The sequence below is a fragment of the Candoia aspera genome, chromosome 10 (assembly GCF_035149785.1).
Source record: "Candoia aspera isolate rCanAsp1 chromosome 10, rCanAsp1.hap2, whole genome shotgun sequence".
In the NCBI taxonomy this organism is placed as follows: Eukaryota; Metazoa; Chordata; class Lepidosauria; order Squamata; family Boidae; genus Candoia; species Candoia aspera.
Window position 1 is genome coordinate 25,974,433 of NC_086162.1, and position 65,410 is coordinate 26,039,842.

Sequence of the window (65,410 nt, forward strand, 5' to 3'; positions counted from 1 at the left end):
GGCTGAGGAGGGGAGAATCGTTCTGTGTCCCGTGCCTGACAGAAGCCTTTCCGCCTGCCCAGGTGTCATGAGGTTTGGAAGAATCGGGGTCCCTGAGGGCCCCCCCTCCTGCCAGCAAAGCTCCTCACCTTGTGCGAAAGGAGAAGGGGCTGTCAAGCTTTAAAAAGGAGAGAGGCTTCTGCACAATGTCTCCCCTGCCCTTTCCGAAGTAATACATCTGTTTTATGAATGCCTCCTCAACGTTCGATGGGGAGCAAGTGGTCTCTGGGTCGGCGCTCCTGGCCTGCAAAGAGGGGAGCCGCTCTGGGTCAGAAACTTCAGGGAGGGCTTCCGGGTTCCCTCCCCAGGAGGGTGTCCAGGCTGCATGCAGGGCAGCTCCTAGATGGTCTTCGGAGTCCCGGTGGCAAAGGGCTTCCTATCCACATCACTTGCTTTTGCTGGGCCAAACTGGGTCCCCGTGAGAGCTGTGAGGTTCCCAGAGGTGGAAGCCGGATTTGGGTCCCCGACCCCCCCCCCCCATCTGCCCCCCTCTCAAAGTCATTCCGAATTCTGGGAGTTGAAGTCCACGCATCTTCAAGTTGCCAAGGTTGAAAAACACTGGTATGCTGTCCCTGGTGCTGGAGGTTCCATGCCACCATCAGAATGAATGGCCATCAATCGACCTCCTCTGCCAACTTGGCCTCGTTTGTGGCTGCAAGAGGATGGTGCCTGTCTGGGGCCTTGTTTCCCTTCAGCCTTGTCCTATGACCGGCTTGGGCTCCAATATGAGGAGGGAGGGAGGGAACCGGACATCCTGATTTCTTGCCGCTGCTCAGCCATGCATAAATTACCCCAGAACCAGAGAGGGCACCCAGGAAAGGGTCTCAGCGAAAAGGCCGTTTAGACAGCGTTGGGCTCCGGCCCCAGTGGGCCAAAGCTGCAACTGACCAGCAGGCCCTGGGCTTCCTGCTTTTCAGAGACTTTGTGGCTTCGTGATGGAGGGGTGGGGGTAGGGCATAATGAGGAAATGGAGGGCAGAATTTAGAAGGGGGGAGTCAATGGCCACTCGGCTGGCTTGGCTGGCAACGGGCCGATCCTTGGGATATAGCTCCTCCCTGGTGCCTTAAGCACAGCCGTCATTCTAGCCATGAAAAACATGCCCATTCTCCATCCTGCTCTGCTGGAACAGCCTCTCTCGGATGCTTCAAAGGACCCTTTGGAGTGAGAAGATTCTGCAGCCACTAAATGTCACATGGATTTCCATGTGCCAAGCACTGTACAAAGTCCAAGAGGAAGGCCCTTGCCCCAAATCGGGGCATTAAAAAAAACAAAGGACCGCGTACTCCAAGAATGGAAGAAGAACCTGGTGGGTCAAAGCATCATGGAGCAACATGCATTTATTTCCACACTTCTCCTGTCTCGGGTTGCAGGAAGATCAAAGGTTCGGAGACGCCCTCTGCTTCCTGCCACCATCATAAAATCAAATTATTCTTGGTAGAGCTTCTGTCCACCAAGAAAGCCCCTGGGAGAATCGATCTCACACTTGAATGAGTCCAGCTGTACTCCGGTCTAATCAGACTTGACAGTCCTCGACCCAGGAGACCCCCGGTGCCTCCCCACTTGGACTGGGCTCTTTGAGGGTCTGGCTCTGGCTCAACTTAACATGATTTAATCAGGTTGCCTGACTAGAGACCGCCCGGGCAGTCTCCCTGCCCCCGAAGAGGTCGAAAGCTGCCTCGGAAGTCACTGGAGAAGAGGAGCTGTCCAGTTGGATCAGGAGCACATTGATAGGGCTCAGACCTGAACGGAGAAGGGGCGGGGGCGGGGGCGGGGGGGGGGGGAGAACAGAGCCTGCAGACCCACTGAGGCCGCACAGGCCGAGGCAGCGGACCACGTCCCCTGGCACTGGGTCAACATTCTGGGCCATGCAAGATGTTGCCTTTTTTCCTCTTTTTAAAAAATGCCCTGTCTCCTCCTCTTAAAAAAAAAAGAGGCCGGCTTGGTAGAGTTGCCAAAGCTAATCAATCATGCAAGGAAAGTTCCATGAGGCTTCCATAGTGGGAAGGCAGGAGAACTTGCCATTAGGGATGACACTCAGTGCCAGCTTTGCCCTCCTCCTCAGCAGGCGCCTGAAAAGAGCTGGTGGGTGGGAAGAAGCAGGTGCCCCTGAATTGTGGGCACTGGGGGTAGACAGCCAGAGGTCCGGGGGGTGGGGGGGTCCCTTTTGGCTGACATGGGGTCCTCCTGGGCTCCCGGAGGCCAGAGACACTGGAGACGGGAGCCCTTGGCCCAGCCTCTTCTATTCTGAACCCCGATCCAAGGGGAAGTGAACCGAGGCCTGACGTTGGCTCAGGGTGGCCCTTGGGGCCAGGTTCGCCAAGGGCAGGGACAGGGTCCACACGTCCACCGCGTGCCGCCCGTCTGGATCGGTGGGAGCTGGGTTTCACCCCAGGCCTGGCTGGATCAAGGCCGCTTGGCTGAAGCCTGCATAAGGAGGCAGGATCTGAGGACTCGACCTCGGCTTTGGGGGCGTCTGGATTTGGGGGACCCTGAAATTTGGGGACGGTGCAGCCAGAAACTGGTGGAGCAGCTTCCTACCCTGCCGAAGATACATAAATTGGAGCCTAAGCCCTGAGCAGCGGTTGTGAACGAGGAGAGCGGTGGGAAGTAAAGGGAGGCTCTCCAAGCGCGTGTGCGCGTGTTTGCATTCGTGTCGTCAGCTTAAATTCCGATGAAGAGCAGCAACCTTCCCCGCCAGTCGGAGGAGAGATTTCTGGGAGCGCTGGGATCTCTGGGGCCTGCCACTCTCCCTCCATCCGACTCGCTTCCCCTCTTTCTTCCCTCATTAATTCCAAACACCTTCCCAGCGCAACCTCCAGGGATGCCTGATCCACTCGGTGTCTCTTAACACTCCATTTAAAAATTACTCCACTGTCAACACAATCCAAACCCCCCAAAATTCCCAGGGTTGCGGAACTGCAGCGAGGGGTGGGGAAGGCCGGGGCCAAACGAATGGGGGCCAGAAGCCGAGCCGTGTGTGCATGTCTGTGTCCATGTCCATGTGTGTGTGGTGTCTCACGGCCATGCTTTTGCCCCTCCCGGGAGGGACTCGGGCTGCTCTTGAGCATGATCGGCTCCTCCATTATTGCCCCACCTGGGAAATTAGTCTGGTGGCTAATAATGCTGACAGATGACTTGCCTGGCTGGAAATCGGCAAGGCAGGAGAAAAGCAAATATTCATTTGGAGGTAACCTTTGCAGAAACAGCCAGCGTGGAGTTGAAGCTCTTGAGGGTCAGCCCAGGGGCTGCCAGCCTTCCAAACACTCCCTGACCTGGGCAGGAAATGCCAGGCCCTGCTGGAGGCCGGTGTCCCGGGGGCTGGAAAGCCCGAGGCTGCTTGCTCCTCACCCGCCTGCCTTTGCTTCATCCACAAAACCAGCTTTAATATTTCAGAGCAAAATAGCATGCCTGTCACGGTCCCTGTGGAGACCTCAAGTTGTGGGACTTCAGGCTTTTTTCTTCCAGGCAGTAAGCTTAGTTGCCCCTTTGGGCAGCTTGCATAAGCAAGCCCAGTGACACGTGCAAAGGTCCCTGGCTGAGTCGTTCTGCCCTGCACCTGGGGGGGTGGTCAGCAGCATTGCCACCGGCTTCATCTCTCCCTCCCGGAACAACCTTTGAAGGGCCAAAAGCATCTTGGCCTGAAGCTCCTGGGACCCACGCTGGTTGGCACAGGGAGGGAGTCCTACCTGCCCCCTTTCCAGGCAACAGCAGGGGCACCCTGGCAGCCTCTGACTTGCCTGTTCTGGCTTGCAGTGATGGGAGTGAAAATCCAGGACTGCTGAAAGTTGACCAAGTTCTCCTTTAAGGGGGGGGGCAGCCAAGGGGCTTTTGGGGGACCCCTCATCCAGGCCCCATAATATTGGGATCAGGGATGCAGGAAGCATCCAAGTTATGCAGGCTGGCACAGCTTCAGGGGGCAGCCAGAGGGCCCCCCAGGCCCAGGGAATGGGGCGGTGGGTTCGTGCTGGCAACAACCCTGCCTGCTTTGCTCATAGCTGCTCTCCTCTGCAGTGCCCTCTGCACATGCTCGGTTTCTGCACCAACAGCTTTACTGCTCCTTTGTTTCAATTACCCACCTGGCTGGTCGGACGGGGAGGCGGTTAACGCGGGTGAGCAGGGCCTCAAACCTCAGGGAGACCTCGGGGCATCAGCCTTTGGGGTGGCGTGCAGAATGACCACAGCCAAAGGCCAAGCAAGAGGGACAGACCCCACGCACCGCTACCCCAGGAAGGCCGGGATGCAGAGCCCTTTGAGGAAGGGCAGGAAAGCCAGCTCCGAACCGACAGCGTCCCGTCTGGCCCCGCTCCTTCCTTTCCATGGTTGCCATTGGAAGATGCCTGGAGGCCCAGGAATAAGGGGTGCAGCAGCAGCCCTCTTACCTCCAGGGCGACTAGGAGGTACGCTGCCCCCGTACGTGAAGGCTCCACTAACCATCGTGCTCTTCGACAGAACCCTCTTCCTCCTCTTCCTCTCTCATCTAGAGGTTTGCAAATCCCAAGTGATGATTCGTATGTTTCAGATGAACGTGAGAATCGCCCAGATGGCGCCGCCTAAAGTGAGGCATCTGGGCAACCCCAAAAAGGGGGTGAGAAGGCCGCCACTCCCCCCGGCTGTTGTTCTCCGGGCAAGATATTCTGCCCCTGAACATGGAGGCTTGGCCAATACAACTAGCAGCCACTGAGCCATTCTCTGAGCTTCTTTCAAGGAACGTTTTTCAAACATGGCCACTTTAAGATGTGCGGACTTCAACTCCCAGAGTTCCTCATCAGCAGAGTTGAAGTCCACACTCCTTAAAGTGCCCGAGTTTGAAAAACACTGTTTTAGAGTCATCCAAGTTATAGAGAAAGTTCTGGTTTGTGCAGGTTCCTCTGGTGGACTTCCTTGATGCTTCCCTGTGGCACCACCCTTTGAGGGGCCTGCTGGCACCTTGGCTTGCCATGTCTTTGTGGCTGAAGCAAAGTTAGGGCAGAACCAGTGGCAAAACCAGAGAGGGTTTGAGCATATGCAGAGTGCCACCAGAGGGCTCTTCCTGAGACCCAAGGGAAAAGTCTTGGCGGGATCGGCCCTTCTTCTTGCAGGCCAAGCAGCTAGAAATGCAAGAGGAACCCCAAGGCACAATTGCCAGATCCCCAATTTTTTAAATAATTGCCAGAAAAGCCACACTCAGGGGATTCGGAGTGTAAGAGCTGATCCCAGAGGAGGCGGGTGAGAGTCAAGGCACCTTCCCCAACCCGATACCCTTCAAATGCTCTTTGCAACAGAGAACTGAAGGAGGGCCCCACGCATCTGGGGAGCCCTAAAGGAGGGGAAGTGGCAGGGTGGGCATCGCGAACATGGGGAGCCCACCCAGCCCGGCTCCCCCTGGGACTGGGGGCTTCAACCTGCCAAGGATGGGGCTTCTGCCCAGCCTTTCCATTCTGCGATGGGGCTGGGCATCCGGGGCATCTGTCCTGCGTCCCCAGTGGCGATCTCTGCCCCAATTTGCTTGGATGTACGTAGGTCTACCTCAACTGGCACTGGGGCATCCCTGGGGGGAGGGGGCAGTAAAAAAAAGCAAGGTGGAAGCCCCAGGCATGTGATCAAAGCGCTGTCCCTTTTTATGTGTTTCTCATGACTTTGATCGCATGGTCGTGGTCACCATCTTGGCACCAGATGCCCCTGCCAATGGCCATGTCCTCCCCTCACTGAGGATCATACACCAGGGATTTGGGGGTCCCCAACTCTTGGACACTCCCCCGCTGGACTCCAGAGCCTCTTGGGGAGAAGGGGGTCGACGATGAACAGCATCGCCACCTCATCCTGTGTTCAGAGCCTCAGCGGCTTCCAGGACACAAAGTAAATCATTGAAAAAGCGAAGGCCGAGTTTGAATTTTAATTAATCGGTGACTGTCACAGCCAAGCTTTCTGCAGCCGATGCCACAAATTTTGAGCGTCCCCCCCGCAACCAAGTGCCCACCTGGCCATTCATCCCCAGCCTGGGCTAATTAATTATTGATTTGTTCCAGCTAAAATAGCTGGCCGATCAATGGAGAAAAAAGCAGGGAAATAAAAGACTTTTAACTTCCTTTCCTTTCCTCCTCCTTTTTTTTTCCTAACCACAAAAGATTTCCAAAATGGCCACAAAAGCAGGACTGCCACCATCCGTCTTTGCTAAGGACCCAGGTTAGTCCCCATCTCGAGGTTCGGTGGGTCTGAGTTCCCGGGGGGCCACACATCCCAGCCGCAGCCTTTCCAGACTGGATTCGGCCCCCTGAACCCCACGACAAATAAGGGGTTTCTCTGAGCCTTTCTCTCCTGCTCCAGATGTGGATGAAGCCCACCAACGGCCCAGCTGAGGAGTGGCCCTCCTTACACGCACGGGCTAGACGGGGCTGACACGCTCAGGTGTGTGCTTTTTAGAAGGGGTTCTGACTGAATGTGGAAATCCTTTTCTGAAATGAAAAGCGACTGAAACTGAGATGGGGTGGACACCTGCACTTAATCTGCACACCTGCACTAAGTAGGGGTGGGACTGGATGGCCTCAAGGGCCCCTCCCAGCTAGTTTTGGATTCCAAGCAGGCATTCCGGTCACCGCTCATCTCACGGCTGTCTTGTCTGGAGCTGCTGTCTGCAGCCTGCTGCGATCTGGAAGGAGATTTTCTAAACTTTTCTCCAACCTGCTGCCTGCTAAGAGCAGCAGATGATACCACCACCCCACTCGCCCAAAGGAACTGAGAGGAGCCTAAAAGGTCAGGCGTTCCACCGATCAGGAGTTGGTGTGTGACGTTGTTCTGTGGAAATCTGCCAATAAAAAAATGCAAACTGGGAGAGGAATCCAGCCGGGGGGGGGGGGCGTCTCCTCTGCAGGTGGATCCTGCTCCAGAGCCAGGTCACACAAGCCTCTGGGCCACAAAAGCAGCGCCTGGACTGGAGGTGGCTGGGCCCTGGCTGCTCGCATGTCCTCTGGGGTCAGATTGCCAAGCCCAAAGAGGAAAACATTCAGAAACAGAATGCTTGAATGGTGCCAATTTTGCAAAATCGGAGATTTAAGACAACATTTGCTTTCAGCTTAAGGCACCCCAAAATCTGCCTTGGTGCCAGAATGCATAATACTGAAATCAATTCCAAAACCATGCTCCGTTTTTTTTAAAAATGTATCCCCTTTCCTGAACCAAGGCAAGGTCTCAGGGAACCTTCCTTCAGCTCTTCTCCCCACCCCACTGTAACCACTAGACTTCACTCTCTTCCCAGAACTGAGGACTTCCTGGGGAAACGCTAATTTCTCCTCAGCTTCAAGGGTGAAATCCAGTTCCTCCCGCCCTTGTGAATCTTCTAACTACCCTTCCTTGCATACTTACTCAACACACACACACACATACACACACGGTTCCTGGAAAGGCTCCAAGTCCTGCCCAGAAAAGCCAGCTCTCTCCAAGATACTCACCATCGAGAGGGCCAACGTCCAGAGAAACTGGAGCTTCTGACTTAAAACTTACCATTTAAATTTGCTTTTAAAAAATTCATTAAAGCCTGACATTAATGGAGTGAAAAACCACCTGGGACAGGATTTAAAACAGACTTTAGCACTGTTGAAGGAAAAAAGAAAATGAGAGCTGGGCAACTCCTACGTTACCCACTTCAGAAAAAGCTAATCTCTGCAGAAGGAGGCAGAGGGTCTAGACGGAGCCTGTTCCCACTTCGAGGGCGCAGAGTTACAACCGGGGCATGGAGCCCACGCCCCAGGCAGGGAACACAGACAGAGATCAGCAGCTGGGTGGGAAGAGGCATTCAGGGCCCGGCTCTGTTCTCTCGGAAAGCGCTTTATGTGACAGGGAGAGAGGTTTTTAAAATCATTAAGTATTTGCTTAACAAACTGCCCATTCAGATCAGTGGGCACCCCAGCATTTAGATGGAGGGAACGGAGGGGATGTTTTAGCATCCTCTCGCCCTGAGCCCTGCGGGACTCCCAGCCTGGCACTGGTGGCCACCCGCACCATTAAGCATCCAGTCGATGGGCGGTTGAGATGCCTTGGCCCACAGCGCCCTCTAGTGACGAGCCCTGGGAAATGGTTGGGACTGAAAAGCTGTCCCGGATTTGGGGGTGGGGAACAAAAGGAGCCCAGCTTTCAAATGTGTTTTTACATAATTTGTATCGATTTGCCCAATTGTATCTTGTGGTTATTTGTTTTATTTTTTGCTTTTAAGGCATTTTTTATGGATTTGCTTTTAAGGCATTTTCAGATATGGATCTTGGTCAATTTCAGAGGCCATTGTGCTATATTAGGGGCTTTTCAAGATAAAATCTCTAAGGCAGCCACGAGGGGCTTCAAAAGGTATCGCTCACATTCCTTGAAAGACTTTTGCTTATCCAGCGGCTTCGACATTCGGTGTCTTGCTGTAACCTTTAAAGCAGCGTTTTTCGAACTTGGCAACTTTAAGCTTGATGGCTGGGGAATTCTGGGTGTTGAAGCCCACACATCTTAAAGTTGCCAAGTTTGAAAAAACACTGTTTTAAGAAAAGTCGTAACATAGGCTTAGGCAGAACCACAAACTGAAAACTCAGCATTAGGAATGTTGTTCTTTTGCACTATTTTGTTTTTAGTGTTTCAAACATTCATTTTCATAAAACGTAAAAGCTCCCTTTTTGTCAATCCTCAGTCCCTGCGCTGCACTCTGGAAAGCCTTTGCTCTGCCCAGCTGCTCAATTTCCAAAGGCCGAGCAGCATCCCATGCCACCAATCCAACCCCGTTGGGCAGTGTTTTCATTTTTGTCCCCTTCCCAGGTGCTTTTGTAGGGAGAAAAAGGGAAATTGGAGAGGCATCCTCGGAAAACGTCCATGAACGAGGCAGGCGACAAAACTCTTGTGAGAAAAGCCTTCTCTAGATGCCCCAGGAGCCAAGAGCTAATTCTGGTTAATTTATTTGTGCTGCTTTCAAATGAGACTTTAATGGTGCTTCTGCCCTGCCTCCTACATGCCACTCAGAGAGAGGTCCAGCTGGCAGCATCCTCCCTGTCTCAGCCTCCCAGATTCCAGGGCCCGCCTCCCGCCTTTGTTTTCTTTCCCCAAAACTAATTTACAGCACAGTGAAGGAATGGCATAGTGCTTCAGCATAGCTGCATTACCTGGCCATCAGCAGCAGGTTTAGAAGCGTAGGCCAGCACGTGTCTGCTGACACAAGTCAGTTCCATCATTTCAAAAGTGGCTCGTTTCTTGCTACATGGGTGTGGATTTCGAGATGGAAAATATCCTGCTCAGTGGGGGTGGAGACCGAGGTGCCACTGTCAACTTTTGTGTGAAACCTAAAAAAGTTAAATAACAATACTAGGATTTGACCGTTAGATAAGTAATAGACAGAAGAAATAATGGAAAATATTTGGTAAATTTAGAGTAAGCGCTTGGTGTAAATGTATACCTATATCTGTAACAAAGAAGGGCAGGAGTCAATTCTTTTCCTCATGTTTCTGTTTCTAGCTTTTCTATCTTCTTTTCTTTCTTGCATCTTTGATGCTTTCACTTTTTGTTTACTTTGTTCTTCTGCTCTATTTACTTTAATCTTAGTTTGTTTTTACGTTTGTATTCTAAAAAATTTAATAAAGTTTGTTTTTTAAAAAAGATCAAGATGCAACTGGCTGACTGCAGCTCACTGGACAGAAGGAAACAATTTCACTGCCTTTTTATTTGCAAAGCCCCATCAAGCTCTATCTTAATCAGCACCATCCTGTCCTTGCCTCTTGCACAAGAGGAGATGGTCATCTGGGAAGGGATTTGCCCAGAAATAAGTCTGAAAGAATTCGGCAGAATAGGCTTGTATACATATTTAGAGTTGCCATTTGCTGTTTTTGGACGGGGGGGATGGATTTGCCATATTCCAGAGAGGCTTTCAAGTACATGGTCTATGCCTAGAAAAAACGTGTAACCTAAAAATGTGTATTTCCCACTGCCCCCCACCGCCCTTCCAATACAGAGAAGCAGAAGAAGAATCATGTAATCTGCCAGAAGGGCAGAGAAGAGACAGAGAGAAGAAAAGGAAGGAAGGAAGGAAGGAAGGAAGGAAGGAAGGAAGGAAGGAAGGAAGGAAGGAAGGAAAGTCAAACCAGGTACATTTGCCTTTACATACTTTTGTCTGCAATGTAAAGATTTCACTTTTTATGCTCAAACATGGACGCAATGGAGAAAAGTTTGTGTGGGGTGTGTGTGTGTGTTCTTAGCTGTAAGCCATTCAGAGATGTCTGGGAGTCAGGCAGCCTTTAAATTCGGGGGGAGATGGGCGGTAGTATAAATTTGAGAAATAAATAAATAAATAAATACGATCAATCAATCAATCAACAATGTCCCCGCTTCCTATCCATTATGCTGGATGGGTGGCCAGGGGAGAACGGTGGCACTCTGTGGCTTTGCCTCCGCAACTAACTCTTGAGCCCGCCCAGCTGGAAAAAGCGGGTGAGAAGAGGGCCGGCGGCGGGCATGCCAACGCCCCCCTCCCGGCCCTCCCTTGGGGATGCTCCCTGCCCAGGGCCCGGCCTGCCCAAAGGTTCTTCTGCACGCCCCGGGTGCTTGTCTGCCGTCTCGCACTGAACCGCTAGAGGGCTCCCCTGCACCAGGCTCTGTTTCCATGGAGGCCTGAGGAGAAAATCGGACTGCTTGTTTTGCAAAACCTGAGCTGGAAGTTTGTTGCTGTTCAGGACAGGAAGGGACGTATTGGAAAGGGAGATTCCAGATTGGCCCGTGGCTCTGTTGCGGATGAAGTCTATGCATGGATTTAACCGGTGCTCATCACACAGCCAAGAGGAGGAGGAGGTCTTAGGGATGCCGGCAAAGAGGCGGCCCCTCCCCATTAAGTACTGACCACCCTCCTGCAGGCCAGAAGCACAGGATGCGCATGCCAATGGGACTGGACCTCAGGGAGAGTCCAAGTCTTGCTGGCTGGGAATGATGTGTGTTGTAGGTTCATGAGTCTTCCCAGTCATAGTTTAAAATATAACCAACATTACCCAACATTTTAGGCATAGGCTGTTCCCAATCTGTCCACCACCCTCCTCCCGTGGCCCCCTTTGTCATCTTTAACAAAAGGAACGGCCCACCCCTCCTTTCCAAAGGGGAGACTGGCACCAGAGAAGGATGTGTGCCGGGAATCCCGGAATCCCATGAAGGCAATGCGCAGGTGGGCTCCATTCGCTGCCGAATCAAAATCAGAAGAGACAGGCTGGAGGCCTCCGGGACACGGAGTTTCTGACAGCCGCCAATCAATCAAGAGAGCGGCGTGAAAATCCTTGCTGTGCAGCTGCTCCATTCCTTCTCGAATCAATGACCCCCTAATTAAGATACCGTATCATCCATCTTCATCGCCCCAGCCAGCTGACACGCCAACACAGGTACCTCCATGAACAGCTTTTGGCCATCAGGACTTAATTTGCAAGAAGCGATGGCCAGGCCTGGACTCTGCTGAAGCCGTCCATCGCCTCTCCTATTCCTTTCCTTCCCGTGGCAGAGATTGGAAGGGAAATGCCCAGCTCTGGAGCCCTTCCCTTCATCCCAGATCACCCTGGCACTGCCAGGGTTTCAAGTGCTCCCAACTCCTCACTGGAAGAGGGCAAGCTGAGGCCCACCAGCCCAAGCCAGCATGCCAACAGCAAGGGAAATGCCAGGAAATTTTGTTCCAACTATCCACAGCAGTGTTTCTCAACCTTGGTAATTTTAAGATGTGTGGACCAACACCCAGAATTCCCCAGCCAGAGGAATTCTGGGAGTTGAAGTCCACACATTTTAAAAGTTGCCAAGGTTGAGAAACACTGATCCAGAGAGTCTGTTTTCCCCACTGCAGCCTTTTATAAACAACTACTTTATAACTGCTGGCCTTGACTGATCTCAAAAAGCCAGGCAGGCTCAGACATGATTGGTATCGGGATGGGAAGCCACCAGGAAATCCCAAGACTACTTAAAGTCATCCATTTTACTACTGTTGCCAAGAAAACTATGTGGGTGCGTCCATGAAGTCACCAGACTTGATGTATATGTATGTGTATGTGTATATGTATATGTTTAATCAGTGAAACTAGATATTTTAGATGTGCTTTATATCTCAAACCTGAACCCTAGCCAATTGTCAGTGCTGGAGCCTTTTTTAAAAAAAAATTCTATGCTTCAAACAGCTTCACTGGAAGATTCAATTCCTATGGATCAGACAGGGAAACCCCAGCTGGTCAGTTAATAACTACCCCCTCCCCGGCCCCTGTACGAAGAGTCCTCTTTACCAAATCCCTCTTCCAAATCCCTCAGCGTCTCCTGTCCACTTCTGCATGAGGTATGCTGTGGCTGTGCTGATTTAAAAAGCCAGGAGACACTGTCTTACCTGGGCTAAAGTTAAGTCTTGAATAATCATTGTTGTTCCACAACCCACTAGCAGCCATCCCAACACTGCTCCTGCAGGAGGAATGACCAGCCGAGCAAATGCTGCACAAAACCTTGGAGCACGTGCCCAGCCTCAAAAGGAGGGGTCATCTGCAGAGAGGGGTCTGCAGGGTGTGGTCAAAAAAGTCAAGATGCCAGCTGCAATCGAAGCTCCAGGTGTTTGTTATGGGCATCACCTTGACATTTTTCACCATATCCTGCGGTGGGCCCTGCATCTGCCCACCTCCTGATTCAAGTACAACCCTCAATCCAGGGGAGGAATCGCCTTGCAGGAAGGACCCAGGCTAGCACCTGGCTCCCAGATCAGTGGCATCCCTTTAAATGTCTGGCGACTTGGTATTTCCAGGAAGCTTGCTTGCTTGCTTGCTTGCTTCCTTCCTTCCTTCTGAACCAGACAGAGGTGTCAAAATGACCGCCTGCCCCACCAGCCAGAGCCGATTCCAGCCCTCCCTCCCCACCATCCTGGAGGAGGGCCAGCCAGTCCTCAGGGCCAGGGAAGGCCCTGTTGCATTTGCAGCCATTGGATTTCCTCCTGGCATCCATGGTGGGCTTCCACCCAATCTGCCATGCGCTCACTGTTCCCGAAAGGGTGCCATGGCAACACTCCCCTTTGCACAAAGAAGAAGAAGAAGGAAGGTTAATCCAGCCCCGGCCAGGCGCCCTGCTTAGCCTGCTGGGCTTTGCAGGGAAGGAAAGGGAGCCTGTGGGCACCTGAAGGGCGCCTGCTTCCAAATCTGGGAGCCCACTTCACACTGGAAATGTATGACCAGGTGCTGCGCCATTCAGAGGGTGCCAATAAGGCCATTACCCATAAGAGACAAGAGGTGCTCAAGCTGGGGGGGGGACTGTTTTCCTGACAAGGAGTTGGTGCCTTTTTGACAGGCAGCACCTCAACCGGTGCAGCCTTCCTAGCTGGGAAAAGCCAAGGGAGCTGTGCCAATTGCATCGCTGCCTCACTCCCTGCCCACAGGTGCCCTTTCTGAATTAATGATAGCAGCCTGGCGAGGGACACCCAAAAGGCTGGGGCTTCCCTGCTTTTCCTAAATCCATGTCATCCCAAAAGAAAACCCTTCCGGTTGCCTTGGCCCAGAGCGCTCTGGCAAAAGGAAAGAGGACAGGGATGCCCAGAGATCCTCCGTTGCTAGGCAACAGCCCTGCTCTCTCTCCATGGGTCCAGGAAGCCATGGAGAGACCACGGGGCAGCCTTAGGGGCCGATAAGGAGCCCCCCTGCCCACCCAGAAGGCCAGCCTTGGGGGTCTCCATCCCTGCTGTGGCCAGGTCTCCTTGAGGATGAGGACCCTGCGCCAACCTGGCAAACAAAGGGACTTCCAAAGTGGCCCCCACGGGCAGAGGTGGTGGAGATGCTCCCGGCCAGGGAGGGGCAGAGGGGACGTGGGGAGGGCAGGCCCTTCAAGTATGTGGCACTCCTGGGGAGGAGAAGCCCCCAGACCAAGCCGAGCTGTGGAAAAAAGGCAGAGGACGTTCCTTTACAAGCGGGCATCTAAGAACGGGCTAGCATTTGAGGCAAGGGAATGCTTTGGAGCATGTGCAGAGGGTGTTTATGCTCGCTACCCTGGGGCTGGAAGGCCAGCTTGCCTCCCTTTCATCCGGCATCCCCCTCCCAACCTTCAGCTGTGCCAAGGGCCACCATCTTCTCTGCCGGGTGGAGCAGCTCGGGGGCCTGCAAAGAGGGTGCACTGCCCAGCAAAGGGCTTGCTGCTGCCTGGCAGCTGGGGTTCCTCGCCCTCCTAGGCCCCAAGCCTGTCAGCCGCCTCCACAGATATTTTTGTCAGGGTCTCCATGGTAACCGCACCGCATCTTCCACAGCTCTGCGGCTTCTCCTCCTCCCTCCCTCCCTCCCTCTTGTGGGAAGCCGGGCGGGGGGGGGGGGAGAAGGGGGCGGCAGGAGGGGCACTTAGGCAGACCCTGGAATTCAGGGGTCCCTTTGGAGCCCATTTGAAGCCACAGGCTTTCTGGCACGCACTGGATGTCTGCCACCATTGTTGCCTTAAAAACTCAAAACTTTAAAACACCATCATGATCTAGTGCCCAAAGTTCAAATCCTGAAATTGATTGGGCTGCCCATCTTCCTCCTTTCCATGTCCGTTTTCTAAATCAGGCTAAAGTGACCCAATTCATTTGCAAGAATAAGGAGGAAGGAATGCAAAACTTCCTAAGGGCAGTTTATTCTAAAAGCAGTGTTTCTCAACCTTGGCCACTTTAAGATACATGGACTTCAACTCCCAGAGCTCCCCAGCCAGCCATGCTGGCTGAGGAATTCTGGGAGTTGAAGTCCACGTCTTAAAGTGGCCAAGGTTGAGAAACACTGTTCTGAAGGAAGCCACTGCCTTGGAATGGAGATTTGCATTTGAATCTGCTTAGTGTAGACTAGCCTACCTCACAGGGTTGTTGTGAGTGAACTGGATTGTATTCTCTTTAAAGTACGCCAGCTAGCAATTATACCTTCCTCCCCAAGGCAACTGAGCCCCTGTAGCAGCAATCTCTGGCTGCAAAAAATGCAGAGTTGCATCACCAGGATAATAGTTGGTGCTTGCAAGGGACTTAAAAGTCTGGCAGGCGAGTCCAATATAACCAAAGGAAGGATAAAATGGCTGCCTCTCTTTTCAGGGGAGGGAAAATCTTTGCACCAGTTCCAAGATCTGGAGGGGGGCATTCACAACCTGGAAGAGATTCAAACTCTCCCCCACAAATCTCTTTTGTGTCTCTCCAGTATGGAAATTGACAGTGGACATAAACTGGAGGGGGTGGGATTCTATCATTGGAGCTTGCCCCCTCCCTCTCCCCTTCTGAAGACCCTCTTTGCCCCAGATGCTCAGAAAACAGGTGAAGGGGGCCTCAGTAGCTTGACCGTTATCCTTCCTTTCTGCCATCCATTCCCCAAGAGAGTTCGTCCCGCCTAATGGTAGGACCGGCCTACAGCTGCAAATCCCCACGAGAGGTTGTGCTGCTCATGGGCCCGCAGAGGCCCCTGGTTTGGCCCAATCCAAGAACTTTTCTTCCATTCACTTGGAAGAAATGAATCTCAAAGGCGCCATCAAGAGAACTGCAGAATTGAGGCACTGAGGAACGTGTGTGTGTGTGTGTACACACATGTAACACACACACACCCCTTTCTACATGAGGATCTGCAAAGACACTTCAAGTCAGCATAGGGTGATGGGATGCAATCACTTTGGGGCAGCAAGTCCGGCATTAATGCAGCTGCTGGGAGGGTCCCTTCCCGCCCTGGCCCCTTCTATTGTTCTGAGCCCCTCTTGCCTTCTGAGCGGCTTTCAAGTCAGAGGGGAACCATAGGGCAGCCTGAATAATTACAGCAGCGGCTCACTAAGCAGCTTTTTCTCTTCTGGAAAATGCATCCCGCGGTGGAGAGAGGCCCCGAGGCCCTGAGCAGCTTTGCCAACTGCACACAGCTCCTTGCTTCGACTTTGAACTTGCTGGCTTCCCTACCAAAACACAGAGACCCCCCCTCCAGCTGTCTGCTGTCAAACACTCACCTCCTCCACCCTCAATTCCTCCAAGAGGGCTGATGTTTTATTTAAATGTGTATCAATTTTGCAAAGGATGCACTCACACGAATCCTGCGGCTCAGCTAAACAAACACACATCGATGTGCAAGGAAGCAACTTACTCTCTCGCCATGAGTTCTCCATCCTGTTTGCTTCTCCTGCAATAAACTGGTGCAAGCTCCTTTGGGGCCTGGACAGATTCCCTTGTGAATCCCAGATCTACACCAGCCCCTCAAAGCCCCTTGGGTGCTCTATGGGCTGTAGGGGGACGAAGGAGGAAGCTGGCCTGGTCTGGCTTCCTTTGGGCCTGTGTTCTGTTCCTATCCTAGAATCAGTTCCAGAGCAAGAGGGGAGCATTTGTACAGTATCCAGCAGTGCCATCTGTTTAAGGCAGTGTTCCTCAACCTTGGCCACTTTAAGATGTGTGGACTTCAACTCCCAGAATTCCCCAGCCAGCATGCTGGCTGGGGAATTCTGGGAGTTGAAGTCCACACGTCTTAGCAATTTTGAGGTTGAGAAACACTGATTCAAGGTATCTGGTTTTCCTTTTTATGTTTTCACTGCAACTGTTGTAATGATAAAACACTGCAAAAAACCAAAATGGTCCTGATTCACAATCACACTTTGCAAACTTTTTTGTTCTGCGTGTCCAAGCACTCTCAGCTGAAACCTCTGCCAAAAACAAAAAACAAACCCACTTTATACCTTATAACAATAACCTCAACTCTGTGTTTTGAAAAACAGCACAAAACGGTATACAAGTTCCAAGATCTTCCTTGTTCCTTTGTTTTCCCGAAGTGGTCTCCCTGGGCTCCATAACCCAGGGAGTTATGGGGGGTGGGTTGGGTTTTTATATTGTGGATTTTAATTTTGTAAGCCGCCCGGAGTCAGCATATGTGAGTTGGGTGGCCAAATAAGTTTATTAAATAAATAACCCCACTTCCCACCCATCCAAAATTGCCCTTCTGAGGCTTGATCAAGCAAACGGTTTGACGGACTCTGCACCGGTCTCGTCGCGCACGTGAGGCCCTCGCCCGGAAGGAAACTACTGGGCAGAAGCTGCATTTCTGAGGGCTGGAAATCTGTGGCACGGTCGCTGAGGGAGGAGCCCTACCACCAGGCACCACAGGAAGATAGAGATGCCCCCCAGCATCAGGCTTGGCTCTAGAGCCCAACAGTGGACTTGCTCTCCCACCCACCCCCCAGCCCTTGCGGGGGGGCTGAGCTTTAACGGGCAAGAGGGCAGCAGAACAAGGGTCCCTCAGGATGTTCAGGCGGGGTCAAAGTAGAGCAGGTGAGAAATACAGGCCTCGAGGACTGGAGGGCAGGAGTGCCAAGCGGTCATCCAGACAAGGTCCCCCAAGGAGATGAGCTTCAGCACATTCCAGAAGCAGGAGCAAATCTACTATTCGATTACTCAGCCAAATCTCGCTATTCACTAATAGCCAAAAATACAAAAGTACAAACCAAAAATCGTATGACAACTAGAACGGATTATCCATCTTTCCAGTGGCGAAATGGAACCTCCATTTGCTGAAGCAGTATAAAATTTCCTGGCTGAAGCCTTGGGATTATTTAGATGTTCAACAGAAGGGGAAAAAAACAACCTTGCAGTGTGGATGCCAGTGCCAAGGCCTGGCATAGGAACAGAGGAGTCAAAAAAGCTTCCGAGCATGTGCAGTTTTCTCTTGCATCACTGAGCAACCAGGCCAGTACCTAACCGAGGGGGGAGCTCACCCAGCTGGAGACCCCCACTGCCAGTGCCATCATTTTCTTTGGGTGCCACCTCCTTCCTGCTGACCTACCTGCCCCTTTGGTGTTCTTCACACCCTCTAGCCATCTACGGCCCGCCAGGGACCAAAGATCACTAAATGCTAATATTTAGCCACTGCTGGTCTTCCTGGGGAGAGACCCTGGCTGCTGCCTACTGTGCCGCTGTTACTCTTCCGCGCAAATGTGCCACAACCGTTGCAGGTCATACACTGCCACCCGCAGCCACTGCTGCCCTGTCCCGGGAGACACTGATTTATGGGTGGCATCGCTCACCGTATCACCACACAGTCCATGGAGATATGTCGCATTTTCCACATGCTGCTGCGATGGACACCCTGTGAGCACGGCTGCTCATTGTCCACAGCTCCTTATTCAGTAACGCTTGCATCACAGCTAACCGTTGCATCGAGCGGTGGTCATTCCGCCCTCCACAACCCACGGGCACGCCCAGCAGCCAAGCTCTGCTCGGATCTGGCATCTTACATTCCAGGAAAGAAGCCCCTCCCGCCTTCTCCCCCCAGATGGGACCTGAGGCTGCTGAACTCCAGATGCCATTTCCAAAAGCAGGTCAGCGGCCCTCCCAGCCAGATGCCTGCCGTCTGCGCCAGCTGCCAAACGGTGACCTGAATTTCAACGGCCGATGCTGGGCCGAGAGCAGCCAGATGAATGGCGACAAGCAACGGTTAGCAGAAGCGGTGCTGTGGCTTATGAACCCGAATCCCAGCTCAGGCAGGTCCAGCATCTCGACCAGACGGGGATGCGGACAACGGGGAAGAAGGGGCTGGGCCCTGCACAGCCACCCGGGAAGCTGGCAGAGACGGAGGGTTCTCAGGATCCAGAGAAGGGTTGCTGTTGGGATCTGGAAAATGCATCTTCCACCATCTTTGCTCCCCTTGAGGGCTGTAGGATTTGCTACCTGGGGTTGCCCTCGAAGGCCGTTTGAGCACTCTGGGCTTTGCAAAAGACAGCGGCCTCATCTTACACATAAACCTTGCTGAAAATACCAGAACCTTTCATCTCTGAAGTCACTGTTAAAGCATGACCTTTGTTTTCCTGAAAAAAATAGAAGTATCAACACAGAGGGTAATATTCATAAAGCTAGAAAACCAATCACACTCAGCAAACACAGCTCTGAGCAGAAAAAGCAATAACCGGCCAGCAGGGCAACGTTTTACAGCTTCCAAATCCGAGCAGAGCTCTGCCCTGGCAGGGCTGTTTTTGTTGGCCAGTTGTAAGCTCCCCCACACACACTTCCAACCTTTGGGGAAAACTCAGTCTGCGGCTGGGTAATTTTAGCCTATGAATTTCATGTTTCCAGAGGGGGTTGTAAGGCCAGAAGCAGCTCTAAGTGCCAGTCCTACTCGGAAGGTCGGAAGGTCCTTGCTGCTGCATGGAGTCAGGGAATTTTGGACTCTGGATTCAATTAAGAGGGGGAGATCCCTGATTTACTTCCAGCTTGGAGACGGGCGTTCTGCCCCGCGGGCACCAGCACCAAGCAATGCTGTGGGCGCTGTGGCTCCCACTGACTCCCAGGAGTCACTAAAGCTAGGCAGGGGCATCCGGGAGGGGGGTGTCAACAAGGAGAAGACAGCAGCTGGGGTGGTGTGATCAAAGCCCCGCCCCTCCTCACCGTGGCCCCGTGACCGCCCCCCCGCTCCCCCCAGCCAACGCCGCAAGAGAGCTCTGCTGCGCAAAGCAAACTCGCACCTGCCCTTCCCTGGAAAATGTGGATTATCGATGGCCTCCCTCTTCTGCCACGTTGGACTATGAAGCACGTGCTGGGTTGCTTTGGTGTTCCTGGCCACAGCCCTTGACTCAGTGAAGGAAGCAAGCCACGGGAACCTTGCATGCTTTTCAGAGGACTTCCCCGCAGCACCGCCTTTGTATCTGTGGGAAAGAAACAATGCACCCGCACGCCTTCTCTGGGAGGAAATGGGGCTGCCGCCCCCGTCCCCAATTTTCAGCTCCCTTTATTAGAAAATTCCAGATGTGGTTTAGAAAAACAAAAGGACATCGTAGAAAACAGGCCCACAAGCGAGTCCAGTAGAAAGACGCCAGAAAGGCAGAAGCGTGGCCCCCAAGGCATCTCCACCCGGGAAGGATGGAAGTGAGTCCAGGGGCGGCCTGCGTCTCCTGCCGGGGGCAGCGGCTCCAGCGTGGCGGGAAAGCAGCGGAGTGGCGCGAAGTCCAGATTCGGCCTGAAAGAGAGACCAGAGGTTCGGTTTCCTGCCGTTCCCGAATTCAAGCTCCGCGTGCCAGGAGCAGAAACACAGACTGGGCTCACATAGCACACAACACTGTGGCTCAATGGTGGTTTATGGAATAAACTGCAATTGTTAGCTGAGTTCACGCAACACGCTACTCCAAACCCAACAAACCAGCTGGAGTGGGAATCCAGCTAGGATGTTTAGGGATGGGGTGAGATTCAGGGCCAACCTCACTTTCCGGCAGATGGAGACCTTTCCCACGGAGCCCCACGGAAGCAGCAGCTGAGAAAACCCCTGCAGGAAGCCAGAGCAGTGATGGGGAAGTGGGGACCTGCCTTTGGTGGTCCCCCAAATCTTGGAACGATCCGGTATTTAAAGTTACAGGAGTTTTTCCCATCAAGGCTACAGGGCCAGAGGCGTCCGTGGAGGTGTCCACACCTATGTAAAAAGGGCACAGCTTCAATTGCACCTCACAGCCCCCATCTTCACTTTTTTCCCCTCCACGTGGCTTCACCGGCCACACGGCTGCACAAGCTCGCCATGAAATGAGGGGCCATCGCGTTGCAGAAGGAGCTGCAAAGACAGTCCCGAGGGGTGGATTCAGCCCCCAGCACCAAAAGCCACCGTTTGCTCTGCCGAGAAGGGTGCCTGCGCTCATCTCCGGCCTGTTCCCAGCCCCGGCCCCAGCCCCTGCCCCGCTGCAGTGGGGGGCTGGGAGAGCCAGGGGGCGGGAGGGGCTTGTCCAGCCCCCAGCAAGTGCCCCCGCCAGAGGAGGAAAAGAGAGAGGCCCTTTACCTTGCTTTCCTTTGAAACACGGGGCCCCGTGCTTGCCCAGGAGATGAGTCTCTGACTCCAACCGGGTAAAACCAGCCCAGGCAACGTGGGGCATTGCTTTCGATCGGTGCCAAGCAGAGGCTACCAGCTCCAGCCGCTGGAGGGCACCCACTGCTCGCCTGCTTTTGTGCCTGAACAACAATGGGGCTTGGAGGGTTAGGGGTCTGCCTGGTCTCTGCAGGTGGAGGTTGGATGGCAGAGGAGGCACAGGGCCAGCAATGCAGTTCCTGGGGACAGCCACCCGCCCCTGGCCGGCGGGCCGGGTTGCAGCCTCGTCAAGGCAAGCTTCTGCACTGAGCCCACTGACATACCCTGCACCGTTCAGCGATGGAGCCAGGAGCATGACTGCAACCCTCAGCTGCATTTGCTACGTTTGTTTTGTGTTTTCTGGCCACAGAGCCACAGAGGCACTCTTTCCCTCCTGGTATGAAGACATGAGCTGGAAAGTTTCCACTGCTCTGCAACATTCTATTTAAGCCAACTAGAAAGCCTTGGTCTTGGGGCTTAAAATTCAATAGAGGTGAACAACTGCCCCCAAACACAACCCGCAGCTCCAAACTGGTCTCAGCAGCCACGTGCTCCACGTTGCAGTGCATTCGCAAAGCTTTTCTGCACAGTGGCCAAGACTAAACACAGCCAGTTCCTACTCAGAGCCTGCCTTTTAGGCATCCGGAGGAGGAACCGTCTCTCCAAAGTGCTCAAGTGTTTGAGTGTGCTCATTTTCCCTTTAAAGCTATTGGAGGACCCATGTCAGGCGTGTACCTAAAGCAGCTTGTCATGGCAGCTTCCCCAAAGGCAAAGGAGGAGTGTTGGGGCACTGGTGAAATGTCCCCCAGGCACAGGAGAACCCAGCCGCCACACTTCCGCACATCTGGCTGGTGTGCAAGGAGCAGCAGAGAAGAGGCCCAGCTGCATTCTTCAAGGGTGCTCCCCTTCTGCTCTGGCCCAGTGTTCTCTGCAAAGGGGAGGTGGGGGACGGAGGGAGCTCCTACCTCGGGGGTCCAGTCCGGCTGTGCCTCGTTCGCTGGCAGTCATTCAGGGCTCAGATCTTGACGCCAGCCCAGTCGTTGCCGTTCCTCCTCTCCTCAGCCGGGAGCACTGACTGGGGGTCTGTGCAAAGCAAGGGAAGAGGGCAAGAGGCAGAGAGAGGGGCTCGACAGGATGCTCGGCTGCAGCAAAGAAGGGAATCCCCCTGCCTCATTGCAGCATCCGAGAAGAGGCCCTTCAAGGTTGGAACCAGGAAACGGGGCAGCCCGCACAGAGCCCTTTTGGTCAACTCCACTTTCCATTGTGAGGGCATCACCCACCGCCACTCCAGAAGCAACACCGCGTTCCTTTGGCCCTTTGGACCCCAAGGGGAGACCCCCAAAGCTGGTCCTCCTTTCCAGCTGCCCAGGAACAGGGAGGGGCACTTGGAAAGATCAAATGCAGGGACGCAAAATATCAATGGGCTTGGACTGCGGGGCCACTCCTGGTTATTTTGGCTTTTACGGGCCTCAGGGAAGATCTTCTGGAACTCAGGATATTCAGAATATCAGGCCCATATCCTTTCCCTTGCGAGTTAAACACTACTGGACCTCAGAGAAAGAAAATATCACTGGGTGGCATCGGATTGTGCATGTGTGCGCGCATGCCTTCCAGTCAGTGTCGATGCCTAATCCCTGCAGTTTTCCCGGCAGGATTTCAGAAGGGGTGTGGCAATGCCATCTTGCTAGGGCAGAGAGGGAGTGACTGGCCCAAGGTCACCCAGCCGGCTTTGTGCCTGTCTCCCAGTTTCTAGTCTGGCGCCTTAACTGCTGTGCCAAATTGGCTCTGTGATGCTAGGAGAATATTCTCCCTCCATACTAGCTCCTCTTCAGCAGCTGGAATGCTCTCCGGGCAAAAAGATGAGGCATAAACTAGAACGGCAATAGTAGTAGTAGTAATTATTTGCAAGGCTGGCTGGGGGATTCTGGGAGTTGAAGTCCACCCAGCTTAAAGTTGCTGAGGCTGAGCAGCACCACTCTGGAGAGACCCCTACCCCTTTCTCACTTGCTCATTCACCTAGCACTTGAGATATTTTTGTCTTGGGATCCCTGAACGGAAGCCAACAAGATTTGGGCAGAGGCTGCTGGTTGCTGACTTACAGGCTACAGGCATACCATCGGGTGGAACCATTCTACCGCTTAGTGATGAATGCAGCTAAGTACAAATTACTACAAGAATGTTGCTGGGCTCGTCCTACCCTTGGCAACACCACCACACGGCATATCTTTCCTGTGCTGCAGGGTGTTTCTGCCTCCCTTTACCTGGTTCTTCTTCTCTGGAGGCCTCGGGTCCAAGTCCAGAGCAACCATGGTGGTGGTCAACATTAGTCCGCGACCACCTCCTTCTCCGGTGGGATGACACCTCCTCCTCCACCCCCTTGTCGGAAGCACCGGCCCGTGAGCCTTTTTCGCAGTCCTTGCTAAGCACCACAACGCTGCAGTCCCTCCTGGTCCTGGCCGCCACTGAGCCATCCAACTCCCACCCCTCGTGTCTGGAGGCTGAGCAGGGCGGCCCGGCAAGGGGTGGTGGTTGGCCCCCGTTGGTTTGGGAGTAGACATTGCTGACCTTGGCTTTCTTCTGCTCCTCCTGGCCGCTGTACACCTTGTATCGGATCATGACGATGATGATGAAGACCAGCACCGAGGCCACGATGATGCCCCCGATGATGATGATCATGGTGCCCCCCAGGAACTGGGCATGGAGTGAGTGGCACTGCAGGCCACCCTGTGGGGTGCTGAACTGGAGGCAGCCAAGGCTCCGGGTGACCGTCAGGGCTGTCACCCCATCGTTGTAGATGGCCAAGACACAGAGGCGGTAGTCCCGCCCGGCGGCCAGGTCCTTCACCAAGAAGCCCTTGCTGGATGGAGGAATCATCCTGAGGAGAAACAAGGAGGTGGTGAGCTCTGCACACCGCAAGGCAGACCGACGGCCACCAGGCCTGGAGAACAGCAGCCTGAACACCCGTCCATGTGGCCAGTCTGGGGAAGGTCTGAGCAGACCTTGGTTTCCTAATGGGGGGAACGGGCTTGGGCATCTTCAGGGCAGGTGCCACCTTGCCATGCAGGGCAAGAGCCCACCTTGGCACTCAAGCCCCCTCCTCTCCCCTAAGGCCAGGTCAAAGCATCCACGCAGCTGCACCCTAGAGGCTGAGGCTCTGCCCTGGCCCCCTCCCAGATGCACTCCTTAGGCCATCTTTTTGAGCCTCCTGAGCCCTCTACCATCCAGCTGATCCAGGAGAAGAGCCAGCCGCTCTATTCTGCATAAACCTCCAACTGGGGGTGTCCTGTGGCTGTGACATGATTCCCCACCATTTGGACTTCAGAGACAGGAGGAAACTGTGCTAAGAGGCTTTCAGGCTGATCATATGCTGAGCAACTTAAATTTTCAACCAATTCCCGGGGGGTTCTGGCAAATGACGTGGCCCCTTATGTTCCACAAAGGAGAACTCTCCAGCCCTGCAAGGCAGGTTAGGCCCTGCAGCTAGACATTGTCTTCCCAGTCCTCATTAAACCTGGAGAGGTGTTTCTAAAGCAGTGTAAGTGAGGGGGTGAAAGACCCAACTCCCAGGAAAGATGCAGATTCACTGGCGGAATGACAAAGAACCTGAGGCCAAACCTGTAATTGGCCACATGTTTTCCACCGGCCTGAAAAACGGCCAGGGTCCCGGGCACTCCACAGGGGTCTTCTGCAGAGGGACAGAACCCTTCAGCAAAGCTTACTCCCTCTTGCAACTGAGGAGAGGGGCTGGGCCAGCCCAACAGGAGCAGGTGGGAACTTGGGGCCCTGTGAGGCAATCCAGCCTAGCAGTACGATTTCTGAGCCAGAGGAGCGCGCTGCTCCAGCCCTGCCTGGTGCTTCTGCTTCTGCTGTGGGCGATGCTGTCCTTGAGCCCAGGAGTTCTTGAGCAGGCAGAAGCTTCCACCCGGCTCTGCTCCCAACTCGGTGGGCCAAGCAGCTGCTGCTTCCTGGAGCAAGGAAGCCCAAGAGGCTTGTAAAATCCTCCTTGCATCTGTTCCTTCCCCAATTTCCAAATGGGGCGCCCAACCAAAGTCACGGAGACTTTAAAGAACTACCTGACCTGCATGAGAGGTGTTTGGCACTGGTTCTCACAACCTTACATTCAGGCAAGTGGGAAATGAATGTTAAAATCCCACTTTGTCCTTGATTCCAGCCCGTGCTCTTCGTTCAGAGCCACGCGGCGCCACTGCAGATGTGGCTTGCAGCCACCCCAGGCACCCAAGAGACCCACACCCCAGGATCCCCGCAGACCTCGGGCCAGTTCTCTTGCCAGCCCTTCAGCTATTTCGGGAGCACCCCACAGCCGCTGTGACATTTGAAGCGAGTCCCAATTGGCCGCATCCTCCCGACCGACCGGTGCAGCTCTCCATGGAAAGCAAACTCTTTTCGGTCAACAGACTGAGCTCAGTCCCTTTCTCCGCATGCTGGCTTCCCGGGCTCTCCTGCCTGCAGGGCCAGCCTCTTCCCACCCGCCCCCACCCCCAGCTGAATCACAACAGGCAGCAGAGAGTTTGCCCTCGCCAGCCCAGCTCTCTCTCTCACGCACACACACGCACACCTCTGCTGAAATCCAATTCCACATCATAAGTAGGTCACTTAACATGAGTTCCTTTCTGGCCAGGCAGGCGGTGGGTTCTGGGCCAGCTGCCAGAGGGCATGAGGGTCCCAGAAGGCCCTCCAGAGCGCTTCCCCGCATCTTTGCAAAGAAGGAGAGCAATGCAGCAGTTGGAGCAGGGGGGGGGGGGGCAAAGCCGCAGAAGAAAAGCCCATGGAGAGGGTAAAGCCACAGCCCTCTTCTCAGATCTTGGATCGCTCCCAGCCCTGCCTCCCACTGCTTCCTCCTGCAGTGCCACCCCCGAGCAGGGCCCCCACAGCCCCCTGCCCATGGAGCCCAGGGGCTCATTCCCTGCTCCGGGGGATCTCACCTGCCCCTCCTCAGAATGGGCCTAAGGGGCAGGTGGCACCGAACACGTGGAAGCAAAGAGAAGCAGAGCGGGCAGATGATGGAGACCCGGAATGGAACGGTGGAGAGGGGCCTGGCAGCAGCCAGCATCACCCCACCACCTCCTGGCCCACAGAACAGTAACAGGCACAGGGCACTGCTCATTCCCACAACCCTGACCCACGTCACCCCCAGTTCTGATGTGCAGCTTGCCCACGCCAGCTCCAACAGGCAGAGCCCCCCCTTCCCTCGCCCTGCTCTGTTGGCTCCGTCTCCCCCGCCAGAGAGGCAGAAGACGCCACCGACCCTTCCTCGGCTGGATCCGCCCCAAACTTCAGCCCTGACTAGCCGTCTTGCGCTGACTCCCCCGTGACTAATGACAGAAGACCCCACCCCAGATTGGCCTGGAGGAGATGGGAGCCGTAGTCCAGTACACTTGGGGGCACCAGGGCAGGGAAAGTGGGTTACTAGCAATGCACAGGGTTCTGGGATGGAAATACTGTGGGGAGCGCCAGAGTGCCCCGTCGTCCCTCGAGCCCAGGGTCCTAGACACGAATCTTCCAAACAGAAGCAAAGTGCAGGTATTCCCAGAAGGGGACGGTTCGGCTCAGAGAGGCTGGGAACCAATAACCATCTGTGGGAATTTGACTCTATCCCTGAAATCCATCAGGAAGGGTTTAAGTTCTCCAGAAAGGAGAAAAGGGAGGAATCACAGCAGCCATTTGTAATACAGTAGGTAGAATCTGACGGGGCTGTTTGGGGAACAGTGGGGCGTCTGCAGTCTGGGACTAGCTCTCAAAAATGCTGGATTCCTGGGAATGTTTACTCAGCACCCTAGAAAGAAAAGGAAGTAACATTCTGCACCATGTTACCCCCCCTGCCCCAAACACGGGAAGCTAGTACCACAGTCTAGATTTAAAAAATCATGCAAATCAATTCCCTGTTTCGCATTAATTATCTTGCCTTTTGCAAAAAAAACCCCACCAGTTTGCATGCTTGGATTTGCTTCTCAAGTAGAGGGCCAGAGGAAAGCAGCAGAGGCACTGTTCCACCGTCAAATCTGCATTTCTAAGCAGGCAGGTAGAAATCTGACCTTCAGGAAGGAAAGACAGTTGGAGGCCCTCGAGAAACTGAACCACGCCTCCAGAGTAAGGTTTCGCCCTTTCCTGGCCTGGGATCAAGCTGCTCTGCAGCGCCTCACGTCCTCCAGATCAGCCCCTGCAACCTGGCATCTCCAGACCCATGGGCGGGAATGATGGGAAATGTAGTCCAGCCCATCTGGGCATGAAGATGCTTCTGAGATGAAAAGGCTCCCCAACCCCAAATTCCCACCCATCAAAAATCCTCCAATCCGGCATTTTAGAAAGCAGTGTTTTTCCAGCTTGGCCACTTTAAGATGGGTGGACTTCAACTCCCAGAATTCCCCAGCCAGCATAGCTGAAGTCCACCCATCTTAAAGTGGCCAAGCTGAAAAAAACTGTTATAAACAATGCTCCTTCGGTCTGGAGAGGGGAGGGTCTCAGAAGGCAAAGCAGCTCCTTAATCTGAGCTTCCTCCAAAACTGGAAGGTGATGGGAAGTCGCCCCTCGTTCTCCAGGAGAAGCCGCAGACAAAGGGGAAGGAGGGGGCTTCTCAAGGACACGACCCCAAACACACCAGCCCCAGAGCAGGACCCGGCCTTTACCAAGCACAGAATGGGGGGGCGGGGGGGGCCTTGAGCTCCTATGCTGCAGGCAACCACAAACCTCAGCTTCAGCCTCTCCAATATTTCCAGAGAAAGAGGAAATCTGTCTCTCCTTCCCAGCTGCAGGAAGAAACCAACGTCCTTGATCCCGCCCCCAAGTGTGTGACCCTCCAGCCCCCCACCCTCCATCACTGTCCCCTCCCTAAAACCCTTCACCCTCCTAAACTTGAGTCGCCGGCTCTGCCACAGCCACTCACTATCAGAGACAAACTGCCCGATATCCAGAGTTTTCATTTACCCGTTGCGATCAGCAGCCCCTTCCTCCGTGCTGGGTGTTAAGGCCCAGCACAGAAGGGGGCAAGGTGGCTGTGTTGCCATTCCTTGAGAGCTGCAGTGCTACCCTCCTGCTGTTCTAGGTCAGGGGCAGCTCATTTGATATTCGTTGCAAAAGAGACTTTAGGCAGCCTGAGTTGGAGGGCAGGGAAACGAGAAAAACCGAGTCAGCTACCGGGGCCTTTCGCTCCAGCCCTGAGCAAACCTCTTGGAGACATTGGGCAGGGCAACGTGGGAGGGAGGGAGGGAGGGAGGGAGGGAGGGAGGGAGGGAGGGAGGAAGGAAGGAAGGAAGGAAGGAAGGAAGGAAGGAAGGAAGGAAGGAAGGAAGGAAGGAGCAAACCCCCGGTTATCTTTGGGTTGGCAAAGCCAGGACTGATTACAGATGGCACCAAGATCAAGAGCCAGTAGGAGAAACCCCACGGCCCCTTTCCGTCTCTTGTCCACAGCACTTCCAGCAGGGGGCAGCACCAAGCCAAACCTGGCCAAGCTTGGGAAAGCTCAGCAGGGTTAGACCTGATTACTACTTGGACAGGAGACCACTTGGAGATCCCCAGGGCCACAGCTTCGTTTGGGAAGATGACAGCCACCCTGGAAGAAGGCAGCGGCAAGGCCTTCCCATGTCATTGCCCGTCCAGTCACTAGGAGCTGACCTTGCTGTTCCTACCACTGATCTGAGCGTGAAGGTCACTCCCAGCCTTGAAAGGGCTTCCCAGCACTCGCTGACCCCTGGCAGCGTGGCCCTATGCCCACAGGACTCCCGACCACACTCACCTGTACACCAAGTTGTCATCAGAGGAGCTGTTGTATTGGATCTGGTACATGCGAATGCCAGGGATGTGCCACTGGGGGTGCCAGTGGATCAGGACCGAAGAGGACGAGATTTCCGAAGCTACCACGCCCCTGTCCTGGGAGGCCCCCGTGTCATTGGCCCCAAGAGGAAGGGTGGCCATGGCGGAGGTCAGGATGTCGGAGGGCCCCACGGCCCCGGGCACCTTGGGGGTGGTGCTGTTGGGGAGGAGGGGCAGCAGGTGGACCATCAGCTCGACGGAGGTGGTGGCTTCTCCAGCGGCATTGGAGGCAATGCAGGTGAAGACCCCGGCATCCTGGGCGGCGGTGATCAGGATCTCCAGGGTGCCATTGTCGTAGGAGTGGGTCCGCGAGGTGTTGGCCACCACTTTGCCTTCCGGGGAGACCCAGTGGATGGAGGGCTCCGGGTCCCCCACCCCACGGCAACGAAGGACCGCCCCCTCGCCCTCCGTGACCGCCAGGTGGCCTGTGTGGCGGGTGATGACTGGGGGCTCGCACACGAACTCCTCCTCGGCGATGGTCCAGAAGTACTTGCCCAGCAGGTCCGGCGGGGAGGCACAGGCCTCCAGGTCATCCTCCCTGGCCAGCCGCCGCAGCCAGAGCAGCTCACAGTTGCAGTGCAGTGGGTTGCCGCCCAGGCGCAGCACCAGGGAGGAGGGCGGGGAGCCCTTGGGCTTGGCGTAGACCGGGATGCGCAGGAAGAGCGGGTCCGGGGGGATCTTCTTCAGCTTGTTGGAGGTCATGTCCAGGCGGGCCAGCTTGAGGAGGTTGGCGAAGACCCCCTCAGGGATGAAGTCGATCAGGTTGTGGTCCAGGCTGAGGGAGTTGACGTTGTGCAGGCGGCGGATGGCTTCCCAGGGGACCTGCGCCAGGTTGTTGTACGAGAGGTCCAGGTCCTCCAGGGTGCCGGCAAAATCGTCGAAGGCCCCTGGGGAGACGCCCTGCAGCTGGTTGTTGCTGAGGATGAGGTGGCGCAGGTTGGGCAGGCCCCGCAGCTGCTCCGCCCCGATCAGGAGAAGGCGGTTGTTGTCCAGGTGCAGAGCCCGCAGGCTGCGCAGGTCGGTGAAGGCGTAGGGCAGGATCTGGCTGATGGTGTTCCGGGAGAGGGTGAGGTGCACCAGGCCGGTCATGTTGGAGAAGTCCTTCCGGCGGATGATGGTGATGAAGTTGTCCGTCAGGCGCAGCTCCACCGTGCGCCGGTCGATCACAGTGGGCACGAAGAGGAGACCGGTCTTGGTGCACAGGATGGCCAGCGAAGGCGAAAGGTTCTGGCATGTGCAGCGCTTGGGGCACACCTGGGCTCGAGCCAGGGGGCCAAGGACCACCAGGATGCACAGCAGGAGGCCCTCCATGGTGCTGGTCAGGGAGGGGCACTGCAAGGCAAAAGGATGGCGAGACATTAGGAGACAGCCTGGCCCACGGGCACCTCCAGCCGGGACCGGAAAGCTGGGGAAGCGACCCCTGCTGGCTGAAGCCCAGGTCTCGGCCCTGGAAGGCAGGGTGCTGCCTGGTGCTGAGCGGGTGGGCAGGTCCTCTTCCCGGGTCTCCAGGATATTGGCAGGTCCTCCGGGAGGTGCTGCGGGATTAAATCTGGGGTTAGCCAGATGAGGCAGGCAGCGTGTGGGCGGGCGGGCTCCCTCCTGGTTCCCATTTAGCACCTGAGCCTAATTGCCCCATTGTCCTCGTCCCTCTTCCCCGAACTCAGGCAAAGAAAAGCCGCATTGTCAAAACGGGATCCCACAAGGTAATTACGGAAAGAACAGGCTCCTTTCGGTCTGCCTGAACCCGGGGCCGACTCCACCGCAAAGCCGCCCCGTCCAGGGTTACGAGAGGAGGAGGGGGAGATCTTTCTTTCTGGACCAAGTGCAGAGTTAGTTATAAGACTCCACAGTCCCAATGCCTTTTTCTGTCTCTAAACAACCACTGCTGAATCACAAATCAGATTAAGATTCACATTAACCGATGGTGCTCCTCATTGGTTTTCCCCCCCTCCGCCCATCCCAAAAGCTTTGCATGTTTCAACGATGCTGTTCAACAAACAGATACAACCCTTCCTTGACAAGGCAGGAGACACCCATAAGACTGCTTGCGGCCTGCTCCTGTCCTGATCGGCCCCGCCCCTTTCAACCTGGGTGCCATTTTGTCTAAAGGTGGATTAATACTGTAATAAATTTGCAGGGCCCCTCCTTTTCAGCATCCAGGAACTTTTTTTAATTTTAAGCAGCTAGAATGTTCCACAGCAAGCCCAACGGCCAGGGCATACACTTCACCGAGATATCCTTGCCTTTGTGGACTTCCTTGGCGGGGGGAACCGAGGTGGCCACAGCCCCCCGTCCAGACTCAAACCACCTGTGCTCCAAGACAGCGTGCCTTCTGCTCACAGCCTGAACAATCACACCGAAGCAGGAATTCTTGCAGGCAGAACGCTGCCGAGGCTTCTAAAATAGCAGCCTGCTTCTCCCGCAAGTTCATTTTTAAAAATCAGGTTTATCTGATTCAGGGGGCAAACGGCTTACTTTTCCCCCCTGCAAATATACGTGTTCAGTGTTAGCCGGATCCTTCATCTTTCTCCTTCCATAGTAACAATAAAAAATGATCCAAAACTGGTTCTTCCTTCACAAAGGGGCATTAGAAATAGCCCAAGGAGTTGGAAATAATCTCTAACCCCACCCCTCCAATCAGGCATCCCCAAGACAACTGTTTAACGACCAGAAACGATGGGGGATGTAGTCCCAACGTATCTGCAGGGCTTAGCCCACCATACTTCTAAGATAACCCATGGTGGAGAGGCCTTGGTTCAAAAAACCGTTCTTATTTTTTGGGTGCAATATATATTCCCCTTATAAAATCAGATCTTGGTTTCTCTTCTCCTTGCAAATATCCAAAAGAAACAGGTTCTAAAGTTGCCTGAAAGGACCAGGCTGATGCCCCAGGGATCAAAAAGGAAAAAAATTACAGTAAAAACAAAATCCTCCCATTCCACATTGTTGCAATGCCAGCAAACATCAAGCAAGATGAATATTTCATGATCAGATACTTAGTGAGCAAACATGAGACAGGAATGTAGTAAATATCTCTTATCAACTTAATTAATCTTAAATCTCCAAATAAACCAATACTGATTTCCCACCCACCCACCCACGCACCCCCCAAAGTCAGTCAGTCAAATCCATATCCAAAAGACAGTATCAGAAGACCATTTATTCACTTCTTCCACCTGTTACCCCTTTTTTCGCCAGTCCCAGGCATTCAGTTGGAAGTTCTTTGGGGTGGGGGGATGGGAGGAGCAGCCCTCCACAGGACAGCCCCTTGGCGTCTCCTAGATCTCCGCCCGGTGTGTGTTCAGGCCTCCCTTTTATCACCTCTCAGGCCAAAGCAATGGGGGGGGGGTGTTTTCCTAGTGATAGCTAAGAATTTCCTCAGGGTTGCAAAAAATCTGGGCATGGGCAGCAGAGCTAGGAAAACGCCAACCGCAGGTTGCCTTGAAGAGCCCAACAGCTGGCACCCAATTACCTGTTTAGACTTCCACCCGCAAGCCAGGCAATTTATTTGGATGCAATTAATACTTTCTATCATAACCATAAGACAACATTCACTGACAGCAGAAAAGGAGAGGAGGTGGGTCCTTTCAACCATTTCAAAAACGCCCAGAAAAGCAGACAGGGTTTGACCTGGCATCAGAGAGTATGCAATGCTTCCAGACTTCCATGGGTTGCCAAAACCAGCATCGAGGGCTTAATGTAGCTGGGCTCTCACATCCCTGAGCCTTCTCCAGCAGCTAATGCCCTGCAAGTGATAGAATGATTGCAATAAGGATGTTAACTAATCACATCCTTTGTAGTGGCTTACTGTCTATAGATTTCAGCCTATTATTAAATATTTCACATCTGGGCACATCGTCAAACTCAATATGGATCCTAAAGTACGTTTTAACGGAGAGAATAGTATCAATTAAAAATCCTACCAGTAATTGTTAGTTGCAGTGGCCAGCTTTGAAATATGCAGTAACAGAAGAAAAATAGAACTGCCCTTCCACAAATTAAATTAGCAATTAACATCCTCCTTGCTGGAAATGGCAGATTAATCATTTTACATTTCAGCTGGTCAAACTGATGATTAACAGCTGAGCTCAGCTAGCTGTATCAATAAGCAGTTTCCTTAAATGCTCAAACTGCTTTGCATGTGATTAAATAAGTTTTAAAAAGCATCCTGCAAGGTATACATCTCCTGAAATTCCCATTACTGTTTTGTGGGGAGAAAGAGAGTTGCTGAGATGCTCTAAACCACCCAAAGATTTCAAGGAAACATTCAGAACAGGGTGTTTCTCACCACTACCCTGTACTGCCCCTAGAATAATGAAGCCAGGAAGGCCTCTGAGAACGTGCCAAATACTTTTGCCGAAAAAACAGAAATCTGACACCTTTCTGGAATAAGGGAACTCAAAGAGTTTGCAAATTCAGTGATGCTTCACCTGCATTTTCAAGTTCCAGGACTTCACTTCTTTAGGAATTAACTACTTTCAGTTCTTATTTACCCAAAGCTGAGCCCTGGAACCAAGCTCCAATGCTGAGTACGGAATATATCCATTTGTCATGCTAATAAAGAGGGTTATGAGTTTGTCCCGTGGAGCACCCAACAAGCCTTAAACGGAAGAATTGATTTTGGAATGTTTGTTGAGTATTTTATTTTTCTGGCTTATTAAACTAAACTAGGCAAAACAGTAACACTTCCTTGGAGTCAAGCTCAGAACCTTGTAACTTCATGGGCACATCCAGCGGGATGTTCTGGTTTGCTTTTGCCTCCTTCCAGAGTGTTGTTCAACCTTCCAGTCTAGCCAACAGCCCTGGACTTCCCTGGTGGTCTCCAGTCCAAGGACTACCCCAGACCAACCTGCTTTGCAGCCAGGATCAGCCAAGGTTGGACACTTGCTTGACATCAACTCAACTCAGTCTCCCCGAGGGCTTAATCCCCTTATTCCATTAATTTCTTGGCGGGAAATTGGTGGGAAACCCGTTCCCAAATTGCAACTGCATCTTGCCAAGCAGCGGTGGGGGCTGAGAGCTGGGCTGGGCTGCTGGGCTTGGATGGTCTCTGCCATTCTGCCCAGTTGGCCAAAGTGACCCGAAAAAAGTGGGGAAGCAGAGAAAGCACAGGTCCAGGAGGGCAGGCTTACCTGGGCCGAATCTCAGCTGAGCCCCCAAGGCAGGGAAGGGTGCTCCCAGGATGGGAAATTCACTTCCGCATAGCGTGCTGCAATTAAGAACAGCGGGAAAAGGGGGAAAATTCCGGGGGGGGAGAAGCAACAGCCAGCATCACTCACTGATCCACGGAGGAGGACAGCCATCAAGCCCTGTTCTGCTCTCACTGGACACGGTGCCCCAGGGGCCTCCCAAAAGTGGTTGGTCCGTTTATGCCCGTGTTTCTCACCCTCAGCAACTTTAAAACGTGTGGACTTCAACTCCCAGAATTCCCCAGGGTTGAAGTCCACACATCTTAAAAGTTGCTGAGGGTGAGAAACACTGGTTCATGCCATGGCAACCCTGGGAGTGGAGGTAGAATTACAGGTAGTCCTCACTCAACAACCACAATTGAGACCAGAATTTTGGTTGCTAAGCAAAGCGGTCATTAAGCAAATCCGACCCAATTCTACAACCTTTTTTGCAGCAATCATTAAGCGAATCACCACAGTTGTTAAGCAAACTGTATGGTCATTAAGTGAATCACATGCTTCCCCATTGATTTTGCTTGCAAGAAGCCATCCCATCGCTAAGCGAGGTGGTTGTTAAGTGAGTCACACCCAATTTTACAACCCTTTTTGCCACAGTCGTTAAGCAAATCATTGTGGCTGTTAAGTGAATCCAGCTCCCCCCACTGACTTTGCTTGTCAGAAGGCAGGTGGGAAGGTAACAAAATGGCGATCATGTGGCCCCAGGACATTGCAACCATCGTAAACACATGCCGGTTGCCAAGCGCCTGAAGTTCAATCATGCAATCACGGGGATGCTGTAACTGCCCTAAGTGAAAGGACCAGTCGCAAGCCACTTCTTTCAGCACCACTGTAACTTCGAATAGTCGTTAAATGAATGGTTGTAAGTCAAGGACTACCTGTATTTCTTTAAGAAGCTATGCTCAGGGACAAGGTTCCCACCAGGTTCTTCAAAAGGGGCTGGATTTCAGCTCTGTAATCAGGACCAGGGTCACCATCAGGTTCCTGGGCCGGGAACTTTGCATAGGGGAGTGGTTGGGAGGAGAGGCAGAGATGCTCTGAGGCTTGAGAGCGTGGCACGAGAATCCACGAGGGCATGGGTATCTGGGCGGGCCATGAGGATGCCATGTGCATAATGACATCAGCCCATAAAAGATGTGGGCTGTGTAATTTGCACAAATATAGTAACAATAACAACAACAACATGATGCGCATGATGCCATGGGAGCCCCCTTGCCCCAGCCCCCTCAGGTGCCCATGGACCAGCATCCAAGGCTTGAGAGCACCCTTCCCCAGCCAGAAGCCACCCAGATGTGCTGCAATGTCAGCTCCCCAAATTTCTGAGCAGTGCTGCGAATCCCCAGCATATCTGGCAGGTACCAAGTTGGGAAAGGTTCTCTTACAGGTTCAGTCCTCCGTATTACAAAAGATTCTGAATAAAAAGAAAGAAAACAAATCAAAAACAACTGCAACCTCGTAAACACTGATAAAAGCACCTCTCACAGCAAAATGCCCTGTTCAGAACACCATGCCCCCCCACCCCCCAAGTAACCAGATACCCTGACCTCCCCGCAAGGCTTGGAAGACATGGAGGCCCAGGAATTCCTCCAGCGCAGCACAGGGGTCCCTCCGTTTGTTCTAATGAGGCAGCTTTTTTCCGACTGAATAAAGTTCAGATTTGCAGGGCCCCAATTAATGCATGCAATCTGTCACTAATTTACATAGTTTGCATGATGCATTAGTATTGCAAAGCTCTAGGCTTGTTTGTTGTTATGGAATTTATTCAGGAGGCTCAGCCAAGCAAAACAAGGCCAGGCCGGGAGGGTGGGGGGCGCGTACGGGCAGGAATGGGGAGACCCCAGAGTCCTGCGCCACGACTAGGGGAGCAAACCAAGCAAAAGACCTTCTGAGCCCCCGCTCCATCAAGTCAGCTCCGTCTAAAGAATATTTTTGGACCCCCTGCAGCCAGACCACCTCCTCCCTCCCTCTCTTGCTCAGTGTCTTCCATTCCCAGGTCTTTACCAAAACTCTCAGATCCCCACACCCACATTTGCAAATGGAGGCTGCTCCAGGGTAGAACTCTGGAGCAGACCCAGGACCTTCATCCACACACCATCTGACACCCTGACAGACAGACAGAGACATGCTGGATTTGGCAGATTTTCTTTGTCCTCCTGGGCAGGAACTCCGGCGGGCCAGCCAGGCTTCCAGCTGCTGCCTTTCTCTTGCTGCAGCCCCCACCTTGGGGGTCCTGCTCAGCTGGTGCCACAATGCCAGCCAGGGCAGCAGCGTGCCAGGCCAGGGCAGCCGCCACTCACCCAGCACACCTGGAGCAGGCCAAGGAGTCCTGTGGGGTCTGATGCGAGGAAGGAGATGATCTCCAGGCTTGCTGTCCCTCAAAGGCCCTGAGATCCCCCCGGGGGCCCAAGAGGTGATGGAGCAGTTGCTGGCATCGCAGTCGCTTCCTTTACCAAGGCAACACTTGCTGCTAAAACCTTCGCGCTGCAGATGAGAGATTAACACTCCACCACCAGCCACGGAGGAATAATATTAATACTGTATCAGCAATGATCTGTCTGTCCCCACAGCACGTGACATTCCCCCATTCCCTCCTCCCCAAAGAACCGCGGGGGGGGGGGATAAAGAGAGGCGGATCCAGAGCGGGGGGGGGGGGTCAAAGGAGGAGGCTGCTCCTCTGTGACCCTTCCTGCCCTCCGGGGTGACATCGGACCCCTGAAGCCCGGCTCTCTGGTTGCTCCAGCTGCACCAGGGCCAGAGCCCAGACCGGAGCCTGCCCAACCCGGCGGCGCCCAAGGGCTTGGAGCCGTGGCTCCTCCGCAGCAATGGACAGGCGCTCTGCCTATGCTCAGAGGCACGCCCCGCCTCTGAAACGCGCGTCTTGCACGGAAGCATCAACGGAGGTTCAGTATTTCCAACCAACAGAGGCTACCTATACAGGACAAACATTCTGTACATGCTCGGAAGCCCCGGCCCCTCACCTTTCCCTTTCTGCCCAAGCCTCCGTCTTCCCCTCGACCCGACCTACAAGCCGCCCCCGAAGCTCCCGGCGTCCCGGGGCGCGCCACGTTCCCCAAAGCCGCCGCTGCGCCCCCCCCCCCCGCGCCGGGCCACCAGCCAGCCCGGACGTCCCCGGCCCCGCAGCCGCCTACCTGGCTCCGCAGCCCCGCGCGGGGGTCCTCACGCCCGCCACCGCCGCCCAGCCGCCCTCCGGGCAGGTCCCGGCGGGGAACCGCCGCCGCCGCCGCCGCCGCCGCCGCCCGGCGCCCGCAGCCCGCTGGCCGGGGCGGAGAGAGCGGCGCGGCCATCGGCCATCGGCGCCCGGCGAGGCGCGGCGGATCCCGCCGGGCAGCGGCGGAGCGAGCGGCCCCAGCACCTGCAGCGGGCTGGCAGCAAGGGGAGCGGCCGGGCAGCGCCGGGCTCCGCGCGGGGGAAGGCGCCGCGCTCGGCCGGCGGGCGGGCGGGCCGCGCAGGCGGAACAAAGAGCCCCGCCGCAGCCGAGGCGAGCCTGGCCCGCGGGCGCGGCGGCGGCGGCGGCGGCGGCGAGAGGCGACCGCGGTAGCTGCAGCAGCCGCCCGCCCCGAGCAGGGCGGCGGGAGAGCCCGAGCTGGCCGGCGGACCGAGCCTCCCCCGCGCGAGCCTCCCCGCAACCGAGCCGGCCCCTCCCCTGCCGCCGGGCCCCCCGGGAGGCGGGGCTGCCGGGCGATTGGCAGCCCCGCGCCCCCCGCGGAAGGCGGCCCCGAGGGCGGAGCTGCCCGGCAGCCTCGGGCGCGCGTCGCCCGGCCGGGGAGGGAGGCGGGGGCCGCGGGGCTCCGCCGGGCTCCGGAGGGCAGGAGGCGGCCGACTGCGCGCCCCGCGCTGCAAGGCCCGCCCCTGCCCCCGCCCCCGCCCCCTAGCAACGCGCGGCGGCACCCACCCAGCGCCGGCTGCGCCGTCCCCGCTCGCTGCGGCGGCAAAGTTTGCCCGCGAAGTGGCGGTCGCGCTCCCGGGAGCGACAAGGCGGTGGCCGCCCGCCCGGTGCGGCTCGCTCTGCCGGCTCGCTCTGCCCCCGCGCGGCCCCGGCGCCCCGGCTGCGCGGGCTCCGCTTCGGCCAGAGGAGCTCCGGGGCGGCTGGAGGGGCCGCGGCCCCGAGGCGACCCTCCGGACCCTGCTGGCCCTGGGGGGGCAGACGCGCCCCCCCACGACCCCCCCCCGCGTCGCCCACCCTCCCCGGCAGCTGCCACCCAATGAGACGGAGGGCGATGCGGGGAAGCTGCGGCGGGCGCCCCCACCCCAAAGCCGGAGAGGGCAGCTGCGGCGGGAGCGGGGCGCGACTTTTCCGGTGGCAGGTAGCCTATTTCCAAGCGGCGCGTGGCCAGATCGTCCGCCGGATCCAGCAGCAGCATTCTCTGGGCATGTGCAAAGCACGGCAAACATGGAGCGCCTTGTTAGTTCTGGCTCCTGCTGGGTATGGGGCTGCCTCCTCCCCTCTGACCCCCTTTCTCCCTAGCGCCGGCTGCCCCGTGGATGTAATCTGGTTTGGGATGAGGTCGGGGGAGGCAATGGCTCGGCTTTGCCAGCCGGCGGGGAAAAAAGCAAAGGAAGTACCGGGTTTTCTCATTTCGTGGCCTAGAAAGGGGAGAGTGGAGGAAGAGTTCTGTGTAACCTAGAAACTTCCTACCATAACACAAAATGCAGCCTTCTGAAACATCCATGTCTGGATCTTAGAAAGCATGGATCAGGGGGAGGGGTGTCAGGGTGGCGACTGGGGGGGTGCCACGCTGGTGGGGTTGCCAAAATGGGTGCGGAATCCATGTTTGCCCCCGGGTGACACAGACCCTGGTTGTGGGCTGGGGGGCATGATAGCTTACTCTACCCCACAGCTTTGGCCAGAGAGTACCTGGATCTGCAGGAGAAAAGACTTCTCCAGAGTAGAAAGTTTCAAGGCGGCAAGTCCGGATCCTGAGAAACGATATGCAGACTTATTTAGTGTCACACAAATGTCTCTGGGCCAGCAGGCAAGCATATGCTAATTTTTGTTCAATGGAACAAATCAAAATAGGAATTATTTTTCTGTGCCATCCTGTTGTCCTGTGTTTTATGAGAACTGTCACCCATCCCCAATAGCATTGTATTCCTTTATAAATTAAGTGCATGTGAGAGAGGTGTACACTCACATGCAAATGTGTGAATTGGAGATTAGACAAATAAATACAAAAATGCTTTCAAAATGCAGATTTAACACCAGGATTACCCTGCACATGACTCAGATTTAAAAGGGACATTTTTACACTCTCACACTCTCTCTTTCACACACATATTCCCAAGCAGTTGGCTTGGCTCTCAAAAGCACCGAATTCCCTAGAAATCATATCTGGGCTAGTACGTCGTCATTTTTCCACAGCTACCCTTAATCTATAATAATGTGTCATTACCCACATTGGCTTGCAGCTAAACCTCAAAAAACCCAAGATTATGGCAACCAGCTTGATTGATAACTGGCAAATAGAGGGAGAAAATGTAGAAGCAGTGAAAGACTTTGTATTTCTAGGTGCGAAGATTACTGCAGATGCTGACTGCAGCCAGGAAATCAGAAGACGCTTAATCCTTGGAAGAAGAGCAATGACAAATCTCGATAAAATAGTGAAGAGCAGAGACATCACACTGACAACAAAGGCCCGCATAGTTAAAGCAATGGTGTTCCCCGGAGTAACATATGGCTGCGAGAGCTGGACCATAAGGAAGGCTGAGAGAAGGAGGATCGATGCTTTTGAACTGTGATGCTGGAGGAAAATCCTGAGAGTGCCTTGGACTGCAAGGAGATCAAACCAGTCCATCCTCCAGGAAATAAAGCCAGACTGCTCACTTGAGGGAACAATATTAAAGGCAAAACTGAAATACTTTGGCCACATAATGAGAAGACAGGACACCCTGGAGAAGGTGCTGATGCTGGGGAGAGTGGAGGGCAAAAGGAAGAGGGGCCGACCAAGGGCAAGGTGGATGGATGATATTCTAGAGGTGACGGACTCGTCCCTGGGGGAGCTGAGGGTGTTAACGACCAACAGGAAGCTCTGGCGTGGGCTGGTCCATGAAGTCACGAAGAGTCGGAAGCGACTGAACGAACAAACAACAAACACCCACATAGTTTATTTATTTTATTTAGTTCTTGGAACAGTGAAAGACAGAAGCCAACGTATTAAAAACAGGCATGTCACAAACCTGGCAATGCTGGGATCCCCCCGCGGAAGTCCTCCTGGGAGCTCCTGAGCCTCCCCTCCTAGTACTAAAATGCTAGTTTGCCAGCCTGATTTCTCAGAAATATGGATCTCAACCCTACGGAAAACTCACACTTCCCCATCTGGAAGACAGACACGCTCCTGTCAGAGTGCAGAGGGAATGTCTGCGGAGATCTGAGAGGAGAGAGAACCTGCATGTGTTCAGGAGCCCTTCCAGGTAGTCCTCACTTAATGACCACAATTGGGACCTGAATTTTGGTTGCTAAGCGGTCATTAAACAAATCTGACCTGATTTTACGACCTTTTTGAGGTGGCCATTAAGTGAATCACCATGGGTGTTAACTGAACCACATGATCATTAAGCGAATCCATGCAGTTCCCCGCTGATTTTGCTTGCCAGAAGCCAGCCGGGAAGGTCTAAAATGGCGATCGCATGACCATAGGATGCTGAGACAGCCATAAATGCCAACCAGTTGCCAAGCACCCAAATTGTGATTACGTGAGTACAAGGACGGGGTGATGATCATGTGAGGAATGATCATAAGTTGTTTTTTCAGCACTGTCGTAACTCCGAACCATCACTAAATGAATGGTTGTTAAGCGAGGATTACCTGTATACCGCACATCAATGTGGGTGCCTCTAAATGTGAAAAAGCTTGGGGTTTTACAACTCTAGGCTCAACTGGAGCATCAGCATGGTACCGTATGAAGGATGGTGTTCTGGGCATGAATCAAGTGCCTTGGCTTTCATTCCCCACTGCCGGTCTGACCTCTGCACAGGTTCCTCCTTGGAATCGCAGCACTTGGGGGGCAACAGAAACCCACCAGCTGAGACACAGTCCCATTTCCTCCAGAACAGTTAACGGCAAGCGGCAGGCAATTGCACCTGTCACTTGCCCTTCCCTAGTCAGACAAGCTCCATACAGGGTTATCTGGGTTGCCCAGAGTCAGCCAGCTTGCCCTCAGCACACACCCCTGGGCACTCATGGACCCTCCACACGCACAGCACATTTCCCAGGCAAACTTCCAGTTGTGATGCTTTGCTCTTGCTGCAGCCAGGATTGTTAACCTCCCTTTCCACCTCCTCTTCTCCCAGATGTGGCTGCTGATATTGAAAGGGGGGCTGGCCGAGGAGGCGGCGGGGGAGGGTCCCCTGGGAGCTTAGCAATTACTCCCCCATCAGAAGGTGGAGAGCAGGGGGGCAGCGGGCAGCATTGCCCCCTAGTAACCAGCTCAGCCTGGCAGTTGCTGGGCGTTCCTTGTTTGCAGAGTTGGGCCAGTGGCAAGAGGAGGTTTCAGGGCCACCTCTGGCTCTCTGTCTGCAACGCTCTCTGCTCCCTGTTTGCTGCAACCGGATTGTTCAGACTGGGGGCACCAAAGGCCCAGCAGCCGAAGGAGAGGGCAGGGTGGGCAGTGGGGGGCCAGGCACCCAGCAAAGAGGAAATGCCCCCTCACCCCCACTGGCTCAGGCCTTGGGCCTTTCACGACCCAAACAATTTGGGCAGCTTTCAATAGGGATGCCGAGCCATGCGCTTTCTCTCTCCACACACCACCCCCCTGCCCCGCTGCCTTGTTTCAGAGGAATGTTTAATTAAACCAGACAAACGGAATGGCCAAGCAAAACAACTCACTTTTGAATGGTGCAACAGTCACAGCAAGCTGATTCCTTTGGATCAGAGTGCATCGGCAGCCGGCAACATTCTTTGTTTAATCATTGCAGGGGCCTCTCCAGGCCATCTTCATCCAAGGAAGGCCTCCCTCCATTCCGGAAGACGCCCGGCCTCCCCCAAAGCACGCCCGCCGAGTTCCAGCCAGGAATTCTCGGCCCAGGTTCAGCTCCATCTCTGCCATTCTGCGCCTTCTCTTGACAAGAGGCAAGATGCTTCCCACAAGAGGCCCCGGACCCCAAGGAGCAGGGGGGAGTCCGGCTGCCCCAGGCCCTCCCCGTCACTCGCTTGCATCCCAACCCTCAGAGAACCAAGCCTGGGGGTCGCTGATCAGACTGACCAGGGGCATCTCTCTGTCCCATTTGGGTACTGTGCACTCCTGGCCGAGCCCGTGCCCAGCAGTTCGTTTCTTAATTGGATGACTTCTTTGTGGATGAATCTGGTACCCCTACATTGTGGAATTTAGTATTCACTAAGATGAGACCTCAAGGACAACCTCCAGGGGTGTCAGCGTGCCCCTAACTTCACCCTCTGGCTTGTTCCACTGAAGAAGGCGAATCTCTGGGTGAAATGGCCATGAGGTGCCAGCCGTGAGGTCCCTCTTTCTGCCATAAAATCAAGACCAGACCAAGCGGGCTCCAGCCTGCACTCCTCACCTTCTGTCTGGTCGGCTGCAAGAGCCAAGAAAGCCTGCAATTTGCAGAGACTGTTGCCTGCTGCTTTGGCTGACAGATCCAAAAGCGCCTGGAGGCATTTTGAAGACAGACCTGACAGGGAAGGGATGCGAGAGATGCCTCCCTGCACCGCTCAAAGAGCAAAAGGGGGGAACCCAGTGCCCTCAACAGCAGCCCAGCCCTAGGGTCTCTCCTCAAGGGGGGCTGCCCTAGAAACCTCCCCCAGCTTCTCTTGCGGGACCTCCCAAAGGGGAGGGGGAACCAGCTTGAAGCCCCCCAGCAGGAACTCACTCCGTGATCCCGAGCGGTTAAGGAAGGGCAGATGAAAGCCTCACTGCTGTTCAGAGCAGGCCCCTTGAGTTCTGGGTCTCCGGCCTTTGACTTGGGGGGACTGGGGCAAAGGGAGGAAGCGCACTGCTGAACCTGCTTCCTCCCCCTGCTTTTTCTTCAAGGTTCGCAGCAGGAGCTTTTAGCCTTGTGCTTCTGGCTGTGTAATTGGATTTTAATAGACTCTGGTAAAGCTGATGAAAATTAAGAGCCAAGCTTCCTCTTTCTTGGAGATACAGCCAAAGGGCACCATTTCAGATTCTGGCAAGGGAGGCCTCGCTTCGCCACCGGATGTGGTGGTCAGAGGGCCTGCTTGCAGGGCACAGCTGCCTGGCCATGGGGGTGTGGGGGGGACTGATGAAGCCGTGCCTGCCCCGCCCCAGGACAGGCAGAGGCTTCTGCTAGAAAAGGGGCCTCGAGCAGCTCCAGAGGACACCCTGGGTGCCAAGAGGTGCAGCTTCCGAGCAGCATTTCCAGTCCCCGCTGCCTGCCTGCCCACCCACCCATGCTGGCTAATGCGGAAAGGAATGCCACTTCGCTCTGCCATCATAAGGGGGGGGACTGCAGCCAACCTAATCTCCCCACCCTACCCCCTTTGAGTGGATACCGTGAAGTCATTCATATTCATTCATCCCATTTCCGTTTTTTAAAAACAGTGCTTAAGGCCAAAAACTACAATGAAAAGCAGATAAATCAATGAAGGTGAAGCTGATGTGCACAATGAAAATAAAAGGAAAGCAGCAAGTTGTTTAAATAAGGATCCCCCCCCCCACTACTCCTCCTCATGCTCAAGTGATTAGCTCCTTTGGCCTCTGAGAAATGGGTTCCCTGAGGGTCCTTGGCAGCTGCGCATCAGGGGTCATGAGAATTTATTTTGAAAGGGGGAGGGAAGTGTCTCCCTGATGGGGGGCAGTCCTCTAAATGCAGTGCTAGTCAGATGCCACTAAAAGAGGCAAACATCAGGATGCCCATGGTGGTTGGTGGAAACAGGCACTGGCAATTCCTGGGCATTTCGAAAGCCCGGCTCACACAACACGCTAACTCTTCCTAGAGTCTCTGCCTTCATGCATTGTGTGAAGCCAGCATGATGAAGTCAGTAAACCACAGTTAGGCAAACCGTAATTTGTTTGAAGACAGCCAATGATTGTGTGGAAGAAGAAACTGCAGCTTCTCTCAGCCCCGCGCAAGAGATCCTCCCAGTTCTGCTGTTTTAGCTCTCGGGATCAAATGAGCTCACTGGCGAGGCCACCCCCACACCAGTCCCTCCCCACCACTGTCTACACGTGTTCTGTCTCTTTATATTCCAGCTGATCCCGTCAGCCCAAAGACCACTAATTCTTTATTTTTTTAATTTTTGGGCAGGTGCATTTGCATATAAATTGAATTCTGTGCCTCCCACTAAGGCAGGCACTTGGCAACAGCAGACAGACACCTCCCCCCCTCCCCGTCAAATCAGAGGGAACAGCCTCGTTAATAGTGGCAACCCCCAAATGAAGAATGTTTGGGGCTTAAAGGCTGGTGAGCCGCACGCTCGCTCGCTCACAGACTCACGCTCACACACACCCAGGAAGCCCAGCCCGCTGACTCCAGGCGCTTCTTTGCAGACCTCGGCAAGGGCAGCGGGGGAGTAGAAGGTGTTTGGGGGCACAGATCCGCCAGCCACCCTCTCCTGTCATGGGCGCAGACAGAGCTACAGACCCCATCTGCCAAAATTTGCGCAAGGGTCTCCCATCCGGTTTAAAATTCCCAGGAGCACTTGTGTGAACTCAACCAGCATAGCAAAGTTTGCCTGCTACTGCCTGATAGCTGGTGGGAGTGTGGCAGCTGTCATCCAAGCCATCTGGAGGGCACCAGGCTGTGGCAGGACACTCTACCAGACAAATCCCCAAAGCATTCTCCAGGACTCCTCATCCCAGAGGTTCCTATCCAGAGCACAGGTGGACCCTGGAGAAAGGCGGGTTTTTCTCCTCTTTCGGAGTGGCCAACCCCCCAGTCGTGGCCAGAGGGCTTGGGTGAAAACCTCACAGCACTTCTGATACAGCCCGACGCACGGCTGAAGTCTTTGCAAGCATTTGGGCAAGGACAGTTATTCCTAAGCACCCTTAAAGCTGGAGATTTTTAACTGTGGTTTGCTGAACAAGTCATGATTGGCAGAGTTCTCCAAGCATACTGAGCTGTAAGCCATGGCTTACAAGGCACACCAGTGAGGTTCACAAAAAATGCCAGCAGTCCACACTCGGGGAAGCACAACCTGCGAACCAAACACAACCAGTGTTTCATTGCCCTCTGCAGGAAGTCAGTTAGGCGGGTTTTCAGCCCAGCTGTCAGTGAGCCGTGGCAGTGCCGAGGTAGCCTTGTGCCCGCCGCCCAGGGAAGGGCCCCCTGCTACCTTGAAAACAGCCTGGCAAGCGCAGGGCTTCCTCTCCGGCTGGGGAGAAGCAGCAGAGACCCGGCCAGTAAGAACAGCCCCGCCCCTCTGCAGGGAGGCTCAGGGGCTGCATCCTGCCCAGTTCCTCCCTCCCTTTGCCCACCGCAACTCAGAACAGGCACCCTTTGCATGTAGAAATGGTACCCCATTCTGAGTTGTGGTGGGCAAAGCTTCAAGGGAGCCCCAGCTCTGCAGAGTTGGTAGCAGACTCTGGCTCGGAGCGGCTGGGCATGGGGAACCTCCAGGCTCCGTCCTTGCACTCCCACACAGCGCTTGGGTGAAGTTAGCCCCCTCAGCCCCATCTAGGCCCGCCAGACCACTGGGGGGACAGAAACGGTCCGGATGGAGTCACAGCCAACCATCGCCAAGGTAGGGTACATCCAGTTGTGCAGGCAGTAGAGCTACTGGTGCCCAGGCAGCTCTTGGGCATGCTATACTTTTTAATGTATTCAGCTCTTTGAAATATTCATCCTTCTTTCCTACACAAGATTATTCGAAGACCCAACACAATTTAAAAATTGAAAGGCATCCATTTGAACAACAACTCATACTCCAGCCAGGTTGGAAAAAAAAAACAGCGCAACAAAAAACCAGAGGAAACCCGAGTTCTCGTCTGGTGCTGGAGAAGCTGCCAGATCCCAGGGGCCCAAAGGGAGCCTTCTCCCACAGGCGCATCTGGGATGCCCAGGGCACACTCTCCAGTGATTACCTAGTAATCCGGCAGGTTGCCTGGGGACACTTCCAAGATCCTTTTGGGAGAAGGCTGCATACACCTTTAGGAGAAGGTGTCAGGTGGAATGGCATGCCTTGGTGCCACTGGGAAATTAGCACAGTTAGGAACAGAGCAGACACCCAAAGATGGGCATCCAGTTGCAGCTCTCTCAATCTCTCTCTCACACACACACACACACAAACACACACAATCTCTTCTCTCTCAAGATCAGAGCCAGACTGTGGTTACTCAAAATGCCATCAGCTGAGTCTCTCTAGAGCCAGTGTTTCTCAACCTTGACAACTTGAAGAGGTATGGACTTCAATTCCCAGAATTCCTCAGCCAGCTGGCTGGGGAATTCTGGGAGTTGAAGTCCACACAGCCTAAAGTGGCCAAGGTTGAGAAACGCGGCTCTGGATCTTGAGCCAACTGTTCTCTTTAGCAAGAAGGAGAAAAGGGGTGAGCATCACACCCTAATGCCACCTGCAGAATCAAAACCTAAAAGATTATAGGGAGGGGGGAACCAGCTATGTACACGTTCACCGGCAATCCTCGTGCCTCATTCCTGGAAAGGTGCAGAATGTCATCCCCTTTGTAGCCTCTTCTGTTTTTCCAGAGATACTTCTGTACTTTTTCTTTCTACAATAAAAAAATCTGCTAAGATGGACTAGCTGGACAATGTCTTGTGACCGGTGGCCCTCTCTTTGCAAACATCCCGGGTGAGCTAAAATTGCAATAAAATGAATTTTTACTTCCCGAGGCCCACCCAGCCTAGAATGCCTTGCAGCAACCCACCCATGCTCAGGGGGTGGGCATTGGCTGGCGCACCTCCACCCATTCTGCAATCTGCATGGGGTGCCAACTGTGGGGGCGAAGGGCCACCTACGGCCTGCGGGCACTTATTCTGTGGGCCCCAAAGCGACTTCACTCTGTTGTATATTGGCAGTTTATTTCTGGGCTGGTTTGCGCTTGTTTTTAATGTGTTTGTTTTAATCTTTTCTGTTGAAAATCATGCTGGCTTTCCTATTTGGTTCATATCAGCTTTTGCTCTGTGGTATTTCCGATGCTCTTTTTCTGTGGCTGTATTCTGCTTCTAAAGAAGTGCCTGACACCTGGACACCTTGCCTTAGCAATGTTTTATAAATGTGAATAATACAGAGCAGCGAGATTAAATTATTATATAGGGGCATTATTCATTACAACTGTTTTTATGTCTTCCTTGATTTCAGGACCCCAGGGCAGTATACCAAAAGTAATTTTAAAAATCCTGACATAACGTGCCAGAAAAAAAAAATCAGGTGCATACAGTACAGCAATAAAATGCAGAGAGGATAAAATGCAGACGGCTGGCATTCCCAGCTTCATGAATAAATAGGATGGATCCTTTCCTCCTGCGCTGTCCTCTTGCCAGTCCCCGCCCCTCCCCCTGGATTATAGACCAGCCTCATCCGTTCCCAACAGACCGACTGGCTGTGAGCCCCTGGCCCAGCCGACTGCCGAGATGCCCTCCGGAGGGGCCTAGAGTAGCCTGGGTGCAGGCAGTTGGCAACTCTTGCCCTTCCCCCTGATGCTGCTGTGCAGTGCCCAGAATCTTGAGAAGGGAGACCAGGCCATGAGTCCCGTGCCTGCACACACACACCCCGCCACTTGTTCCAATTGCTTCTTCATCTCTGTGCCCCTTTTTCCTTTGACAGTCCCTTTACTGTATTTCGATCCATCCCAGGACAACATGTCTCTGCTCTCAAGACCCTGGAGTCACCTCGAGGCCTCGGGCAGGCTGGGGCAGCTGGCATCTCACGCGGGCGGCCTCGGGGCAGCTGTTTCCTCAGAGACCCCAGGGCACCCCCTGCGGGCTCCGGGCTGGAGGTCCTGGACGCTGCCATCCCCAAGGGCCAAGGCAGGCTGATGGAAACCCAGCACCTGCCCTGTGAACGGCATCCTCACCGAGTCGCCCTTTGCCAGCTTGGGCGGCTGCAACAGGCAGGGGAATTTCTCTGGGAAGGGTTGGGGGGGCGGCTTGGGGGAGGCGCAGCACCCCACCTCTCCTGTCCTTCCCGGAGCTGCCCACTTCAACCGTTGGGGGTCTTCTGTCCTGCGGGGAGACAGAAATCCGTTTGAGCCGATCACAAGAGTAAAACATTTGCGAGGAATAGCTGCAGCGCTGCCTCCCCCCCCCGCCGCCGGGCAGCGTGGAGTTCAGGGCCGGTGGCCCTGGGGCGAGGGGCCCCCAGGTTGCACCGTGCAGCGTGTACTTATTTATTACATTTACATCCTGCCGCCGCCAGACTCTCAGCAGCTAAGGCAACATGGGGCGGGGGCGGGCAGCTTAAACATCCACGGCAGGAATAAAATCCCCATAAAACGAAAACACGACCAGAAAATAAGAACTCGAGAATAAAACCACTCAGAAAAGGCCTGATCTGATGAGGACGCCCTCCGGAAGGCTTCTCTCGCCGGCCGGCATTCTCCTGCGTGCCACGGGGGGTGGGGGGGGGCAGCCGGATTTCCACAGAAACGCCTCCGCTCCTTTCGCCCGAAATGACCCCACAGTAGGCGAAGCCGGCGCGGGGGGCGGAACTCCCTGCCCGGAGCGGTTCCAAGGCGGCCGCAACCCGCCCTCCCTCGAAGGCGCTCTTAGAGTCGCCGCGATGCAACCGGAACGGCTGCGGGGGGGGGGGCGAGGGGGCTCCGCCTCCACCCGCTCGCCCGCCGCGGGTCTCCTTCGGGGCTCTTAATCGCACTGTGCAAACGCTCTTCGGGGAACTGGCTCCAGAACCCACAATATAAGAACGTTCAGGGCCTCTTTAAATAGATTGCGCCAAAAAACAGGTTCCTAGTCCTTGTGATTTGTTGGGAGGCTGGAAAATATCTTTCCGAGAGGCCTCGACACCCTGAAAGACCCTGAAAACGTCCCCCGACTCGCCCCCCTGGCGCAGAACAGGTGAGCCATCCCACCGGCAGCTGAGCTCGGCACGGTCCGTTTGGCTTTCCTCGGATGCCAAATTTAGTTCTTCTGTAGCACTTGCTGTGCACAGACCCAACCCAGGGCAGGGAGATACGCACGCATGCACACGCCTCTCCGCCTTTCCCCAGCAGAATCCCACCCTCGCCAGCATCCCTTTGGGCTGCTCTCCGCGAGCAACCTGCGTTTTCTAGGAAGACGATAACAGGCTAAGACCGGGGGCGGGGGGGGGGCGGAGAGAGAAGGGGGGACCATCGGCGGCTCTGCTGCTCCTCACAAGCTTCCTACGCAGGTGGCTATGAATTATCCATGAGCATCTGAGACACTGGGAGCCCTTCAGCTTCCTTGGGCGCCACTGAGCCCCCCTCCCCCTTCAATCCTGCTGCTTGGCTTGCCACTTCGGGGCCCGGAGCCCCACCTTACATTGCCAAGAGAGCCCCCCCCCCCAGTGAAATTCTGTCTGCCCCCCCCCTTCTCTCAGCCTGGCCCATCTGCCAGCTCCCCCACCCCCGGGCAGGATTAATCTACACCACTGGGTCACTAACATCTCATTAGTCATTCATTAGCAGCCCCAGCTGCTGCCGCAGAGAGGCCCTCGGAAATTCGTCTTCCAGAAGGTGCTTGGGAGTTCTGATTAAGCGGCTGCAGGCATGGGAGGGCACCCCCCAGCAGTACCAGTGGGGTGCCTGGAATGGGGGGCAGGATAAGCAGGAGACAGAGCAGGAAGGAGCCCAGGCACACCCTTTCCTGCCTCGCATCTGAGCCTGTCTTTTTCACAGCGAAGGCCCTCGCTACCCTCTTTGCCAGGCTGGATCACGGCTCCTCTGGGGCCTTACGTCTCTTGTAGGCCGCAACCTTTTGGGATCTCTCTTTCTGGGGCCCGGAAAGGCCGCCTTTTCTGGCCGCCAGCTGCCTGGATACCCCAGAACATCTGCCGAGATGCGCTGGCCTTTGCCAAGGTGACGTTTTGCTGAGGTCAGCCACTCCGCCTGGGTGCGCTCAGCAGCCGCTGCCTCCCCTTCGCTGCCTCCCTCCTCCCACAGGCAGGACTTCGGGGCTGGCAGCCGGCCAGAGGAGCCGCATAGCCAAGCAGAGTTTGGTCCAGGGATGTGGCAATTTAGTCTCAGCTCTCTGTGCGAGCTCAGAGACACCAACCCCCCATACAGCAGTGCCGGTTGCTCCTTTGTCCATCGAGCACGTCTCCCTTGCTAGCTCTTATCTGCCAGCGATCCCTCGCAGACCGCTTGTCGAGAGTGAGGCGAAGAGGCCGTGGACAGGTGCTTCAGCCGTCGCAGAGATGTCCTGTGATGCTCCAAAAGTCGATGGCTGCCGGCAAAGAAGCTCCTCCTTGTGGCAGGGGCTTTCTCCAGCTCCTCCTTACAAGAGCCCTGGGACTCCTCGTCTGGGGCACGAGGCTCTTGCTGCCCTTCTGGCTACCCTGTGGCTCCGAAAGGTGCCTGCTTGAGGAAAACAGCCTGGCCAGGCCCAGAGGGGAAGGGGGGCACTGGCAGGGAGGAAGATGGAACAGCACGCCACCCACGTTCTCCCCGGGGGGCAAGGGCTCACAGTCACCTGCTCCCCCCCTCCATGGGCTCGAGGGACAAGTTCGGAGTCCTGCTACTGGCGGGTCCTCCACAACCCCAACTTGTAGCTGGGCTGGGCTGGATTCTCCAAGTCAGGACTGGGGATTGCTCAGGAGTTCGTGGCCTCCATGGCAACCAGGGGCTTGTCCCAGCTGAGAGCAAGGCTGGCTGGGGAATTCTGGGAGTCGAGGTCCACACGTCTTAAAGTGGCCAAGGTTGAGAGACGCTGTTCTGCACACTTTGGCTGAAAGGGGGGTGGGGAGCACAGTGGTCCAGTCAGTGACCGACTGACCCTCCTGCCTGTCCTGAAGAGAGGTTCCGGACAGTTGACTGACATCATGCGATAAAACCCAATGTTTATAATCCTGTTGACCCTCTGCAGATTTTGTGGATGGGCATGTGAAAAACCAAGAGGACCAATCTGGCCCGTGGCAGGTTCCGACAGGTGTTGGGAATGGCACTTGGGTTATTAAAAAGGGGAAATGCAGAGGACACACAAAGCTTGACCAACCTGAAAGTGCCATGTCAGGGTAGAAAGCGACCCTTCTGAGCACATCCAGTGACAGTTTATTTACACAACCAACAATCAGCTGAATGGGCCGTGCCAGAACTGTCGGTTCCCTTACAGAGATGACCAAGGGCAAAATCGTGCCAACGGGAATGGAGCGGAATGGAAGACGCTCCTTCCCAGACCGAGGAGGCTGCACCAAAGGGGGGCACCAAATGACCAAGAGGGAGTGAGAAACAAGACCCTGTGGTCAAAAACCCAACAGCTCATTTTGAGGGATCAAGGTACGGGAGAAGACCAGTATCTCAAGATAATGTTCCAGAAATCAGGAAAAAATGTACATACCAACCACTCCCTTCCAAAAGGGAGTAAAATGCAGTAATGTCCAGACCTGGAGTAACTGGAAATTGCTTGCCAGAGTCTAAGGCATTACTCTGCTGAGTAGAAATAGAGCGAGTTGCCCCACACACACACCCTCAGCTTCTGTTCAGTCCAGCTTAGTTCAGGCCTGTCTGCTTTTTCTCTCTCTCTCTCTCCATGCAAACCCCTTTGGGATTGTTACTGCTTGGGGAATGACAAAACCAGCAGACAGGCTTCTCTGCTTACCTGGGCAAGAAGGCAGGGGTAGTCCGCGGCGGGTACCTCTAAGATGTTTGCCCTGGAATTAGGAAGCGGACCGAGGGGGCAACTGAATGGGGGATGTCCATCGATAAACCTGCAAAATGGTTGCTGAAATGCGCTCCCCTGCCTTCTGGAGTAGGTGGGCCCACTGGGGATGGGGGTCCTAAATTGGCCTACGGTGGGCCAGCCCACAACTGGCACTCGGCCCCAGCCACGCAGGCCTAGCCACCAAAGGCTGTGCCCAAAGATGCCAGCAAATGTGCCCCTGGGGCAGAGAGGAGCCAACCAACGTTTCTGCCTCTCAGACCCAGCCCACCTTGTCCTGCTCTCATTTTTACTTCACCCTTCCCAGTTTGTGTGGAGCAAGCAGAAAGAAAGCAGGCCGCCTGGAGTCCCCATCCCCAGCCACCAGGCCTCCTTCCAAAGATGCCCCAGCCTGCCCACAAAGACAGAAAGTGGGGAGGGGGAAGGGGGGAAGGGGGGAAGGAAGAGTGGGGAGGGATCCCACCCACCCCTGCACAGGAATCGCTTCGGAGCCCTTCCTCCTGGCTCCCATCCAGGTGCTGCCTCGTCGCATTAAGTATTGCCGATTGCTTTTCTCTCTCCACGGCTGCGCACACGTTCTCTCCATGGCTCCCTTGCTTTAAAAAAAGTGTCCCTGAAGATTTGATTCCTTTCTTCATTAACCTCCCACAGACCCATGTTTCTACCATCTGGAGGGCTCCAGCAGTGGGCCAGTGCCAGCAGTACCCATTTCTCGGATGCTCTGTGTGCGTCAGGAAGGACAGAAGCCAGAAAGATTCTTCATGATGATCCCATCCAAGCCACCTCCTGGGTGAGTGCAAAAGCCACCACCCAGACGGGTGGCTGTCCATTCTTGGCTCCAAACACCTCCAACAGCCCAGAATTCACTAATTCCACGGCCGAAGAGTCACGCCCTCCCTCCCTCCTTCGTGGAGCACCTGAGAAGCCCGCCTGGTCTTCCCAACAGGTGAGGCAGGTTGGACACCTGGTGCTTGCTTTGGCTGCCCTGCCATTTGTGACCCCGAAGGGCCTGTCCAATTGATGCCACTTGGCCTATCGTGGGAACTGGAGAAGGAGGAAGGCGGGATTTCTCTGGTGGAGACCCATCAACCCTCCCAGTTATTTCCAGTGGTTCCTTGGAAGGAAGGGGCAAACGGGAAATAAACTCTATGGAGTAGATACATCCAGAGGGAGGGTCTCTGAGCACAAGCAGGAGGCTGCAGGCAGTTCCCTCCCACGGGTGCGGGGGCAGGTCCCGGCAGACTCAGATTCCAGGACCCTCAGCCAGTAATCGCTCATCTCTACATGGCAGGCCAGGCCCACGCAGGCTCCATCGCTCCTCTGACCTTGAAGCACCAGACTTTGTAAGGAAACGATCCCCGAGGTACGCTTCTACCTGCAACAGATGGGGGGGATGTGGGAAGAAGTGGAGGCCGGCCGGCCAAAGCGCTGAGGAAATGTGAAATCCTTGCCACTTGCCCACTGGCAGACAAGGCAAAGTAGCTCTGGGCATATCTGTTCCCTACACCATTTTTTCCCCCAAAGTAGCCTTCCATCAAACAGTTGGTGCTTGCATCACAAGGATCCTCGATGGCTTGTTGAACCGACCCAAAGTATCCGAGACGGTGTCATTTAGCGGTAATGTACAAGCTGGGTTCCAGTTCCACCCGCTGACAACTCATGTAGCAGAAGATTTGAACAGACGCAGTACCGACAGTGAGGATAACACGCATAGTTGGCCAGCTGCCCCCGCGTTATCCTGAATGCAGTGAATAACAAAGACAATCTGACCTCCGAATAACCAGAGGAGCAAGGATTCCCAATGTCCTGAGTGCTGATGGTGAGCAGGAGGGGGCCCCTATCCAGGGGGGGAAACGCATGCGTAGCACTGAGGAGTTGAGCAGCCATTCAAAGAGACCCAGATCAGACCCGCCTTGACTTTTGGGGTTTATCTGTCTGGGTTTTTCCCACGCTTCTCCAGTTTGTCAGGATTTTCTGTCTAATGTAGCAGTAATAAAACACTAGAGACCTACTCCTCGTCTCAGCGTGGTTCCTGGCTGTTAGGACACCCAAGCTCTAGAACAGCCGGTCTGAGCTGCGCAAAACACCGCTTAACGGTGGGCTCCTATTTTATGGGTGAGAAACGGGACCCTGGAGAAAAGCCATCCACGCAAGGCCAACCGTGTGGGGGGGGGGAATGCATACAGGCACCCCCCAAGTCGTACCACCAGCAGCCTTCGAGGTGCCCCAAATATTTGAAGGGCAGAAGGTCCCCAGGAGAAGATCTGCTTGCTTTCTTGATGCCCCCCCCATGACAGAAACATCTCCCCAGGGAAGCATAGCCGGGGCCAGCCGTGTCTCTTTCCCCGGCCACGTTAAGCCCTTTGGTTGCGGTCTGCCCTCCGGAAGTGGAACCTTTGCTATCTTGATCCCTCTGGCGCTTCAGCGCTTGACTTGGCTCCCAGCTCCTCTCAGTTCCTCATCTTATTTTCATGGTGCTGTTTTTTACCCTACTGGCTTCTTTATGGGTGTCCTTTCAGATTTCCAAATTTTTATTCTCTTATTTTATTTAAAATAACTGCAATCCCTGCAGCAGGAAATGTATTCCTAAAATCTTAAAAATACTACTACTACTACTACTACTACTACTACTAATAATAATAATAATAATGCATCTGTAATATTTATCCAAGGCTTAGAAACGGAGATGAGCACTGCCCCCTAGAGTCGGATTCGACTGGACTTTACGTCAAGGGAAACCTTTACCTTTACTAATATTTATCACATTGCTAATGTCAGCGGGAAAACCTCCCAAAAGAATTCCAATCCACAAGGTTTGATGATACAGAGAAAAGAGTTTATTTGTAACGCATTTGCAAAGGCGGGTTCCCTCCATGCAGGTGCAGGAAAGAACCAAGAACAAAGCTAGCTCAAAACCTTTATACCCTAACTCTCCTCCCCCTCCTGCGAGGGCTCAGCTCACAATCTTCCTGTTTCCCAAGCATTCTTGAGTTAGTTACTAGGTTTATGTGTTTATGTGTCCGGGATGATTCTGCCATCCTTATCTCTTCCTCCTTTCAAAGGCTAATCCCACTCAAACACCTCTTTGTAGACGCCAGCTACTCCACACAATCAGCTATAAATTCCTAACCTAAACGGCTCTATCTGACACGCATATCCTCAGCCCCACAGGTTCAGGGTCCGGTCACCCACCTGTGGCTAACTCCCTTTTTCTTCTCTCATGAGTATGAGGCACCTTCAGGGGATGCTCTTCACCCCCCCCTCACACTGATGATGAACCTGGGCCTCCGGGCCACATCATCAGGCATTCAGTCATCCAGCCACCTCCCCAGATTGGGGGAGGCCGCTCCGGAAGCTGGCCCCTCGAGCAGGAGGGACAGGCCCGCTTGCAACCTTACACCCGGAGGCAGAGCACGCTGGTTGCCGCTTCACAGTGCTCAAGGAAGAGGGTGAACTGCTAATACCATGCAACAAAATTCCCCCCTCCCCGTTATATGAATATTTTCTTCCTGAAAACAATCACTGGAGAGCAGGAAAAGACAAAGCAGGCAGAGAGGGAAGAGCTTCAGGGAGGGGTGAGAGGGGAAAAGGGGCACCCCAAGCCAGCGGCCCTCTTTCCAACCTGTGAGAGACCGGAGGGTGTGGGAAGGCCAGAGGACATCCAACCTAACCCCCAAATGGGAGGTGTGGGAGCAGCTGGGCCGCTTCTTCCCAAGCCCCCTGCAAGCCACCAACGGCCCCCCGCTTTCTCCTGAGGGCGCTGGGTCTTTAAAGGCACTGCCCCCCACCCCAAACTGCCAGGACCCGCTCCTGCTTCTGTCTCCCCCAGGGCCAGCAGCTGAGCCCCAAGCCTGGCCTGGAGGGCGGGCAGGCAAGGAGCCCCCGCTGGGCCAAGGGCAGTCGCTCCCCTCACTGGCCATAAACCAGCCCTGCTCTAACTGGCCCAGCCCGGGAGTTCCAAATTCTTGCAAAGAGAGTCGGCTTCGGGGTGGGCACTGCCAGAAAGGGCGGAATGCGAGGGCCTTGCATACCTGGCACACACCCCGCCCCCGGCTCCGCCTCGTGTCTGCAGAGAGGGCTTCCTCCAGCTATGACCTCATCGCTCCAACCTGGGAATCCTCCCCAGGCTGTGGCACCTGGATCGCTTTCACTTTCTCTCATCTGCTTTCCAAACGTCACCGGCAGGACTCGCTTATTTTCAGTATTGAACTGAAAACTGAAAAGGCATGGGCGCTATAAAAAGAGGAGGCATGGAGGGTCCAGGACAGACGCAGGTACCCGCAGCCAGGTATTTGCTCAGCAAGGATCCCAGACGAGAGCGCGATGGACCCCAGGCGGAAAGGCTCATCTTTAGCGGGAGGTGAGTACCGCGGCTGCTCATTCTTGGGAGGTTGTGGAAAAGGCTGACGTGGACCTAAGGGAAGACGTGGATGTCAGATCTCTGGGGTCTACCCATGAGCAGGGTGCAAGGTGTTTCAAGGAGGGCACGTGCGGGGCTTGGCGGGCTCCAGAGCCTGGATCTTATTAGGCCTGCTGGTCTGCGCTTGGAGCAGGCTAAGAAAGGCAGGGGCCTCACGCAACTGGACGAAACACTCCAGCGCACAGGTAGGGCCAGCCACAAAAACGGCAGGAGATCATTCTCTTTCATTCTGCAGCAGAGAGTGTGTGTTGCCTAACAGCTGGAAATGATAGAAATCTGAAAGTTGGGAGGGGCTGGTGCTTAATAAAGTTATATTTACAAGTTGTTAAGAAGAACCACCTTTTGTCTCGAATGAGACATCCCCTATTGCGGCCTTTCTCAAGCCGGTGTCTTCCAGATGTGTCCAACTACAACTCCCATAAGCCTGCACAAGGAGAAAGTGGAGATGACGGGGGGCTGAGGCTTGACACCTCAAAAGGATACCAGGCTGGGGAAAGCAGCCGCAAGGGGTGTCCGCAGGGCGGGGTCTAAAAGTGAAGGTGATGGCCATAATTGTGCGACTGAACCTGGCAGATGGTTCATTCGCAGAACTGTGGCCATCCACTTGATGTTTTGGTTAAGACCCTGCAGACACCCCTCACGGCAGCTGTGCATACAGTATAAGGTAACAATCATTTCTCTCCTTCATAATAAATAAATAAAATTATGCAGACAATCCTCTGGAGGAATATTCAAAGAGCAGGAAGATTTAGTAGCAGCAGGGGCAGATGCTCCAATCCTGCTGTGTCCCCAGGGACCGTCCCCCCCTCCACATCCCTTTGGGCCTCGCATTCTAATTGGCCAATTACTCAACTTCCCAATGCAAATGTACTTACAGAGAAATAATTGAAGCCCTAAGCAGGGACAAATGGTTTTGGTGAGCCCAGGCTAGGGAGTCAAGGCAATTGCCTTTCAGTAGAAGAGATAGATGTATAATCTGTAGCTCAGGGTTGAACTGTGGAGCCCCTGGTGCGCTCTGGGCCTAGCTGTTGGCTTGCAGGCATTGCGTTACCCACCTAGGTTGCATCATCAGTGCTGGGGAGGGTGGGGTTTGCCCCCTGTTCATACACAGTCGCCTGCCCGGCCAGTGCTGGTGGGGGCGTTGTTCTCTCCTTGGTAGTTCCCTGACTGGGGCATTGTTTCCTGCCGGGCTGCTTGCCTGGTGCTAATCCCTGCTTCTCTGGGCGCTGGCTGCTGGCGAGGATGCGTTCTGGTCCTTTGGTTTCCTTCTCAGCTTTTCTATTGTCTCTCTTGAATGGTGTATCAATGTGGCCTATCTCTGTGTGACTGTTGATGGCTGGTGTGTCCGAGTGCCAGGCTTCCAGGAATTCCCTGGCGCTTTTGGATTTGGCTCAGTCCAGGATGCTCACAGTTTCCCAGCTGAACCTGTGGTTGAGTCTGTCCCTGTGTTGTGCGATTACAACTCATGGACAGACCCCAGGGAGCAAACCCCACACTCCCCAGCACTGATGAAGTTACCTAGTCAGGTAGTGAAAGGTCTGCAAGCCAACAGCCGGGCCCAGAGAGCGCCAAGGACTCCGCAGCTCGACCCTGAGCTGCAGAGATACTCTCCGACTGGTACCTCTGTGTGTCTCTTGATGGCTGATGTGTCCGAGTGCCAGGCTTCCAGGAATTCCCTGGAGCTTTTGGATTCGGCTCGGTCCAGGATGCTCACAGTTTCCCAGCTGAAACTGGTTGAGTCTGTCCCTGTGTTGTGCGATTGAGGAGTTTTCATCCTGTCTCCTGACCACCAGTTGGTGTTCGTGGGTGCACTCGGCTCGCCTTCTGCCTGCCTGTCCTCCATAGTGGCTGTGACAGTCCCTGCACTGCGTGTTGTAGGGGACTCCTGTTTCTTCTTCTTGGGCTCCTGATCTTTTGGTGTACTTAGGATGTTTTGGAGGGCCTGAGTTGGTTTCTGTGCTACGGTGATGCCGTGCAGCTGTAATAGCCTGTTGTTTGTTTCTGAGATGCCTTTGACGTACAGTGGTGTCATCCCTTCCATAGCTCGTGTTAGTTGTGCTGTGATGGGTCGAGCGGTCAGGCACCTTTTGATAGTGCCCATGCAACTTTACCAAGAGGGCTGAATCGGAATTGAACTGAAAGGGAGTAGGAACATTATTTGCATATAAAATCTCTCTTCGTGACTGAAACGGACACTATACGGTCACCTTCCAGAGCCCAGCGCTCTCCAGATGTGCTGGTAGACTCCCAGCATCCTCTGCTCCTGCCAATGCAGTGCTTTGTGGAGATGCAGCCAGAGGGATCCTGGGACTTGAGTACCGGAAATATTTGGAGAAAGCGAGCTTGGGAAGACGACTGTCCATGGATCAGGAGTATACTCCTGTAGGTCTAGCAATCTCCTAAGAACTGGAGCAGTGACAGTAGAACTGAGGACCCCAGGAGGCTCTGGACTCCCCCTTCACTGGGGAGGGTTCCAGCAGAAGCAGGAGAACCATCTATCAGGGACTCCTTAGTTTCGGCTCCTGAACTGAGTGGGGGGTGGAACTGGATAGCCTCAAGGGCCCCTTCCCACTCCAGGATCCTGTAAACCTAACTTCTGGCGCAACACATTCCTGGTTATTTCAGCTCCCTTAACAGCTAGAGAACAAAAAAGACAATTATTTTTCACTATAGGACTGTTTGCACCAAAACGACAAACAAACCAAGCAGCCAAGATGGGGAGGGGGCCATGATCTGCCTGGGCCATCAGCCTCCCCTCTGCAGAACTAAAACAGAACACCAGCAGCATGACAAGGTGCTTTTCAAAATGGCCAAGCCCCTGGGACTTGGATGCGCTGCTGCAACAGCAGCGTTCTCTTCGAGGTGCGCGGTTGCACATTGCCACTCCTGCATGGCATTTCACAGCTGCTCCTTCTTACACGTTTTAAGGAAGCGGAAGATAAATCGGAAACTGGCCAGAGGAAGGAAAGCAGCGGCTGATTTGATTCAGTTTCACGGGAGGCAGATGAAGCCCTGAGGCTTCTTAACGATCCTTTTCAAAAAAAGCTGTCACAGAAGAAAAATGCAAAGCTCTTACCCTTTATCTCACAGAAGGGTCTATGCCAGGAAGGGGAGTGAGGCGCAGGAGCTGTTAAAAGGACAGAGAGGGAGTAGATGGTTTTGCACGGGAAAGACAGTTGTGCAAGCTGAACAGGGTGGGTAATGCACACACTTGTAAATTCACCAACAATGGTAAAAATAGAACATGTGCTTTCTGTGGAGAGACTTGGAGGTGGTGCTCAGCCCACACACCAAGCTGCAGTTTGCTTAACCGTGGATCCCTGAGTAAACACAGCTGGCCAGGCTCACACCTCCCTCCCCAGGAGCCCCTAGCAAGGAAGCCCCCAGGAAAGGCTTGCTATCTGACAGCATTCAAGTGGGTCGTGCTCAGAGCCTCCTTCCAAGGGGATCTCCCAGCCAGGATCCCCCCACCCCGTCCAGAGCCCCTCTGCCCCACAGGCGGCCTGGCCCTGCTCAGAGCAGGGATTCCCCACAAAACACCTCCCTCCCTCCTTCCCCCCACCAAAACGTCTGCCAAGCTCCATTAAAGCCAGCAACAATGCAAGACACGGGGCCAATTTCATTAGCACGCCGAAGGGGAGCAAAGCCCTCCACTCCCTCGATATTAATTAGCCAAGATGAGGATTTTGTCTCTGCCGCAATTTGCAAACTAACTCTGCACTGTGACTTGACCCAAACACCCCCCTCCTTTCTTTGTGCCTGCACCACTGAGATGTGCAAGGCCCCCCACCGGGGGCGTTCTCAGTCCTGCCCTTGGCACCCAGACAAAGCCACGCTGCCCGGCTTAGCACAGAGGAGTGGCAGGGTGCTGTTCCAGGAAGACCCAGCACGCTCAGCCTTTCAGGAACTTCAAAGCCTGAGAGGGATGGAGGGATGGCATGGCCTGGCCTGGCTGGCCCTGCCTGCCTTCAGTGAGGCAGCATGTGGCTCCCGGCTCAGCTGGAGGTCGCTATAGCACACGAGCGCAAAGTGCTCCCCTCTCTGCCTCCCAGTTCCGGCTCATCACAGACGGCAACGTCTGGGCTGCACCCTCTGCTTAAAGACTGCCACAGAGGGCGAGGAGGGTGCCAGTGGGGCACAAGGATTTGGCCATCAGGGTCGGACAAAATCCTCTGACACATCTTTTTCGTTTTTCATAGCCAGCCTCACAAACAACTGGGGAGGGGGGGCTTCCCCACTTGCCTGTCCTTGTAGGGTTAGTACTAAAGGTAGACTACTGATGAACATGGAGGCTTCATTTGGGTGTTAGAACTAATTTCCAGGTTGCAGCAGTTAAGTGTTTATTGCAATCAGTGATCACCCGGTGGAATTACGTCTGTGTCACATAACCCTTGAACAACGCAAGGAATCACTGCAGCATTTCAAAGCAGGCCTAGCCATGGAAAAGAATGTGCCTGAGCATTGGTGACTTCTACGTGCTGGCCTGATAGGAGGCAAACCACCTGAAGGTTTCCTGCCCTTCCCTCCCCATTCATTAAAAAAAAAAACAACACACTGCAATCCTTCTAAAACGGGCAGCGTGCAGATGCAGGTCCCATCGACTCCCTTTCGCTGTCCAGGACAACCCACTGCTTCACCTTCCCAGTTTGGGGGCCTCCAGATGTGATGGTCTTTGAGCCCCACCGGGCCTGGGAGAGGATGGGCAACGTACACATCTGGAGGACCACAGGGTAGGGAAGGTGCCCTCCCAACCCAGCGACTGATGGCCAGGGATGATGGGTCCGTGGTCTAGCACGCTGGGGCTGTATCCTGCTAGCAAAGCCGTGCTAGAACAACACAGGCTCAGCTCAGCAGCCTCCCAACAATTTAGAGAACACGCCTTGCTACAGAGAAGTCAGCTCCCTCTCCTCTGCGACCCCCTTAGGTTCGGCTCCCGGGAAGTGGCTCCTGTCTCCTCTCGCCGCTGCGATTCTGCTGGGAGCCTTCCAGGTTTGCAGCCTGCCGGTCAGGCCCTGCCACCTCCCACAAATACCTGACCACTGGAACGCCTTTAGGAAACTCAGGAACCAATACGTAAGTGATCCGAATCTGGGGCCGTGGTCTAGGTCCACCTCCCAGTGCCCCTGCCATGGCTGGGGACAATGGGGGATTTAATTGGGGGGGTCTGGGTTGAGAAAGCACGGCCCTCTGGAAGATCCTGGGGGCTCTTTTGCAGACAGAGTGGTGGGGCGGAAGGGCCTTGGGGGTGGCAGCCCTTTTGGGCTGCCGCCAAGGCAAGCTTGCCGAGTTTCCTGAAGAGGGGATGAGGCTGATCGCTGGAGGAGACCCTCACAGACCTGACAGTTTGCAATTGATCCCTGAGGATCGTTTGAAAGCCTGGGCAGAGGTTCTGTGAATGCAGTCATCGGGACTGGTCCGTTTAGCGCCCCAAAGCCCAGAGCCTGTCCTCTGCGCTGGCCTCAGGAGCACTCCTGGAGCCCAGGAGCAGCCACACCGGCTGGGCGGCCCCAGGACAGGACAGGGCAGGTCAGCCGGGGTCAGCAGAGGTGCCCTACCAGCCACAACTCCCCCAGACTGCGAGGCTGGAAGCTTCTAGGGCAGCCGCAGCATCAGCGGCCCTTCCCCCCAGCGCTTTGCTCTCACGCTGCCTCCCTCCGCCTTTTCCAATCCAGGAGGATGAAAGGGTCAGGGGGGCCCAGCCCTGGAGAAACTGCTCCCGCCTCCACCTCCAGTTCCCCCGAGCGAAGATGCACCGCTCGACAAGTGTAAGTGTCTCCTGGTCGCCCGAGGAAAGAGGGCAGCCCTGGGCACAGGGGCAGAAAAGCAAGCCCTTAGCATCAGCTGGCACAGTCCAACCCCAGCCCAGGATTGTGGGGGGGGGGGGTCTGGGAAGCCTTTGTGGACCTCTTCGATCCCTGTGCCAGAGTAAAAATTAAGAGGACCTTTTTGCCTCCCAAGGACTTTTAATTTTATTATTCTGCGTGTGATAGCCTGCTGTTCTGCCCAGAGAACACACAAGGCGACTAACGTTAAAATAGTAAACATTTAAAAACTAGCTGGAAAAATGCACCACCGTTGCATTACCGACTTCAACCTAGAAAGGCAGTGACTCCCTCCCCAGGGCAGAGCGAGTGGGCAGCGCTGAGCAGGGCTCCCCAAGGAGAGCACAGCTTGGCACGGAAGGCCAATGGGGGGAGGGACAGCCGGAGGGGGGCTGGGGCTGGGGCTGGGCACCACGGCTCATCTGCGCAGGGCTGCCCCCTGGGAGAGGGTCTGGCCAGCAGTCGGCGCCAGGCACGCCGGTCTGGAACCCCAGGCCCAGGAAGCAGAGGCTGGCCCTCAGGCCAAGCGGGGGCGAGGGCTGAAACCAAGGAGCCGCAGCTGCATCTGTGCACCAGCAAGACGTCCCCCAAGGCCAGGGTTCCAGGGGCAGTGAGCTCGCAGGAGCCACAAAGCCGCGATGGCACAAGAGGAAGGTGGCAGCATTAGCTGGGATGCCCCATTTGAGGGGAGTCATGCCAGCCCCCTTCAGAGCTCTTGGCCAGCCTGCCAACGCAATATTCAGGCCACCCTTCCCTGCCCACCAACCTTTGGTGGGTGTGAGAAGCAAATTGTGAAAAGGGGAGGTGCCCGCCCAGGCTGACTCGGGAGGTTTCTGTGCCCGCTCCTGCTTTGCCCCCCCCAAAACTCCAGTCGGAATATTCCAAGATAATAAAGTGACGTATTTTTTGACAGAAATGGGAGAAGTTGGAAGCGGTGGAGGCGGAGCTGGCCCTGGCCATACCTGTTCTGCAGAGCATCAGTGAGCCTGCTTTCTCCAAACAAGCTTCCCGGATTCTGGAATTCTTCATCCCGTTCAGGGATGAGCTGGCCATGTGTGTAAGTGCAGCCCTGCAGAGACAGACTTCTTCCTTCCGCCCCACCCCTGGGATCCGGAGAGAAAGGCACCTTGTTGACCGACCCCTTTCCTCCCTTGCCAGATCCGGCACAGCCCTTCAGGCCGCCAGAAGTCCGGCCTCCTCCAGCTGTTCAAGGAAGAGATCCAGAGATTCAATGCCAGCAGCGTCCAGGTGAGAGAAGCGGGCGCCCAGACACCGGTCCGAACATCGCTGCTCAGGCAGGGGGCTCCAGAAGTGAGCTCACTGCACAGATATTACAGACCAGCTTAAAAAAACAAAATCCTCTGACAATCCACGTGTGGGCTAGCTACCAGCTTCCTGGGCTTGGGGGTGAATGTGCGTGTTGATGTATTTGTGGGGGCCCTGTTGTGTTTATTGTTTAGGCTGTTTTAGTCCAGGCTGCCTGCCTAATTGGGTTTCATTGTTTTTATTGTTTTCTGGATTTTGTAAAGCCTCCCAGTCTTTTGTAAAGACTGCATTACAGTCTTTTCCAACTTGGCCGCTTTAAGATGTGTGGACTTCAACTCCCAGAGTTCCCCAGCCAGCTATGCTGGATCCCCTATGCTGGCTGGGGAACTCTGGGAGTTGAAGTCCACACATCTTAAAGCGGCCAAGTTGGAAAAACAGTGGGCCAATGGAATGGGTGGCTATAACAAATTTCATCAAATTAACTGTTGAAGAGGGTTGGACGCATTTATAGATTTGCTACTCGTAGACCCTCCACGCTTGAAGGCAGTTTACCTAAAATGACCAGGAGTTGGGAACAAACACCACAGGGTTCTTTGTCCTACTCCACTTCCTGGTGGGCCCCTCAGGTCTGTTGGCTGCTAGAGACGGCGCACCTGATCAGAAACCGCACTCGGGTCCACGAGGCTTACATCTGCTCCTTTCCTCCCCCCAGCAATCGCCGAAGTGTCTGGAGGCAGCAGTCGGCCTCAGCGTTGTGCGTCTTCTGGAGGAGGACATTGGCCAGCTAAGGCATCACTTCCACCACCGCCACCCCCATCCCAACCATGCCTCCCACTGATTCTGCGGACGCTGCTACCCACCGGCTGTGCCAGGCAAAGGCTCCCCTTTCCTCTGACTCCCCAGATCGGAAGAGCAGCACCCAACTGCCTTCAGGAGCACCGGGGGTGGGAACTGCAGACCGTCCTGCATTCCGTACGCTTTCCTCCACAGGGTGACCTCTAGATGCCCTGGAATTGTGGCAGCCAGAGTCCGCCGCATCTGAAGGCCACCAGTTTAGAGGAAGCTTTAGCCTCAAAATGGTCCTGAGCAGAGCTCTGGATCCCCAGGCAGGCCTTCCCGGCCCCACACGCCTTACCTGCGTCCCCCTGCTCTGAGGAGCTCCTTAAGCTAGATGCCCTGTCTTGGCAAGCGCTCGAGGCTGGCATCCCCGTGCAGAATGTTTGCCTGGAACCTTCCATGCCGGAAGCCCGCTGCGCCGTGTTCACCATTCTCCGCTGGCTGGAGATGCAGTTGCTCAAGGGCCCCGTGAAAAATGGTGCGCTTGCAAAATTGTGACGGCACACTATTACAAAAGGGCTGCTACGTTTCTGTAATTTATTTTAACCTCCTTGGATCTGAAATTAACACATTCAGGAGGGAGGGAAGCAGGGGGAGGCCCATTATTTAAAGTGGATGGTATTCATAAAAATGTTATTTATTCATGCCTGTCTGCTCAGAATGGTTATAATTTCAAAAGGGAATTGTAAGTGAGCTAACTCTCTCCAAACGAACAAACAAGGCTGACCTCTGTCGGAAGCACCCGGCCATGTGAACAGAATTATTTATTTTGGAGAAATCGGCAGCTCATTTGGGTCTGGACTCAGGAGCAAAGCATTCCGAAACAGCTGCTCCGAGGATCAGGCAAAGGAAGAGCTTTGGCTGAGAGGCCCACTTAGAAGAGAACTGCCCTTGAGAAATAGAATGGGGGGCCGCGGCCAGTGCTGAGCATTTGGTACGAGACAGGAGCCTCCGGAAAGAGAACGCTTTCCACCATAGTACCAAAAATATTAAAAATATTACAATACTGTACTCTTAACTTACTTTCACAAGACAAGGCATCATTCCTAACAAAACACAGTGTAGTAAATATTCAGCTGTTAGTCCAAAGAATATGACTGTATGTTATGATCCAAATGATAATTTATTTGTTATTTAATTTTTATAACCAGAGATTTCAATACTATTTATTAAATTTTATACTGTGCCAACACCTGCGCTGTTGTTCTTTCATGGCGTCCTAAAAGCATAACCTCACGAAGGAAGGAAGGAAGGAAGGAAGGAAGGAAGGAAGGAAGGAAGGAAGGAAGGAAGGAAGGAAGGAAGGAAGGGCCCTCAGCCCTTGTCTCTGGGGAGGTGGCTGGACGGCTCAGAATCCCAACCGGCTTGGCCTCCCCCCACCTCCGGCAGCAGGACCAGCCTGATCCCTCGGCCCCTCCGGACAGCGCATGAGAACTCTGGTTGCTTAATGGGCCTCAACCAGCTGGGCTCACAGACTGTGCCAAAGCAGAGGGCTACGTTTTGTAACCGCAGCCC

General features: G+C 54.6%; 1 protein-coding gene and 1 long non-coding RNA gene across 5 annotated transcripts; both read right to left on the bottom strand.

The window, feature by feature from the left end:
• Window positions 1–19,682: 19,682 nt before the first annotated feature.
• LOC134503137 (uncharacterized) lies at window positions 19,683–21,603 on the bottom strand. Its single transcript, XR_010068505.1, has 2 exons — window positions 21,534–21,603; window positions 19,683–19,928 (listed from the first exon to the last, which is right to left on the bottom strand). It is a non-coding gene; the product is annotated as an uncharacterized LOC134503137 (long non-coding RNA).
• Window positions 21,604–21,632: 29 nt separating this feature from the next.
• On the bottom strand, window positions 21,633–36,975 carry LOC134503136 (leucine-rich repeat and fibronectin type III domain-containing protein 1-like protein). Of its 4 annotated transcripts, none has more exons than XM_063311786.1 (4): window positions 36,961–36,975; window positions 28,549–29,957; window positions 23,060–23,673; window positions 21,633–21,881 (listed from the first exon to the last, which is right to left on the bottom strand). In XM_063311786.1, the coding sequence occupies exons 2-4, from the start codon at window positions 29,934–29,936 to the stop codon at window positions 21,814–21,816; spliced, it is 2,070 nt and encodes a 689-aa protein (XP_063167856.1). In that variant the 5' UTR covers window positions 29,937–29,957; window positions 36,961–36,975; the 3' UTR covers window positions 21,633–21,813. The 4 variants fall into 4 exon arrangements, with proteins under 4 accessions (XP_063167856.1, XP_063167855.1, XP_063167857.1 ...); XM_063311785.1 differs by lacking the exon at window positions 36,961–36,975 and adding an exon at window positions 33,475–33,865; XM_063311787.1 differs by lacking the exon at window positions 36,961–36,975 and adding an exon at window positions 30,855–30,923.
• Window positions 36,976–65,410: the final 28,435 nt, after the last annotated feature.

Coding starts and splice junctions, on each gene's coding strand:
- LOC134503136 (XM_063311784.1), bottom strand. CDS start 29,984: ATGTCTCGCCATCCTTTTGCCTTGCAGTGCCCCTCCCTGACCAGCACC. Junction 23,674..28,548: donor GATGACAACTTGGTGTACAG/GTGAGTGTGGTC, acceptor GTTTCTCCTCAG/GATGATTCCTCCATCCAGCA. Junction 21,882..23,059: donor CTCCAGAGAAGAAGAACCAG/GTAAAGGGAGGC, acceptor TGCTTTGCACAG/ACCCCCAGTCAGTGCTCCCG.